Below are 72,089 nucleotides of genomic sequence, written 5' to 3'. Positions count from 1 at the left end.
TGAATCTTGAATAAGTATTAGAGTATCAAGATAAACTTTCAGTACTGACTCCTTACATCAATACACATACGACTAATTACATTGAATGAGATTTCCTTCCCTAGAATCCCGTACATTCTCATCATTTCATACCTCTTCATCATACATACTTTACACTTTACATCACACATTCTCAGATACACGTCACAAACCAATTATCATTTTAACATCATAAAACCTTACATTAAACATACCAAAAGAAAACATATAAAATAGAGTCAGACTTTGTAATTTCGCTCAACGAGAATATCTCCTTGCTCAACAAGTAGTGTCTAAAAACTAACTCACTTAGCAACTAAATAACTCGTATAACCAAAAAAATCACTAGAAGTGAAAGACTCAAAACCCTTCTATAAATGATTGTATATTTGACCTTATTTGATTTTGTGAAATTAAATTATGCTTAAATATCACTACTGTAATATTAATTTGAAAAATTAATCTTATATTTCTTTTAAAAGTTTTTTCTAAAATTATTGTTCAAATATATCTTAGATAAATTATTTATACTTATTAACTTGTAAAAAACTACTTTTAACTTATAAATAAAATACTTTTTTTTTCTTTTGTAAAAATATATATTGAGAAATTCGTCCAAAGCAATCCATAATTGTGAAATAAAAGCTTACCTTTTTATTATAAGTATATTGAATAAATTAATGTATGTTTTCATTCTCATCAGTCAACTTTGTGTGACATTTTTATTAATTTTCTATTTTTTAAAATTAATATCAAATATTTAAACTTAATAATATACAAAACAACATCGTCCCTCCAAATTTGTAATCTTTAAACAGTTTTGAAAATATTTGTTGTTAAAATTGCATACTTTCTCTTTCTCTTGCTCTTAATCCAGTAAAATTTGTTGTACTACAAAACTTGTATTAAACCCTAATGGTAAAATTAAAAGTAAAACTCAGCCAAAATAATGCATAATAAAAAAAATACAGGGAGATGGCCCCATTGTTGGAAAATATGGTAATTGTAGGACGAGAAGAAGGGACATGGAGAAGCAGAGGGTCCACTGAATCACATGCATTTTGCAGTTGAAGATTGAAAGAAAAGCACACTATTTAATGAATTGATTTGTGTGTGAAGTGTGAAAGTGTTCATATGTTCTTCGAGTGGTGTCTTCATAAGTCCTTATCATCCCCAACATCATATTTAATACTCTTATCAAATTCCTCCCATCATTTCAATTATCGATTGTGTGTTGTGTTTCTCACCAATAAAATAAAACTATACCCAGGAAACTCTCAGCCTCTCCTTTATTTTCATTTTTTTCTCCTTCCTATAAATCTTTTCCTTTTTTGAAGATGATTTTCATGAAATTAATGCTTTCATTAACTGCTATTATATTTATAGAAAACGATTCATATGTCACCAAATCCACATTTAGAAAGAATAAATAATGTAATAAGACAAAAGGAATAAAAAAAAGTAATTAACATGTATAAATTAAATTTATTATTTTTTGCTATAGATGACTGTGGGACAATTGATTCGCAGACTCGAAGAAAAAGTGTGAGACAAACTAAATATTTCAGTTCACTAATTCGTTAGACCCGTTCTAGATAACTTGCTGCCTGTAAATATTAACAATGAGTTGACCCATATAGTCTGCATTACTTAAATTTTTAAAGTCAAGCAACTCTAGTATAACCGATAGTATGTTTCTTTTAAGTAACTTCTTCATTGGCTTTCGATTTTTTTTATTTTAATAGGCTTGTAATTGAAAATTATAAATATGATTTAATAAATTTTACTCGTTGGCAATAATATCTAAACGCGTAAATTTTACTCTTTTAAACGGGTTCTTTGAATTCGGAAGTTTCCTCTATTGATTTCGCACCATCTTATCTTCTAAATTTTGATTATAAAAACAGTCAGTTTCTACCTTAAACTGTTATAACTACTACATGTACAGAAATTTCAAATAAAAAAAAAAGTTATAATGAAGTAGAAGTTTCAAATAACTACGATTACTATGAATAACTTTTCCAACTACCAAAACGTGCTGATTCAAGTGACTATGACGTGTAGAAACAAATACTGGCTTTCATTTCAAAGAATACTTAAAGAAAAGGAAAATTGGTGTTTCGCCTTGAATGTAACACAATCAAGGTGAACGTTTTCGGCTCCCCACCACTGCCCATAGAAAAAATTGTATTGTAAAACGAGTCGATTTTTTTTAAAAACAATGGCTGAGAATGAGACAATTTTTCATTTCAAATGCATACTTCAAAACGAAAGTTGCTCTTTCATGCATGCATGTAATACAAAGTGAAACTGTTTTGGCATCGCTGTAACAAGCCCACAGAATGTTGTGTTGCAAAACAATGGCTGGGAATGAAACAAGGACAGTTGTCCTAGGTTTAATCAAAGCTCATATAAATGTATTAACTTGTGATGCCAATTACGTTTTCCGTTCATCCAAATGTTAATGCTGCACTTTCTTTGCAATGAAGTGTTAATCACGCCAATCTTCTATATATGCCTCTAATGGAATGTGTGTCAAATGATGAAGACAGCAAGAACACCCCATGGTTGGGAAATTAGTGTGGACTAGAGCTAAAGGATTAATAATCTAATTTTGTATTTAAATTTTTACTTTGTTTTGGTCTTTATATTCTTTTTGTTTAATTTGAATTCCAATACTTGGTTAATAGAATTAATATAGTCACTTTCATTAACTTGAAGTTAACATGTTTGAAAAGTTACCAAATGTTAATTTAATAAAAAACTTAATTAGTAAATAATTTGATTCTTAATTTTTTTTTATATTTTTTTTATTCAATTAAATTCTTATATTACTTAAATATATATGATCTATTTTTTTTTGCTAACACAGTTCTATCGAGATCGTCTTATTTAGATCCAAGATTTTTATTTTTTTCTACTGCATCACCAAAACTGGACACATAAATGACTTTTGGGTTTGTATCCTAACTTTATGGAAGATGATGATGATGAAAAAATGATCATATTCTGCCCTGTAAAAAATATAGTGACTCATTGAGTTAGAAGAAAAATAAAAGATCAAATTATTAATTAATCTTTTATTGAATAAATACGTGACTACTTTTCAAATGTTCGTTAACTCCAATTTAACGAACCGGTCACATTGATTCTATTTAACGAATATTAAAACACATTTGAATAAAAAACAACTATAAAAATATTGAATAAAAAACCTCAATATAAATACCAATTTATTCATTAAACCTTAACTAAATATTTTGAATTTTTTGTTTTGCAATTCCAATTATTAAACTCAATCAATATCCATCCATGTTCTTTTTTTATTTTGTTTCTTTTTTTTTATTGTAGAATTCAATCTTTGTTTACAGTAGTTAAAGAGCTGAAAAAAAAAATAGTGTTTATGTATAAAGCATTCATTTATTTATTTTTAGACGTCTTTTTACAGAAAAAAAAATATTAATCACTGAAAAAGATAATATCTTAATCATGATGGTAAATTTGAAATTGAAATATAAGAAAATAGTAACTACTCGCATTATTGTTGTCGATGTTATTATTTAATTTGAACCATAATTTCATTTCTCTAATTCGATTTAATTACCACCTTCCTTATAATTATATATAGGAACTTGGCCCAAGACCAACAATCATCTATGACTTGTTATAGTATATATATATATATATATATATATATATATACACGTTATATGCATGCCTTCTCCATAATTTTTTTTTATATATTTGTGTTGTCTCCACAGCTGTAAATTTGTATGCATGTCTTGTTTTGGGAGTACTAACTATAGAAAATACAACGTTTTAGCTAGGATTCTTAAAAAAACTATGCGTGTGTTGATTCACTAATGCTTAATGCGAATTGCAATAATAATACGAATCATTGATTGAATATATTAAATCACATGTGTTTCCCTTCTCAATCTAAAGGAGGGAGTAAAGTTCAATTAATTAAGTAAAAAAAAAATAGTTGAAGAGTGACAAGATTAATTGTTCCAGTTTGTGATTAATTGATCGTTGTTGTTGTTTTTATCACACAATAATAAATATATTAAATAAAAGTAATTGGATGTCTTAATTTGTGTATAATATACGAAAAGAAAATTAATGGAAGTAATATAACTTCTTTCATTTTATGGTATTGAAAAAATATTTTTATTATAGTATCAAACATCAATTTCATCCAAGACTAAATTTTAAATCACGATCATATCCTACCCCTGAATCGGAATTATTATAATTTAAGTCTAATTAATCAATTTGAGTCCTGCATTATACACCTATATTATGCATTTCAAAATGTGAGCATTTGACTTGTTGTTATTTCTCTTTTACATAGTCCATAGGCATGGATTAAACATTCAAGTACATACTCTCATTAAAAAATGTTGAAGTGTTAATGTACGAATATATTTACTCCCACGAAATAATTATATGGAAGTCGTCACTGATCGTAAATGCATTAATTAGGAAAAAAATAGTATAAATGTAAAAAGAAAATTTTGTTTTTGATAACAAAATATGAAAAATATGTGTTCTGAAATTAACTTATGGCATCTGTTTAATATCTTTTTATTAATTGATTTAATATAGGTTAAACCTAATCAATCTATCGAATTTAACTATATCTGAATAATTTGACAAATTAAATGATTGGAATAGATATTAAAATGTTAAATATAGATTATGTTATATTAAGCAAGCTGAACTCAAACCCGATTTAATCCGACCGTCATTCAACCCTGTATTTAATCGTAACATTTTATGGAATAATATAAACTTGATATTAAAGTTGAAGGACCGTTCCTAAACATGAAAGGTGCCTAAACTTTAGCTATCATGTGGACGTGGTTGGTGGATCGGTGACCTTTTCTATATACCTACAAAATAAAATTATAGCAATCCAACAAATTTAGGATCAATTTAATTTCAATTAAATATCTTTTGTGGATTTTTTTTTAATTTAGCCTGTAAAACAGTCGGGTACAATTAATTATGTTGCTTTCAAATCCATTTTATAAATAAGTTGTTTGAGAAACATTATGTCAAATGTTGAATAATTGATTTTTATATTCCCTTTTACATCTAACAATAAAACTTTGACTTAATACCTGTAGATGGGAAATGTTTAGAATTCATCCTGAAATGCGGGCTTGTAATAAGTGTTCCTCTATTTAAGTCTGAGGATCATGTTAAAAATATATTATTTTTAAAAAAAAGTTCTAGAAAAACCTTATTGTTAGTTCAAAATTACCAAAATCATGAGTAGACTCAATAAATAAGAAGTGAGATCTAAAAATGTTTGTGATTTATAATTAATTTCAATTATTAATATAACCATACTAAAAAAAATATGCAATCGGGAGAGCTTAAAAAAATATCACCAATAAAATGATATGTTTGTTTATTTTTATAATAATCATATTAAAAATAAAATATCACCAGTAATATCATGTATATGATCACTAAACTTTGGAAACTACGAATATTATTTTAGAAAGATAATTTTATTTAAATTGAATAAAATATTAAACTTGAATTTATACAGCCACGCTGAAACAATATTTTGTTAGCATATTCAAGAACTCTCGTATAGAAATGTGAGCCAATAAAATGAAGATATTAGTCGATAAGCATTATTTATTTACATTTTATTTTTTTGGTAAGATAGAAAATGATATTATATAATTATAAAAGACCATGTTCAAGCAATAAGGAAACAAAAAGTCTAAACCGAGAAAATAAAGTTATAAAGAAAAGTGAATTGTAATGATGATAAAATGTTTTCTCTATAAGAGATAAGTTGGAAAGGAGAAAGATGAATGAATGCTGCGAAAATTAAAGTCAACCCTTGGAGGATCCTTTAATAAGGCAACGCTGCACTGCCACTAAATAAATGGTTGGACGGTGAAGGAATTGCTCCGAAAATTCAAACAAAGTCTTAAGAAACAAAAAATTGACTTAATATAATTATATGGGTTAGAAGTCTAAGTGAAAATAAGACAAATTTTGTAATATATAACATTAAAAAATAATTAAATTATTAACAGATATATTTATTAGTAACTTGTTTGATGAAATTAGATTTACATCTAAGATTTTCTTTTCTCAATTTTAATTTGTCCTCTCTTATTCAAAGTATAATGTTTATAATTCGATGTTTCTATCCTTGCTCTGCTTTCACGCTGTTGTGACGTGAACCTATCGTGATATAAGGCTGCCGTGAACCTAAAAGTGACAACCATTTCATAAGTGCAACAAGACTATCAACTATATGAACCTTTTGGTGTGTAATATTGTTCTTCAATATAAAAAATAGTATTCTTTCTTCTTTGTGTTTAAACTTAAAGCGAAATTGCAAAATGTGTCCTGGAAAGAGGGAGTTTTATTGAAAAGTAAGATCTTTAGTGAAAAAAAAAAGTACTAATATTATTGAATCATTACGTTTTCCACATGCAATAATTATTTAAAGATAAATGCCACGTTTAAACGTGTAAATTAGTTCCACATTAATAATAAAATAAATAAAAGGTTTTTCACAACTTCTTCATTATTTTCTCTCTTTTAAAGCATGGACTCATTATTATGTAATGTCCTTCTTTTGGTGTGTGTTACTATGGACTCATAGTCGACCGAACTGTAAAGATGCAGAAGAGTCATCCGATCGATTATACCTCTCAGGTCAATGAACCGATCGATAAAATCAGTCCGACTGATGATACGTCTCAGGTCAATGAACCGATCGGTTAAATCAGTCGTTAAGGTAATTAATAGTAATAACTGTCGAGGAGTTAATAAAAATAATTGTCATTCATTGGTGGTTAATGAATCAGACCTAACGGTAAGCTCATTATAATTTATACATATTTGTCTGGCAAGGAAGACAAGTAACTAAAACTGAACTTTAAACTCTGATAACTAATCTTAATTACAAGATTATTAGGCAAGGTCACTGACTTGAGGTCGGAGTGTCTTTTGCAGGCACCCTCCCCTGCGGCTTGGACAAGGAGAAGAGAGAAGACAATACAACTGAACATCGGAGCAGACAACTTTGAATGTTTCGGATTAGGGTTCTAAATTCTGCCGAAACAGTGTGTAATAGTGTTCTTCAATATAAAAATGGAATTCTTTCTTCTTTTTGTTTAAACGTAAAGCGAAATTGCAAAATGTGTCCTGGAAAGAGGGAGTTTTATTGAAAAGTAAGATCTTTAGTGAAAAAAAAAAAAGTACTAAACTTTGTGTTTGAGGCAATACAAGAAGTAAAAAATAGAATTTTGGAAATTTGTGTGAAGGTTATGGCTAAACTTACGTTGGAAGACAGTGGAAGGAAATGTAATGTTTATCAATTATTATTTACCTCATTACTTTCCGATACAATTAACAATAATTTTAAGAAAGAGATGGCGTTAAAGGAAAGGTGAAACTCTTTATTAAATTAAAGATATAAAAAAAATGTTTTTGAAAGATAAGAATTGAGCATTAGACAGAAATCACCAATATAAGATTATCTTATGCTTAAAATAAGAGACGAAAAAGTGATAATAATATTAAAAAAAGAAAAGGAGAATGAGTGTGAGATAATATTATTGAATCATTACGTTTTTTCCACATGCAATAATTATTTATAGATAAATGCCACATTTAAACGTGTAAATTAGTTCCACATTAATAATAAAATAAATAAAAGGTTTTTCACAACTTCTTCATTATTTTCTCTCTTTTAAAGCATGGACTCATTATTATCTAATGTCCTTCTCATCGTGGTACTCTTTAAGACAGAAATGAAGGCCTTTCGAAAAAAAAAAAATGTCTATTCCTCTGCATTTTCAAATTATAAATCCTGTTAGAAATAATAATTAGAAGAAAATTAATGGTCGGAAAAATAACATTACATAAAAATAACACCTTTATTATAAACATCATTATTGTTATATGATATCAGGCATTAAAAATAACATTACATAAAATTAAAAGGCGAAAATGAAAAATGTTAATGAGAGAAGAAAAAAAAACCCAATTTAAAGGAGTAAAAACATAATTAAGTTTTAATTAACTTTGAAAAATAAAACTGTCATTCAATTAAATATATGTAATAAATGAGAAGTACACCACTATTATTTATCACATAACTGCCATGTTTAATCATTAAAGCAAAGAGTAACATTCCGTAAGATTAAAAAATAAACTTTTTTTAACGGAAATACTATAAGAAATATTATCTTATCCTCCACACGTATTCAAACCCATTTTTAAAATATTTATTTACTTCATTTAGTTTTCTTGGAGAGTTTTCATTTTCAAGCAATTTTGTTAGAGAAACAATTAAATACTAAATATAACAAAAATTTTGTTCCATGATTATCATTTTAAAGCTGTAAAGGTTTATCATTTCCACTGTACCAAAAAAAAAATCGTGCATCAATTTTTTTATATTTATTTAATATTATTATTTTTATTTATTTTAATATATATATATATATATATATATATATATATATATATATATATATATATATATATATATATATATATATATATATGTATGTGTGTGTGTTATGTTTATTTTATCATTATATTATGTATCAAATGCCATTGTTGTTTTTTCTCCTGTGTGTTTTCAGAGTTATAGATTTGTCCTTATATATGTAAGTAAGCATTGGAAATGGTCGAAAAATTGAAGACTTTATAAAATCGGATAAAAGCATGCATGCATCCATGCATCTCCATGCGCCCACCTTCCCAGAAAATTATGCAAACCCCAACACAACTCTCCCACCAATAAGATTCCTCTTTGCCCACACCAAACTACTATTATTCTAATGTTTAATCCAACAAAATTAAAATATTATAATTTTTAACGCATGTATGCATGCTTTGATTCATGGTTAACTAATTTAAAAAAAAAAAAAAAACTAGTCATAATCATTGCTATTTTTCTATTTCTCTCGTCACTTCCGTTTTAAAGAGTGCAGATACGTATACATTTTCACTGTTACTTGTGTTCTCTTGCGTAAGAGGCTGTTGAATGTTTCTTCCTCAAACAATGGCGGTGATGAAACCAAAAGAGTCACGTCCGTTATATTTGAATTTTGTGACTTTTTTTTCTTCGGTTTACATTTAATGTTAAAAGTGGACTTTAAGCCTAATTCAACTCTACAAAACCGGCTTGTAGGGTAAAGTTTGCACCCACTTATAAACTATGGATTGATTTTATCTCTAGTCGATGTAAGACTTTTAACACACTCTCTCACAAATAGACTCTAACCATGACTCTGATACCATGTTAGAAGTGGACTTTAAGCTTAACTCAATCCTACAAAATCGGCTTGTAGAATGAGGTTTGCATCCATTTATAAACTATGAATTAGTCTTATCTCTAATCGATGTGAAACTTCCAACATGCCTAATGTTATCAAATTACAGAGTCGTTCAAGTTCACACATTGTGTTCATCTTTGACATTAATCTTACCGAGTCCTACCAAAGTTAACCACTAATTCGGCGCTTATTAATTTACAAACTTGACGGATGAAGGATACTATTATTTTAACCTATCTCCTAGATTTTTGCGTTCATTATTATATTAGTAATATTTTTTAGGTTCACTCATTATAATAATATTAGTAATAATAGTTTATGTTAGGATGAAGTTAAAAATAGTATTATGAATTATTGATAATATTAAGCTTTAATTGAACGGTCAATGCGAGATTAACGCTCTCTCTCGTGCATGTGTGAATAAGATTCCCTAATGCGATTATAATTGCATGGTTACAAATAAGATCAATGCAGAATCTTGCGCAAGTGCGCATGTTTAGCAACGAATGAGCAAGGTTTTGTTTTTTTTAGTGTTTTTTTATTTGCTGAGGTTCACGAACACGGACCACACATAAAGTTGGTCGGTGTGTGGTGGACATTGGCTTTGCTAACTATAACATAACAAAGGATCTTTCTATATGATTCCTCATGCACTCATACCTTATATATTCAACTACTAATTTTGTTTGCCTACTCACCTTTTGCTCTATCATATTAAAACTGAAAAACACGAACAACCTAATAAATGATAACAATGTTTAACAGAAATGTTTTTCCTACAATTTACCGAATTATTAATTTTTTCAGTTCCTATATGTAAGAGAAACATAATTGACTATATCCTTATTTATTATCGGTTAAAGTTTATTAAAAAGTACAGAAAGATGTTTTACAGCAAAGAAAATACCATAAAATTGGTAAAAGAAAGTACCTTCAAAGAGAGTACATAAGTCAGGATATTGAGCCATTGGTTCAGTCTTAGTCCTACACCAACAGAGACTACTTCATTTCAGAAAAAAAAAATACAAAATAAAGTAATGAAAATGGAGAATTTGTCATTTTTTCAAACACTAGTAAAAAAAGTCTTTTTTAACGCGATATATACACCTCGGTTTTACTGAAACCGAAACATATAAAAACGCGGTGGTATTTTCGTAAATATTGAGTGGTTATATGCCTCGGTTATATATTAATCGATGCCTATAAACGTTACTATCTCGAGTAGAAGGCGAACCGAGGCATATAATATAAAGTTTAAATAATTTAGGCACCGGTTCTGTGACTGAAAGGGTTTAGGCACTGGTTTAAATTTGACCGAGGTAATACCTTAGGTTAAAATCAAAAGACCGAATTTCTCTCTCGCACTCTCGCGATTCTTATTTGCCTCCCTTGCCTCCAATTTCTCTTCTCCACCAAACCCCAACATCAGGGCACGCTGCAAGCCGCCGTTCAACCCTTGCCGCAAGCCGTCGTTCATCCCTTACCGCAAGCCGCCGTTCAACCACGCCGTCGGCCGCCGCCTTTCCACGGTGCTCGAGAGAGGTATCTCCTCATCGCAAGCCTTTCATCGTCACAGTAAGCCTTCTGCACTCACAGAATCATCTCCATTTCTTCTATCCTTCATTTTCCACCGAAACATTCATAGATTTAAACCCTCCGTTTGGGTTTCTTCTCCTTTTCACCATTTCCTTTCAATTCCACCGATTAAAACCTTGTTTTCACCATTAGAAACTTTTTCCACCGATTAAACTTTGATTTACACCGATCAATCGGTCCAGAATAAGTTTCCTTTTTCTTCTAGGGTTTCTAGGGCGGAAGAAGGCTTTAAGGGCGGCGACGGCGGCAGTGGATGGAGGTTTGCGAGCAGTGGCGAGGCTGTTGTTGTTGTTGTTGTTGGGGTCGAGGAGGACGAGGCGTTTGCAGAGGCATGCGGGACAGAAGCCGATGAAGGCTTCGTTAGGGTGGCGGGGCAGGAGGTGGAGGGACGGCGGGCCTGCGGCGGTTGGGGTTTGGAGGAGCAAAAGCTCACACGGTAAATCTCAGGCTTTTGTATTTTACAAACCTTTAGACCTCTGACCACGCCGTTGGGGGAAGAATAGAGAAACTTGGCTTTCTGTTTCACCATGTGCGAAGAGGAAGAAATTTGGCTTCTCTGGCTTTCTGTTTCATCTCTGAGTTTCTTCTGTTGTTGTAATATTGCTTCTGAGTATGTAATTTTGCTGCTTCTGTAGAGAGAATTTTGACATTGGATGTTGTAATATTGTGTCTTGTTTGATTCCTATTATGAAATTCTTGTTTGTTTTAGATTTTTGAGCTGAAATTGGGAGAAATCTTGGGTTTGTTTGGCGTGACAGAATGAATGAGAATGAATGAGAATGAATGAGAATGAATGAACCGAGTTTTGTTATCTGAGTTATTGTTCATTTTTAACGTTTTTCAATTTGGGGTTTTGGGGGTTGAAATTAGAATAATTTAAGAACCGAAGCACGCTAAAGAAAAAAAAAAGGTCCTACTACCTCGGTTTAGGTTCTAACCGAGGCCGTAGAGACAGACAAAATAACTCGGTTTGAAACCGAGGCAAAAAGGCTACCACTTTTTGCGTCGTCTGAATATGCCTCGGTTCAAAAATTGATGCCTATGAGTGAAATTAATCGGTGTCGTATCCTCTTCATGCACCAGTGAAATGATATAAACCACTTTAATAAATAATTACATTTATTTGAGATGATTTTTTTAACAATTTTGGAGAATTTGATAAAAACACTTTTTAAAATGATTTCTTGATACGTGAATGATATTATTTGTTTTTTTTAAGAATTAATATAAATCTAAGATAAAAAAAATAAAAAAGAGAAAAGAGAAAATAAAGAGAAGTGAGAGGAATAACTTGAAAAAAATAGTGTTTTCCACAAGTTGGAGGAAGCACAACATCTATATATATATAACACAAGTTTTTACATAAGTGGGACCAAATACTATTTTCATTATTTAATATTATTTATTTCTTGTATAAAGATTGTTTAGTGGTGATATATATGCAGCGAAGTTAACCGACAAAGTTTAGCAGGAAATTACTCACACATGTTAGTTTATAGTGACTCATGTGTGGAGATTTTCGAAAACACATTTTTCCCTAACCTCATACATTGTAAGGGAAATATTGGTTCATCATAGTTTCGGAGTATTCCTCGGAGATAATTTCATTTGACTAAAATAAAACAAGTGTATTGTTTTACAATTATAAGGTCCATATCAGTGACGTATGTTAAAAGTTAATTGGTATTAATTATGAAAATGAAACTATAATTTGAATTGAGAAAGCCTATATGATACTGATGAAGCCAATTGGACAGTGACAGTTTCCAAGTTGCCTTTTAATTTGCTTTAAAACTTTTATCTAGCTTGCCTCCACTAAAGTAAGGGGAAAACGTGACCAGTTTAAAATACTGTTAATGCATTCACCAAATGAATTCATAGCATTTTTTTTATTGGTAAATGAATTCACGCTTTAAAAGGAAAAGCGAAGGAAATGAATATTACAACTCTGTTTTATGAACTTTTCTTTCAACTTGGAGGATTTGCAAGTAGTGTCATAATCCAAGTTTGGTCATCACTCCTTTAATTCATAAACATATTTTTAATTGAAGTTATCCAATATCATTAATCTTTTAAAAGAATTATATAAATATTCATAAACCTTTAATCAAAAACAGAACTTTACAATTAACTTTTTAAGCAATACGAAAGTTAGTGGTTACATTCTAGAGCAAGGCTTTATGAAAATGTAAATATCGTCGACCTTTTGTTTTGTAGCTATATGCAGCAAATGGCGTATTGTTCTCACTATTTGCTTCTGAATTTCTGTCAGCACATTAAATTTCCACTCAGACAGCACTATTATATAATTTTGATGTTGTTAATTAGTTCCTCGACAATGCACAAGCAACCGAGCAAAACATCAATGTTGTGTTACATACAAATAGTCAACAAGAACATGCCAAACTCGTACTATTTTAGCAACCCATGTGTGTGCTGAGATTTCATGCCTCACTTGAAGGATGCAGCATATGCTCATATATGCAAATGAAGTTACGTTAAACTATATACTAATTGGTATTTTAGTTAGATACCCAATGAAAATATTATCCTTATCTCTTTTTATTATAATTTTCTCACCTTCTCTCCAGCAAAAGTTTAGGCCTTTGGTCCACACATATACTCAGAAAACCCTTTCTCTTACAGAAATTCTCCATTCCCGCGTAATGTATGGGGTAGCATTAATTGACATGCACGTACGCAATTACCAAGGAGGAAATAGTTGCGAGTGTAATCAAAAGTGCATTAATGGTAATATGGAATTCTTACCTAGACGCAAAGGATACTCCTTTAGGTTATGGATAGTGATGTTATTGCATTGCAACCATCATCCCCAATCGTTATTCTCCTTTGTGGTTGCTTTTTGGAGTTTTCGTTCAAAAACTTTTTGAGGCTGAATATAATTTTCATACGATTAGTTCATGGTGAAATATTGATTCTTGATTCAGAATTGATTGAATCGACTTTAAATAATTTTAAGTTGATATAGTTTCCACTTTCTTTATTGCACTCAGTTTTGCATGATCTATTTATTTAAGTCATGGTCTAAGAAAATGAAGGGACAAGCCAAATTCAATCTCAGATTCAATTCAAAACAAAAATAAAAGAAATCTGGAGAAAAACGCTTCTGGATTCGCCTCCGCCACCTCAATCGCCGCATCCGCCTCCGCCTCCGCCATCACCGTTGCCTCTGTCGCTTCTCCTCCTCCTCTGCCACATCCTCTGCATTCGCCTCCGCGGCCTCCGCGGCCTCCGCACCCTCCGCGCCCTCCGCGCCCTCCGCACCCTCCGCGCCCTCCGCACCCTCCGCGCCCTCCGCATTCACCCTCGCAGCCTCCACATCTGCCTCCGCCACAAGGCCCCCATCCCCGCACCGTTCTTCTCCGATATTCTTCCTCCGCCGCCGCCGACTGCGCAATGCCTCTCCTTCCTCTTCATCGGGTGCTCTTTACGGAAACGGTGGCAGATCTGGGCGGCGTGGTGTGGTTTAGTTGTGGGAGGTTCGTGGGGGTAAGGAAGAAGCGCCTGGGGATGGAGGCGAGACCCAGGGGAGGCGAGAGCCAGGGGAGGGAGTGGCGGAGCGAGAGCGAGGGCGTGAGAGATTGACGGAGCGAGAGCGAGGGCGTGAGAGATTGACGGAGCGAGAGAGCAAGGGAGGAGGGAGAGCGAGGGAGAGGGAGGGAGAGTGAGGGAGAACGAGTGAGAGGGAGGGAGAGTGAGGGAGCGAGGAGGGAGCGAGGCAGGGAAAGTGAGGCATTGTTAACGAGATCTGGAAAATCAATAGGTCTCGGTCCTCTGCTCGCCCGAAGCCATAAACGCGTATAGGTCTCGGTTTTACACCTGACCGAGGCCTATAGTTCTTAAAAAAAAAAAAAAAAAAAAATTCAGAGACTGTCAGGGGGCAGGTGGGCTTTTAGGCTTCGGTCATTACTTTAACCGAGGTAATATGACTTATATGCTTCGGTTGATTTTGAACCGAGGCGTATAAGTTGGCTTAAATTACAAAAATGCCACCGCATTTTAATAGACTTCGGTTGCACCTAAACCGAAGCATATAACGCGAGTTAAAAAGCAGTTTTTTTACTAGTGCAGGGACCAGGTATTGTGCAGAGAGACAAATTGTCCATTTGAAAGACTTAGGTATAGATGTAAATACCCCACACTGATTGATTGATTGCAGATAATGTTCATTTTAAAAGGAGAGAGAGAAAGAAAGAGCACGTTATTTTGTTTTGATTTATTTAAGAAATTGCTTACAGCTTTTGGGTGCATTATGAAATGGGTGCGCATGGTGTCCACAAAGGAATGGTTGGGAGGACAAAGGTTCCCTATTTATGGGGTTTAGATATGATCACCATGAAAAGGTTTATCAAACGTCTTTAGAGGATCTTTTGCCCAACTTCTGCTACCTTACAAAGAAATTTTAAATATTGTGATTATTTTGGGTGCTTAGGATTTGTGGGAGGGAGGTGTTACCCAATTTTATCTATCGTCTCGTTACGTACAACATCGACATGACGACATTATTAAATGGGACCACGACATTATCCGGCATCATGGGTGCTTCAATTCGGTCCATTCACCCTATACCTTGCATTAAATTATAATCTTGGTGCTACTACACTATATCAAACTCTCTTAAATCAAACATTACTGGTCTTGGATCTATGCTTCCGTTCATATTTGGATTCGGTTATAGTACTGTGCAACTGTAATTAATTTATGCTACCATATTCAATAATTACATGGTCTCCACTGTAAGAAACCCAAATTGAGTATAAGAAGCCCAATAACAAGGTTTATGCTTTATCTACCAACGCAATACGTGTTTTATATAAAATGTTGGGACTCCATTCTTTTCTTTTTCATTTAATTTTTGTTTAGTGTCTTAACTTTCTGAAAAAATGTGCATTCTGTCTTGAAAATAATGCAAGCTGACAGTGATTGTATGGGTTCAGGATCATATTTTCCAAGAAATTTGAGTTTTTTCTTTGTTTCTTTAAAGATGGGTTTCAATTGTTAAGTAATGTAGGTGGATGTTGGTTGATGTCAACTAGTATGAGAAAAAAAGTCTCATTTTAACCCGCTCAACCGTAACCTAACATTTCAATAATTAAATTAACGAAATGAAATCATTGTCCATGTGCAAATAATAACGCAACATACATTCCTATATAAAAGTCACATTAGATTCTATTAATGTTTTCCATTAATTATGAACGAAAATAATAAAACAAGTTGTTTTAGAAAGTTAAAGAACAAAAATTATTTAAATAAATTAAACAGGTTATTAAATCACAAAAGTAGAATTTAACCTATATGTAATATAACTCGTAACTTCACTTCATCTTTACCCTATATACACACGTGTTATGCAGGCAATTCAGACATGGACTCAATCATCAAATATTAGATTATTGGATTATAGAATCAATGAGAAATCGCAAGTTATCATATCGTATAGTTTAAAATGTCACAAAGTTAGAAGACATAGTGACAGAAGGTTGTGGTTAAACTTTTCTAATAACAATTTGGAGATACGAGATTTATTTGGTAAGTTTGAAAGGAAGATAAGAAGTTGTGAATTCAATTATGTTTAATAATAAATATTAATAACTAATATTAATATTGTTGACAAAAAAATATACTATTTTATTTTTATCCTACTTGATAATATTTGAATGAGTATTAGATTAAAAAGTCATCTTATAATTTACATTTGAAAATTATTAGAACAATTCATAATTACCATAATAGAGTGTTCAAACATACAAGTCATTATATTTTAAACCTTCAATTTTAGAAAACATGACATGAATGATCGAATTGATATTTAATTTAAGCTAGAAATAAATTTGATGATTTTTTTTTTTCTGAAAAGCTATTGATAAAAGAATAATATGTGCCATATTGCTTTTAGAATAAAGGTGAGCAGTATTATTAACATGTTATTGAATAAAATCATTCAACCAAAAATTCCTTTCAAAAATTCCTTTCAAAGTATCTCGATTTATCTTCTAACAAAAATACCTTCGAAATGAAAAAAGAAATATCAAAACTGTTGAGATTAACACATATATAATGTAACTTTCACGCTCAATACATTCTATATATGATTTTTTAAAGGAAAGAGTTCAATTGACGATCATACTTTACAATTGAAATCTCACCTATAATAATTTTTCATCCAAAATAAATTCTATTAATCTAGCATTTCATTATGGTAGAAGTATTATAAATTAAAGTTTTTATAGCTTGTCAAAGTTTATCTTCTTAGACAAGGCACAGGTTGATAGCTCGTCCACTTAGTCTTGTTTTTTTTTTTCCCTGTAAAATATAGAAAGCATAGAAATCAAGCTTAAAATAATTTGTACACCAGTAAATAAGCAATGGCTTGAAACTACCAACAATGTTCATATCATACAACAATGACCAAAAAGAAAGGCAACGAAGTAATTCCTAAACACAAGAGCTTCATTCCCTCCAATTCGTTGAGATACTAGTACTGTTATGTACTGTGACTTACAATTAAATGCAAGCTAAACTAATGATGCACTCTTCTGTACAGAACCTGCAACCTAAGTATTCAAACAATACAACAACATGATGTTAACAACGTAAAGACTATTAGATGTATCACGTCAGGTACATATTGACAGTACTAATCGGATGCATCAGAATCGTCAGATGTCACATCAGAGTCTTCTTCCACTTGTTCATTCATTTCGTCAATCTTGAGCGATCTACGAGCAGAAGACATTTTGTTAATTGCTGCGGTTTTGCTTGCTCTCTCTGAGCGAATTTTTACAGTATGATGGGTGGTTGGAACCACAGAAGGTAATTCTTCATCAGAACTTTCTTCCTCAATCCTCACCCTTCTCCTGGAACGTGCTGGCCTAGTCAGGGGTGCAGCTGGTGTTTGTGGCATTGAAACAGGGCCATCCAAATCCAGGTCACAGTCAAGTTCTAATTTCCCTTCAATAAGGTGAGACAAGAAATAGATTAGCAGTAATAAAAGGTTTTGAAATGGAATCCAAACAACAGTAAAAATAACAATGCACAGGCACCAAAGCCATTGTTTGAAAAGATATACCATAGACAAATGAATGCTGAGTATATAACGAAATTAAGATTAAAAATCCCTTCCAAATACTGCATTCCTTTTAAACATATCAGAAGACAAAATTAAAGAAATACCCAAAATAAGATTAACGTCATCTTGCAATAATTCCTTATCTGGGAGGCTATCAACTGTCCTGAGACGCTCAGACATGCGTTTCAATTCTTTAAGTAGGTCCTTCTCTGAAGATACACATTCAACCACGTAATGTAAAAGTTTCCTCATACATTTTATTGGCCCTTGTTCTGATATCCGAAAATGAAGCAAAACAAGTATTCTACATAAAGCGGACACGTAAGCCTTCTCAGCAGCTGTCTTCTTCGATGAAAAGCTCGCCACCTTAAGAAAACACAGGGTAAGAAGTGAAAAGACAAAACAATCTTTCATTAAATTTGAATCATGCAATATTTTCATTCAATTGTTAACCATCTGATATAAAATCCATGCATATCATAACAATTTAGTGAATTTTTCCTTCAACACTACAAATGACTTCAGTAATAGATTTGAATAATGCTCATTAATTTAATTTTGTCCACTGACGTTTGCATACAATGAATGCTTATGAAATGTAGTTTATGCATCAAATTCAGAAAATAGCAAATTAATCGGAACAACCAGTACTGCCACCGTCGAATCATAATAAGGTGAAACCTTAGTATATTGTGCCAATTGCGAGGTGAACAAAAAATCAAGTATTAGCGTACAATTGAATAACTTCAAATTTGTGGATGATTACCTCTACGGCTATGCGTAGTGCAAGCCCCTCCTCACCACAATCAAATGGAACTTCTGCACATTTATCTGTGACTTGTGGCTGTTCCGTGGTAGTACTTTCACAGTCAGGTTGAGCCTCTTTAACGTACAAGGGAATCTGCACCATCTGAAGCATAAAACGAGAAGCTTGAACAGCACGCTTACGCATCTGAGACACCGTAAAATTAGAACCAGCATAATTGCCAAAAATTCCTGGCCACATTGAACGCATTACTGGCATGAAACTCTTCGCTATGCACCTCTGTATTTTTGGAAATAAAACAATTAAGGTGTTAACTGACATTTAAGTTCAATTAATGTAAAAAAACTAAGAATGTTAGAGAATGTAATACACAGAAAATATGATGTCAGAAGCACTTGCTTTATGATTGGCCGAGAGACATGGGTAAAGCTCAAAGAAAACAGACAGACATTGCTTCAACCTGGTCGACAAGAGATAAATTAAATCTCATGTGCTGCTAATGAAGAGAAAGAATAGTTCAAACATGGAGGAAGAGGAAATGATCTCACCTGTGCAAGTGTTCCGACACGTCACTGAAATACAAGTAAATGAGTTTTGATAAAATAACAGGATGCAAAGTGATGGGTAAACTTGGATAGTTGTCACTTAGGAGAAGAATCTTCGCAAATCCCTCTCCAAGTATAGCATGCACGCATTCTTCTTCGTTGCTAGGTAAAGGACTCGCCCAATCACCATTTTCAAAGCCTCCATATAAGATGTCAAGCGTCTCAATATCTAAACCCCCTTCTGAATCAGAAAAGTTCACAGGACAAAAGGTCGACTTCTCACTGTTTATTTGCCATGGAATATTGAGCTTTAACATCTTGTCAACTTCTTCAGGTCCATGCCACATTACAAGATCAATTAATGCTCTACAAGCCTCTATACTGATTGAATGCGGCCCCTTAATATATGAAATCCTCAACTGTTTCAAAAGTTCTGCACTTGGTTTCCTTTCAAGAAGGCCATAAAGACCAAGGCATCTGACTGCAATCCTTTTCACGTCCAAGTGAGCTTGTTTCGCCTGCGCATTTCATTTTCCACGCCGATAAACAATTAGCAGTCAGTGACCTCAAGCATATATCAGTAAGGGCTGGGTTGGCTCACGTCAAGCCGTTTTCTAAATAGCAAAAGGCATAGTGTGGTATATCTATGTATTAGCCTATATTGAGTCAAAACGAAAAAGTATTGGCCTATGTATCATCATTTTGTAAAGATTTAGTATTATTATTATCATAACGAACCGTAGCGAAGGAATTAAATCAACAAATGAGACAATCAATAACTATTCAAGAATGGATAGATTAATAAATTCATTACATAGCTATGAATCACATTTTTCTAAACTTTCGCCCCATTTTAAATATTGCTATAGATTGGTGAGGTTCTTAAAAAAAATAGATGGTGCAAGAATAAATTCCTGACAAAATAAATCTGCTAAGATTGATTACGATTAAAGTTAGCTAAACGCGAAAACAATAGGGAGAGACGCAGCAATTTTTACCCCAGGAAGTAGTAAGGTTTGGAGCAGCTCATCAGGTGTAATGGCCTTGCCCTGAAGTATTCGCAATGATTTTGCATTTTTTAGCAAAAGACCAGTTAGAGAGAGGCTGTGCATCCACTGCACATGATTTGCTGTTCTCTCCTTGCAAGGTTGGGCGAGCTCTTCAATGATTGCAAGAACAACTTCTTCAAATTCACCAGCAGCAGCATGGACTTTCCTTGCGAAACTGGCTACAGCTTCGGCCCAATCAATGTCTCCACCAAAACTTAACCCATCTCCAAGAACAACTATATTCCCTTCATCGTCCTCCTCATGCTCAGGACACTTGCATATAAGCTCATGCAGAAATGCACCAGCAGCCTTTCTATTTGTAGCATCGGAAAAATCAAACATCGCACCAAGCAAAAGCAGCTGCCGAGTCGCAAACCGATGGTTTGGTCCTGAAAATAGTCGATTAGTCCACTTAAGTATATATAAACGGTTTTGGCGTGTATCACCGTCATCCATATAAACATATGCTCACCGGCATTTGCATGAGCTCTGATCAATTCAATATATTCATTAACTGTTGCTGGAAGAATTTTTTCTAGAAGGTCATTTTTATCTGATGCTTCTGCCGCATATACTTCTGCTTCAGTGCCCATTGTTGCTGCAGCATCAGAACCTTTTGCCTGTTGGGGTAAAATTATAATCCTTAGTGGTATAAAAAGAAAGAACGAAGCCCTAATAATTGCAAATTAGTTTCCAAGAGGTAAAATATAAACGCATGATGAAATTAGTAGATCAGAATTTTGACAAGAAAAGCATTCTTGTTTGATAATTTCTTAATAGCATATTCTTTCTACCAGTAAGTATGCATAAATGTGCTGGCAGAGTTCTAAATGTAGAGACCTTTATTCATACTAGATATGGAAACTTGATCCTTTTCTCTTTTGAGAAATAAGAAACACTGCCTGAAATTCACGGAAAGCATACCCTGATACGGACAGATAAAGATCTTGAGGAGGTGGAAATATACACATTGAAAGGCAAACAAATAATCCAGATAAACTGTATTTTGCAGAAATTACTAACGCTAGCCTACGTTGCTTAATACTGGTAACATAATAGCGTTAATTTGAACATCTTATGTCCGTTTTGTTCTAATTCTTGCATTCATTCAGACACTATTCCATAGTGAACAAAGTGAGAAAAAACAGGATACACTCTTTTTCTGGGGTTGCACTTTTAGAGATAAATAAATATGAAAATAGGATTCTACTCACGTGCGCTTCTGACTGTAAATGCTTGCAAACAGTCCTCCAATAAAGAGCACCCTCTGCTTCCATCAGCTGAATGCATGGTGGGCAATCAATCGTATCTCCTACAATTAAAATGGAAAACAACAAATTATGACACAATCAGTTTATCATTAAAGAAACCAATTTTGTGGAGGGAATAAAATAGTTGAAGTTGTTAAACTAAGACTGAAGGAACACGGTGACTAAGTAAAATCCTAGAAATCTTTTAGTTTGCTTTTTAAGCTCGTTCTTGAGAAATATTAAGTAGTCGAATATACAAAATTAGTTAAATGTCTCACATCATACAAACATATATCATTAATAATGTTAATTTTCATCATTCTATTCGTCATTTTACATTTATAAAATCAACTTTTTTGTTTATTTTTTAACTTAATCCTCATTTGGATCTCTGTTTGGAAGTAATTGAATATTAGTTACTGTGATATAATTATATTACTAATTTCCGTTATTTCGTCTAATAATTAAACAAGAAACACTTGCGTAAAGCGAAACAAGATTGAAATCTAAAGAAGTGTAGACAGTGGATCAAATTTGGGACTTCCAAACGCTGCTTGCATCGGAGTATATGCGTCCATCATTGGATGATGTGCGCCAAGCACCGGTTCGACAAGGAGCTGGTTTCTTCCGTCTAAGTGCATGCACCCAGGGTGTAACATGTGGCATTGGGCTTTTCTTTTGCTAGCATGGCACGTTTGGCTTATTTATCCTTATTTCTTCATAAGAAAAGCGGTCTTTTTGTATTTTTCTGGAAGTGTGGAACAAGTTTTGAAGGTTTTTTGGGCCGTTAGGTTTCCTTGGAGAACTCCTCCTTGGATGTCCATCTTTTTCCACAATTCATCTTTTCTTTTTTTGGTGACAATGGAGACCTAAACCCATAACTAAACTCTCATATAAATGGTATGCATGTATTTCCATTCAATGTTAGAACGTTGTTTCTATGTTTAACATTTGTTGTGGCTTGATCATTGCTCGATATCTAATCATTGGAAATAGTAAAATGTTTTTTTTAATCTATAATCAAAGCAAAATATGTAATAAAGCTTGTCTAGGTTTCACTAATTGGTTGTCTTAAATCATTGTTGTTGTGAAGACAAGTTTGTTTATTAAGTGTTGAAGAAATTAATTTTGAATAAGGAAACCTAAGTCTATTCTCCTAACCAAAGGAAAAAGAATTTAAACAAACTTGTGAATTTACTTTAACACAAAATTGGCAGGAAGTTGAGTAACATGATAATAGGATTTTTTGAAATCTAAACCTAACTCTAATCTATCATATTATTTTCAATCGATTATATCTTCTAAGTGTTTGATAAAGTTCCAAAATAAGTTTTATTTATTTTTGGATACTTTTAATTCATTAAACATCAATCTAATTCATATAAGTATTCTTTTATCTAAATTAGTTATCGATTCTAATCATTGTCGTATATTAGTAAGTCCTTTAGGAGTTTAGGAAAAGGATAATTACTTACCATTTGCTATCATACGATTGATCCACTTACCATTGAACAAAACATGCTAACAATCATCAACATTTACCAACACTCAAACGTAAAACAAATAGGAAACCGTTCAAACTGCAAACGCATACTAACCTTCTGTCCTGTCACCATTTGACGATATGTACTGCTGGATACTTGCCCCATTTTGTAGTTTTACTAAACCAGCTTTAAGAAGTTCCTCCATCACAGACTCACTAACAGATTCATAGGTTTCAACATCAAGATACTTCAAAAGTTCTACAGGATCACCATTACAAGACTTCGTAAGCCATTCATCTTTCAATAGTTTAAAACATTCCTTTGAGACAGCAAGAGATCGATCAGCAAGTCCTCTCCGAAGAATTAATGTCCTGAGTTTAATGCTACAAAAACAGGCAACGAAAGGGGAAATATTAGCAAGGGTGTTTCAGAAAATTGCAAGTAGAAAAATGATAAAAGAAACATACGGACAACTTACCTTAAGCTTTGAAGAGGAAATTTATTAGCTAGAACACAGTATGCTGCTTTGCGTACAGATTCACTCACATCCAAGGTACAATCGATGATAACTTGAGAAGTTGCAGTAGAAGGTGGCAAAGATAACACAATCATCTTCCGAACATCCTGCACACCATTACAAAATTAATAATGGAAGTAATGCGTCTCTGCATACACACACCAGCCATCCTAAATGTTTAGTACAGATATTTTTCACTAAAACAACATGATTTTAGTCAAAATCATAAGATATATAATTCTGTAGTCAAATCAATGAAGTAATAGAAAAATAAAAAATTTAGTGTACCTAAATAACCGTAAGGTGCAGGCTCTGAGATAATGGTATGGCCGTAGAGCAGTTACAGTATAATGCAAAGCCATGCTAATTAATGACAACAGAATATGATGCTTTTGTCTAAAACCCTCAATAGAAATTGCACCTGATATACTATAAACCTACTAAAATCCTGAACACGAAACCACACAATTGATCCAGACCGAAGTATGAAACAAAAAGAAATGGACGTGATCTGATTGTAACACTCACTGCATTCTGTTCCAAAGGGAGCACCTCGAGGTACAAATCAAGGATGTCACTGTTCACAGAGTCGTTCACAAAACGTGAAAGCGCTCTAACCGCAAAAGTACGCACCACAGGGATCTTGTCTCGTACCCTCACCATCATCCACTCAATCACCTCATCCCATATCTCATTGCTCACTTCTGCGTCATCTGGAAGCCGCAATATTATCTAAAATTCAACAAATCCGAGATATTAGCTCTAATTTTAACAATCTTCCGTGCAATCATAAACCTTGAAATTGTAAGCATTTTTCACCTCAGTATCAGACTTCATAAAACTATCCCTTCAGTGACTGATATAAATAAAACTCAGTTAAATAGTGCTTGGAAATTGTGAGAATCAGTTACCTCGGAGACGATCTGGCACGCTCGGAATCTGGCTGTTTTGTTGGATGCCGTAGCGGCAGCTAGGAGGAACTTGAGGAAGCAATCGAGGAACTCGTCGGAGGCGGAGGCAGCGAGGGCAGAGACGAAGGAGACGACGCGTTCAACAGAGGCAAGGCGCCTCTGGAAATCAAAGAGAGGGGTTAGGGTTCTGGAGAAGGCGGAAAAGAAGACCGAAGAAGAGGATTTGGCTCGGAGGAGTGACAGTTCCTTGAGCTTTCGGTTGTGGGTGGCGTATGATGTTCGAGCCTCATCGAGAATGGCCGCAATTTTCAGCATCAATCGCTTCGCTTCCTCTGTGCCGTTCTCCTCCATGACTTTCTCCTCTCTAACGGCCATGGCGATTACGAATGTGAAATTCGTGTGTTGATGAATTCTGAACTGAATCTCAATCCTGGCTTTTGTTTTTGAATTTGAGCGGGAGTTAGAGTTTAGTTGTTTTTGGGCCTAAATCAACATGGGCCTGACAGCAGAAATGGTCCTTTTATTAAAGTTAGTTTTACAATTACTTCCTTCATAATCAGATAACTATTTTTCCTCCCTTTACACACACTTATCTTTGCTCAAAACTTCTAGAAGTATAAATATAAATAATATATATACAAAAAGCATAAAGACTTTTGTATTTTTGTAGACCTTCCTTCCATGGAAAATTTTCGTGTAAGTTAAAATCGTTTACTTTTATGATCAAGGATAATTCAATGATGACATATCTTAAATTTATACCATTTTTAGCTGACATTGACCCAAGTGTTAAAATTTATGAACATATCAATTCATTTCGCATATATATTCATACTCGAAGTCTCTGTATCATTTAGGTCTTGTTTTTTTTAGTGGATTTGAGGGAATGGATTTGAGAGGATTTAAAGATAAATTTTTTTATCGTTTATTTGAGTGAATATGGAGATAAATTTGAGTGAATTTGGAAATAAAATTTATGAGAATTAGTATAGAATTGTATTGACGTGACAAATTAAAAAAATTTATTTCCAAATTCACTCTCATTAACCTCCAAATTCACTCAAATAAACCACACAAAAAAATTATTTTCAAATCCTCTCAAATTCCCTCAAATCCACTCAAAAGAACAAGGCCTTATTGAGTGATCGCTAAGGATAACGTTTACAATATATTCTCAAACAAAACTTGTATGTATGCCTTTCATTATATTAAACTTATTTGTTTTTTAACAGGCTAAATTTATTAATAATCACAATAACGTTTTTTCACTCCATATCAATTTATTATACATTAATCCCAATTATCTAAGAATTAGAAAAGTTTCTAAATCGTGCCTTAGTATTGGTAGCTATAGACCTCTTAAGATTTGAACTAAGTGTAAAATATTTAAAATTAACGACGATATAGCCGTCAATTATTTAATTATTTAAAATGTACAAGATGATATTAACCATGTAGATATGATCCGACCAGGTTGTTCACAGTTGACAAACTCACATACCATTTTTTTTTATTATTCACATCAAAAAGTGACGCCGTTCAAGGAGAAAGTATGCTTTGAAGATGTGCTTTATCCAAATAAAGTGACGCCGTTCAAGGAGAAAGTATGATTTGTAGATGTGCTTTATCTAAATTAGTATTTTTTTTATGGTTCAATTATTATGGATATAAAAACACCTGTATATATATGTATTTACGGAAAAGAAAAATTGTAGTAAATAATTAATATAAGAATATTTATTATTCATTAATAATAAATATTTTAATATTTATTTATAAATATATCAAATGTAAATATCATTCTATTTAAGAATATTATTATTTACAAAAAATTAAAATAAATTTATATTTTTAGATTAAGTTTTTATAAAAATTAAAATATAATTTATATTTAATTTAACTTATACTTTATTTAAATTTTATTTTAAAAAATAAAAAATATATATTATTAAATATCCACAAATATATATAAATTCTAAAACATTTACTAATATTTTTTAAACCAATATCCAATCAATACCAAAACAAATAATAAATAAACAATACCCGTTATTATCCTATTCATGATCCACGTGTCACTCTTAAATTTTAGTTTCAATTGGCTATAGATATCGGATAAAATTTTCGGTAGGAGAATATGTTACGTGGAATCTTGGCTTATCAGAATCTGGTTAGCAATATCTAGATGCAGAGAAATTGTATTCTACTCAGATTATTCTTTTTAGTTATTTTTGTTATCAGTATTAAAAATACAATAATGTTAATATATTACAAAAATCTTTAATATATTTTAAAATATAAGTATTTATCGGCGTATTTTAAAAATACAACGAAAAATCAACACAAAATCCAAATTTGGTTTAGTCTTGGTAAAAATATTGATTTTTTCTTTTTTCAAGTTTAATCAATTTAGCATATAAGTCTAGTCAATACTTGAGTTTATTGCTTTCTTCGAACAATACTAAGACTAACTTGTTTTGAGTTTAATAATTTTTACAATAAATTTAAAAAATAATGAAAGTATGAACAAGAAATAAATTTAAAAAAATATGATGTAGAATAAAAAAAAGAACATTATCCAACATAGTAGATAATAGATGGACACAAGAACAAAAGCTGGCACATAATTTCGAACTCCAATAACAAGAGGTGAAGCCACTATGATCTGATGCATATAATTTTGCCCTCTCGTCGCCTCCAACTTCTCCAGTTTTTTCTTTTTTTTTTGTCATCAACAATGATAAGAACAAAGCCATTTGGTGCTTTCAATGCTTTCGGCATATTCATCGATCTAGTAATTCCAGAGATTCTATATCCCAAAATGAAAACCAACCTAAGTTCTTTAATTTTCTGCACAGTGACAAACATCAGTAAAGACAACAAACAATTAATGATGTCGCTCTACCATGTTCAAAGCGTCATTCTCAATGTTGACTTAGCCAATAATAACAACAATATAACCCTATAGAAAAATATGAGGCCAACAATTATACGCTAACTGATTTTTCTTTTGCGTACACAATACATTTTTTTTTTCACAACATTGGTATTCGATTAAAATCTCACCAATATACTTAAACAAAATTTGTCTCTAGAAACAACTGTCTCTGATGTACATGAGACTAATGGATGAACATGTAACCGATAGAGTAATTGAATTTGATTTTTATAAAATAAAAGTCTTCTTACAGATATCTACTGCTTAAAAAAATTAAAACAATTAAAAATATGTTTAAACAAAGTTTGCATGACATTTTTACAAAGAATATTTTTTTAAAAAACTAAAAATTATAATTAAAAAAACTCTTGCAGACTGTTTTGGTGGGTGTGGCGTCCCTTAAAACATTTCGAAATGTCTCAATACGGACGGAATGTCTCAAGACCGGACGGTTCTTAATGACTGGACGGACCTTAAAGATTGAACGGACTAATTGGAAGGTGGACAGTTACTTTGGTTTTCCTTCTTCCAAGTGGTTCGTTCTTTTCCCTCCTTCTCCAAGCCGGGCACCTGTCACAGGCACTCTAACGCTCAAGTTAGTAAAAATGACCGAACAGTTATCACTATAAGTAATGCATGTGGTGTGCAGCGTGTGCAATTTGTCCCGAAGTCCTGATACCTTTATTTATACTAGTTGTGATGGAATTATGGACTTTTACCTTTCACTGGCCTAATAACGGCCCAATGACACCTTAACCTGCATTAGGATGTTAATGAGTTATCACTATTTATAATCTAACCATGCGGTCGCCCGGGATGTTCGGTCGGTCGGTCGGTCGGGATAGTCGGTCGACCAGTATGGGTGGTCGTCCTGGTGGTTGGTTGGCAGAGATAGTCGGTCGGCCTATATAGAGTCGTTCGGTTCACGAGGTTAGGAGGACACACGGTACATAGAGTCGGCTTGGTGGTTGATCGGTTGAGATGGTCGATCGGCCTATATAAAGTCGTTTAGTTCACGGGGTCGAGAGGACCATACGGTACACAGAATAATTTGTTTATAAGCTAATTTTAGTTTATAAAAAAAATATTTTTCAGCATTTCTTTTTAAAAAGTTTGAAAAATGTTATTCAAACGTATGATTTTAGCAATGCCTTCGAGTTTGCTTTGTGGAAAAAAAGAAAACATAAACGATGAAAATATCAATGGAAGCATTGGACTATTAGTTAGCCAGCTGCTTTCCCTCATAGTTTTAACGTAATTAAGGAATTATATTATGTTTGTCTTTCTCATCCTTTCATCATCACTTTCATCATCAATCTATAGAAAAATATTAACTCATTTTTCTCTTAAAGAAAATCAATGTCTTTTTTATATGGTGTTCCTCAAAGAGAAGTTCACAATCATGTTCCTCAAAGAAAAGTTCACAATCAGCGGCACACATTTTCTTTTTTTCACACAAAAAATGAATAAACGTACGATTCCGTCGTTAGTTTATTGGTGGTGGATCATATAATTTACTTAGATTCCAATGGTGGTTTAAATTTTTTTAAGATAGTTTTGAAAAAGAAGCAACTAATGGGCAAGTTCATGCAACTCTACTAATTGGTACCATAGTATATTCTTTTATTGATAATGGATGATAATTAAGAAAACTATGTGATGTTAGGACTAGACGCAGCAAATGTATTTTTAAGTAATTTACGTTATTGTCAAATTAACAACAATAGCAACTCAATGGAAATTTATTCACATTAAGAGACAAACTATGATGAACAATTGTGTCCTTTGAAGATAACCAAATATCATTAAACGAGAGCCAATAATGTATGTTAGCATGAGGTTTTACATATTTTAAGATTTGAAGAATATGAATAACCCGAAGTTGACAAAGAAAAATATTCTAAACAATTGTATATATGCAGCATTTTATCATTAAATATAAGTCAGAAATATCTTGCCATATATTCAACACATAAATTGCTTTAGCTATTTAACTTCTAAAAATACTCAAGAGTTTTTCCTGAATAGTCTGAATTATTTTTTCGGATTACATTGGTGATTCTATAATTATATATATATATATATATATATATATATATATATATATATATATATATATATATATATATATATATGATTCCTCTCTGGATAAAATCAAAATTTGTTTGTAGTAACTGGTGATTATTGTAAGACCCATGAAAAAGAAAATAATTATAGTAGTAAATTTTAGTATTTTATTAGTAATAATAATTTTAATGGATAGAAAAATGTAAATTTTGGATATAAAATTATAGTAATTTTAGAAGGAGAGGTTCAAATTTTTGGTAACTTATTTAGTAAATTTTTTTAATTTGAATAGTAAAAAAAAAAAAGTAAATAGTAAATAGTAAAAAGTAAATAGTAAATAGTAAAAAGTGAATAGTAAAAATAAATTTTCAGCATTTGGATTCCTTAGCATGGAAGAAAGTAGTAGGTAGAAATTAGGATCAGATTTGGTGAGAAAATGATTGAAATATTATTTTTAAATAATATTAAAATAATAAATAATATTAAAATATTAATGAATAGTAAATTTTTTTTACCTATAAATAGCCATAGGAGGGAAGGTTATTTTGCACCAAGAAAAGAGGAATCAAGTGAGAGCTTGAGAAATAGAGAAGAAAGAATTAGGGAGAAATTTTTAGTTGCAAGAAGAGTAGAGGTTCTGAAGGGTTTCGGGGAAACAAATTCGGAGCAGGAGATTAAGTCTGGAATAGAGGTAGGGGAGCTAACTTTTATATGTTTTTATATTATGATTTAGTATTTCTATGCTTTTATATTATGATTTAGTATTGTTTTATTACTATTCATATCGTGAAATCCTGTGTAAATACTGTTAATGCTTACTGTATGTTTATCTATGTTGAAATTCGGTGTAAATATTGTATGCTGTTATTTTGAATCTGTAAATAAGAAATTTGTTAAAAACTAGTTGAGGAACACTTTGGCTAAGGAAAGACTTGGTACTTAAGTTGTCCATTGTGACGCACCTCTCTTTCCTGGAAGTCTACTCGACAAGTTTTTAACTTAAATCCTATTGAACATATTATGTATTGTTAAATTATTGTGTAATATATCTGGTTGGAATATATTCAGTTTGTATGATTTCGGAAATGATTGGATTTTATTACATTTGAATTTATGCATCTGAACATGATTGTGAACTATAATGATGTTATTTATGTGGAAAGTATGTGAATGTATGAGATATGTTAGATTCACTGTGATAATATGATGGTATATGGTTATTCATGTCTTGGGTTAAGTTTCAAGGTAATAGTATGATTCATGAACGTAATTCCATGATCCTCAAGGAGAGGATACATGGTGGTGATTTGGGGGTGTATAGAATGATTGCATGGTAGCTCAGTTTTGGGGGTCATCCTGAAACTCCAATGGCCTTTCTTCTCATGTAGAGAGGATTGAACCATGTGGTGAGGAGTAGCAGGAGGTCCTAGTCTTGGGTGCTTCCATATGATCCAAGGTGAGTGATAACGGATTAACCTCGTGACTGTGGCCGGGCGGTAGTGCCCAAGTTCCATAAGGCGGTAGTGCCCAAGTTCCATAAGGCGGTAGTGCCAAGTTCCATAAGGCGGTAGTGCCAAGTTCCATAAGGCGGTAGTGCCAAGTTTCACAAAGCGGTAGTGCCAAGTTTCATAAGGCGGTAGTGCCAAGTTTCATAAAGCCACCACGAGTGCAAGACCCGCCATAGCTCGGTAATCATTCTAGTCCGGACGAGTCGGGTTATAAAGTAACAAGTCTTGTGATGTCAATTTACCATGTGTATCAAAGTAATGGATGAGTATGTATGATGTGATTGTTGTATGATGGTATGAGTATGTATGACATAATTATTATATGAGGTTTGCATGCATGTTTCATAAATGATTGGTTGCATGTTAGCTCACCCTACTTGTTTGTGTTTGGGTATGTGCGATGATCGTATAATTCGTTATACGGGAGCAGATGGCAAGGAGGATACGTTGGAAACAGTACTTGATGGGGAAGACAATGTTGCAGCTTAGATTCGCTAGCTTTTATTAGTTAGCTTTGATGGACTTTTGTACGTTTAAAGCTTTAAATTCTATGTAATTTCTAGGGAGAAACCCTATTACTCTAAGTTTTCAATTCCACGTTATTCTAAGGATGATTGTAATCCTTAAATTACTCTTGACTGCTTTCCTATATTAATAAATGATGACGTCTTTATTATATATGTTTTATATATATAATTGGGATGTCACAATTATATTGCAAATTGATCCATATACAATTTTTTTATTTATTTAAAATATGTGACGTTTACATCATATGCCACGAGAATACTCACAACCGTCAACTTGAATAAAAAAAAGTAAAAGGTCAATTTTCATCCCAAAAAATATATATACGTTACGTTTATTCCTCATATTATCCTCGGTTGACCCGAATCAATAATCATTATAGCTTCTGTTACATAATAATCAGCCACTGATTAAGGACCTAATTGGTTTAACCGATTTCCAATTATATCTAGAAAAAAAAAACCGTATTTAATCTCGGAAAATATTGAAAAAAAAAATCTGTTTCTAAAACAATAGTCAAGGTTTTTTATAAAAAAAAATGATAGACTGAGGTAATTTTTAAAAATTCAGCTCTTGTTCACTCTCAATATTCAACCTTTGGTTCAAATAAGGAGTGATTGGTGTGAATAGATGTGCATTTGTGTAATTGAACAAAGAGAGGTGATGGAAGGATGATTGTTTGATTTTGTCACTCGGAGGGTGAGAAAAGAAGAGAAGGTCAGTTTCGTGTATGACCGATAGGTGAAGATATAATATCATTAATTATATCATGTACATATCAATAACTCACAAAATATTTGTGCATGGTCATTATGTATATATTTTTTGTTTTTTTATAATAATATTAAACTAATGATTTCCCTTTGCTTATTTTCATCATGTCTATTTTTTAAAATGAATTTTCCTTTTTTTTTCATGATTATTCACTTCCTCTCATTCTATCGCGTTATCCCAAGGAATAATTATAGAATCAAAATTGAATTTGCTTTCAGAGAATATAGCGTAACCAAGTTTTTTTAGGAAAAAAAACTTCAATGTTCTCATATTTTTTGAAGAACTAAAAATGATGAAGATTCAAGTATGCAAAGTCATTTGTAGATGGTTAATCACATAACTCTAAAAGATACTATTTCATTGTTTTTGTTAAATGAACTAAATATCTTTTTTTTTCTTATCTTTTTAAAATATATATTTTATCCTTAAATTAAATATATATTTATTTAATCAGTAAATATCTTTTAAAATGCACATAAAACTTTTATTTATCATGTATTAAACATTCCACATTTGTTAGAAATACACTACTTTCATAAAATATATAAATAAAACAAGTATAATCAAAATAGTTTAATCCACTTTAAATATATTGTTACATCTTTCTATATGTTTATTAAAACAATATAAAAATTAGCACTAGATATATTTTTTATCTAGAGAAAAATATGAATCATTTTTATCTCAGGAAAAAATAGAAATTCACATTTTTCGTACAAATGGGGAAATTAATTTTTTTATTCCGTTGAGTCTTTCATTTTATTTTTATTAATCTTTAGATAATTCCAAAAAGAAACCTAAAATTTACATTACCACACTTCCTATCTTCTATTTTTTTTACTCGTGCAATAAAATATAAGAATCTATAAAAGCCTAAACGAATTATTGTTTTACAATCTAATTTTAAAGTATAAATATATAATCTGATTTATAGAGTTGTTGAATTTAACATATTCCAGTTTTGTTAAAATATAAGAATGTTTTTTTTATCTATAACATAGAAGAGTGTAGAACCAATAGTCAAGTCAACCCCTACTTTGTCCAAAATCTACCCCGAGGTTGTAGTCGTTGTACCTAATTAGGAGGGTTAAATTTGACTTATTCTCACAAAAAAAAGAAAATTAGTTAATTACAAATAATTTATTTAATTATTTAGCTATATCATTTTCACAAACTGTTTTAATTTTACATCAAACAATTTTCATTTTTATGCTTTAACTATTATATGGTGTTCATTTTGGTTTGAACCGTCGATTAATACTGTTCATTTTGGTTTCAACTAAAAAGCAAACTCAATAATCTACATTCTATAACGTTTTCTATTACTAAAAGCTGATAAAGACGAGTATAAAATATATATATATATATATATATATATATATATATATATATATATATATACTAAAATACATAATTTTAAAAAATAAAACAAAAAAAAATAGTATGCACTAATGCATAACAAACCATTAATTAAATTATTAATTATCATATTTACCGCGTTAGCTGAATTTTCTTAAAGTTAGATCCTAACATACAAGAGCATTAACAATATACTCTTGATACTTTTAATAATATTTTATTATTATCTAAAATATATTTAAAATTGAAAGTCACGAGAAACATCATGTCAAAGTAGGAAATTTAATAAGAACCAATAAAAATATATTTTAGAAAATATGATGACGTAACTCAAAATACTTTGAAAAGTGAACAAGAAATTAACAACACTCCATGAAGTGCATGACACACTTTGGCATGCGCGTACTATTTTCACGAAAGTGGAGACATACTTTAGCAACTTGACTGACACATTAAATAATCTTCTCAATTACAGCAGCAGTTATAATTCATATTAGATAAGTTTTAAATTTTGTTTTTCTATCTCACCTTACATTTATATATTTAAGAAAATATTAATTTATTATGTGTAGTTTGCTTTCTATTTGTCGAAAGAAGCTTCAATTGCCCTCTATTCATGTACTGATCTAATCTAAAAAAGAAAAATAGTGCTTGGTGTTGGTGGTGGGTAATCTTTGTCCCACACTAAAATATTTGGTATGGATGTAATTTGGTCAAATGTGATAGACATCTTTTATATACATTAACGAGCACAACTTAGAATGAAAAAAATAAGCAAAATAAATATATTTGCATATTCTTTAATACATGTTGTGTTCAAAATTCTTTTACAGAATGAAGTTTATTTTGATACATTGATTTTTAAATTTAAAAAATGAGTAGGTAGCCTTTTTAAAGTTCAAATAAAAAACATATTTAATTCATAATTTTAACACCAAACAAATATTTCAACATTCTCAAATAACTCCATGTGACTTTTTGAAATAAAATGTAATAGTAAAATAATTTGTAGGGATGATCAAATCATTATCATAGACAACATGTTACTGACAATATACCATGTGCAAGAAAGTTATCTCTTAAATAAGTAAATCCAAATTCAATACAACTATGATATGTTCAACCTTTTTAATTATTTAAATTTAAGCTGTTTCTCAAAAGTTCTTAACTAGTTTTTTAACCTTGGACTTACTGTCACTAAGTAAATTCAAACCCTTTTATAGAGTAATCATCAACCATAATTAAGGAAAAATAACACGCCACATGAAGAGGAACACTATATGTTCCATACATCACGGTATCAACCAAAATATTCAACTGTTAAAATTAGGAAGAAATTATGCATATGAAGGCTTACCTTTAAAACAAACATCAATTATTACTATCAATACTAAAAATAGAAAATATTTTTTTATAGTATTATCTCTCAAAAGTATTATTCAAAATTATTCCAATTTTAATTAAAAATTATCGTATCGATTAGGTATAAATACACATAATATTTATTATATATGATATATCAGTGTCCCTCTATATGTCATCATTTTAAATTATCAAAAAAATTTTAATTTATTAAATAATTTAATAAATTTATATAAAATTTTATATTATATTTAATTATATAAATTATTTTTAAGATATGTATTTGTTCATTTTTACTATTTTCTATTCAATTCTTATTTGATACTTATCCTATTATAATTTATTTTTTAATATTTGAAAATGATAAAAGAAGATGTGCATTCTTTTTTACATTTAATACTTCATAACAATGTTTTTTTTTATGTAAAAGGTTATTTACTTGATTTTGAAACAATAAAAAGACCGACACTAGCAATGAGAAAAAGTATTTATATATATTATATGGACAATAATGAATTTTGAGAATGAAAATAAGATAATCAAACTTATATTTATTCATTCGGCACCAATTATTTCAGGACATATATATTAATATTATATTTGTTTATTTGCTTTTTTTTCCATATCGGAAGTAGATGATTAAAGAAAAAAACGTGGATGGGTAATTGTGAATAAAATTTGTAATGGTGATACTAGTATATATTTGTTATTAACTAGGATAAAGAGTATTTTAATACTTTGTAAATGAATTGGTATTATATTAACCGATATATTTGTTATTTATAAAAGGTAAAAATAATAATTTTAAATTTATTTTAATTTAATTTAAAATAAAATTAATTTATATTTTACTTGATTAAATTTAATTAAAATTAAATTTGATTTATATTAAATTTTATATATTTTTATACTTTAATTTAAATTTTATTCAATGTATAAAAAATATATTTTTTAATATTTGTAAATATAGGTGAATGTTCATATATTTTAAAATATATGTGGATATCTTAAAATTATCCGTGTAAATAACAAACAAATTTAAGTAAGTTTTCATTCTACGAATCCGACTGCGGTATATATCATTCGAACTCAATCCATTATTTTTAATAACATAAAGTAAAATGGATTGGCTAATATTTCTTTCCATTTGATGATTATATAAAAGAAGTTAATCAATTAATGTAATTATACAGTTTAAATATTTGATCAACATAACATATTTAATGGTAGTACAAAAAATTATTATACACTAATAAAACTATACCACTCCAATTTTTTATGATAATAAAAACAACAATGTAATAGAAAAGTTAGTTATATAATAAAATCAATTAAAACATATTAGTAACATTTATATTAAAACTATTATGACGTGGCTCCACTTAAAGGGTAAAAACTTATGAACTATATGACACAAATGAAGGTGTTGTTGCCAAATACTGTATTCTCTTATATGCTGAACATTTAATTAATTTCTGAAATAAAATATATATAAAAATATATACTATATCATTCTATGAATGAAATATTTCTTAAAGTCATGTAATATTATTGCCTTGTAAAGTTTACACCAAAGTTCACCAATGGAAAGACTTGTCATAAGTAACTATTACCATATTACTATAAAGCATTCAAATCACTTTTTAATTGCTTGAAATATATAAAGTGACTAATTTCATAATAATATTCTTGTCTGCCACAACAATGGTATTCATTGACTGTTGTATTTTGGACCTATTGCAATTTTTTTCCATTAAAAAACTTATAATAAAGCCTTTTAGTAGTTTAATTAAGATAAAAGAGACTTTCGAGTAGGGTTGCAGCGGCGAGGACAGAGCATTCTACGCTGTGATTTGGGAGTCGGTAAGAACATCGAGATGCTGATTCCACGTTTATTTATACATCCATGCGCATTGATTCTTATAAGAAAGCAGTTGCCGGTTGTAAAAGAGGACACGTGTCGGTAAAAACCCTCGTTGGAAGGTAGCGTCCTTAGTCGTACAGTCACGTGCATATCTAAAAAATAAAAACTAAATTCCCAATGCTTAGGAACACTACACGACACATTTCACAGTACTGATCCACCACCTACAATGCCCATGTGTTTGCTTTTATCTGAGGGGCCCACTTCTCTTTTTCACACTTTTTATTTAACCTTTTACTCATATTCAATACCCTCTTTGAAGCATATAATAGACATATAAATTAAATAACTTCCCTGCCAATATTAGAGATAACATTCTATATCTGCAGTTCTTTGTCTTTCTTATTTATTTAGATTCCTTAATTCTTCCTTTTACTTTCTTTCATTCCATTTTTGATATTTTTTTACAATCTTATTTTGTCTTCCATATACTAATTTGTAGAAGAAATTAAATTATATCACAGATAAAAAAACTCATAAAAAGAAAGTTAATAAAAATATATCATAAACATGTTTGCGTGCAGCGTGAGTAAAAGAACCGTAAAAGGTAAAACATTTGATGGAGCATTGATTATTTATTGTACATATATTTAATATTACTTTTCATTATTAATAAACATATCATACCTTCTTCTGATCAGATATTCTAAACCACAGTTTTAATCTGACATTAATCTAACATTTAAATTTGAAGAAAATAAAACTTATGTATAAAAAAATATTATTTGGAGCCAATTCTACTCTGTTAGTAATGTTAGCACCTGAAATTTGATAAAGTTAAACATAGTTTTAAACTTCTTACTACAATGCCAATAATATGTTTCCATCTTTATGCAAACTGACAACTTAAATTTATATTGATGTTATTTTATATACGGCATTAGTGGTTGAAAGGTCACAATTTATAAAATATAATATGAAGAGGTATTTGTTTTTTTATTAGAAAAGTTAAATAAAATGTGATTTTGATTTCTCTCACAGATTGGATTTTATATATTCAATGATTCATATAAGGGATAATTCCTATCACCGACAAAAAAAACTCCTTTATTCTTAGTTTAGATTAATTGTATATATTTTTCATACTACTTATAAAATATCACATTTTTAAAACTTGTAAAAACAAACAATTAAGATAACACCAGAAAATAATAATTACACTGTCATGCTAAAATATAAATAAACGACAATTACTTTATTAAAATATAAAACTCTTTAAAAATTTAATAAACCAGACAAATTTGATAAACCAATCAAATTTAGTAAAGACTTAATTAAAGTATATATTTAGGAAAAACTTAAATTTTAATTAAACTTATTAAATATTTAATAAATAAAACAAACTAAATTTAATTAAACTTATTAAATATTTAATATCTATTCATACAATTTAAAATTTTCATATTAAGCAGGTTTAATTGAATACTAAAGTCTTTACCACTTTGGCATATGTGGGTTGAGAGAATATTTTAAGAAATTTAACATATACAATTCTTAACTTTTATATTTGTTATAGATTCTTCCTTTAAATTCTTCACCCATGATTTTTTGTAATGTATACTATTTATACATTTAATGAAATCGGTATCTTTATATAAAAGTTTCACAACTTAAAAATTAAGCATACTAAACCCAAATATTCAAACCTAAACAAACTTTCAACTATAAAATCAAGAAAAGATTATTTTTCAATCCTATCTATTCATATTTTTTCCAAGCTAAAGCTATCGAATTTTAATATATTTTCTAGACAGATACCTAAGCAAACTAATTGTTTTTGGTTGACCACACAAATTTCAAAATGAAATTCAAAGCAAGTTCAGGACTACTAGAAAAATAACCTATCAAGCAAAATTTAATTGTTAGTATGACATTGAAGCATTTGTAAACTCAAAACACTAATTGTCTCAAAATATCATGTAATTCAGCATTCAATAACTAAGCATGCACTAATATTACATCTCTTTATTTTTTTCAACCCTCAATTTCAATCTAAGCCTAACATAACCATTTTTTTAAAAAAGTCTCTCATACTATAATTTTAATAAATACATCAAAGAGCTGATGAACTTTTAGGTCATGGAGATCTAAAGCTAAATAATCAAATACAACAAAATTCAAACAAAAAAGTAAATTAGTTGGATTTTTGACTAATAAAAAAATTATACCTAAACACAGGGGATTTTAGAATAAAAAGATAATTAATCTGATTTAACCTGTTGGGTTAAAATATCTTAAAAAGACTAGTTATTAAAGGAGAGAAAAAAGAAGAAGTCTGAGTATTAGATAGGAAGAAATAAAATAACTTAAATAATAAAAAAAAACTCCAAATAATTGTGTGGACAAAACAAAGACAGAATTTTACATTAAAAACATTAAACATTCTTTTAATTAAATTTTTTAATTGCTTCACCAGAGTGCTCTTGATTTCTATTACATTTGTTTTTTTTTTACTTGTTCATAGTTATTGAAGAAAATATAAATTGAATTAAACATTTTTATACTAAGAACAATTTCTGAAAGTCATAATTTCTGTTTGAATGTCCAGTTGTGTATGCACCACCTGAATAGCACTTTGTACATGTTTACATTACAATTATAAATTCATTCCTTTGCAATAACACTTCAAGGCAGCATTGTATATGTTTTTGGTTTTACTTTCCCTCTTTTAAAAGAGAAAAAAAAAATGAATAGCCAAAATCAAAATAAACATTTGAAAAATAAATAATTATTTTTGTGTATTGAAGAATATTTTTTATATACAATTAAACTTGGTGACAAAAAGTTATTTTAATGCATAAACATGGGATTATTAAAATTCATAATTAAGAGATAATTTTATAATTACTTTTAAATATTGATTTTAATGAAACACGTATAATATTTTGATATTCTAAAAGCTAGGAGAAACTTACTTTTTCGAATATTGCATTTAACCTTCCCTACCTGTGGACTAATTCCATTGGTTGTTTTTAACCTTCCCTATCCTTTCTACTATTGACTGTTGACTTTTCTTCTCAAGAATGTTGACAATGTCGTAGGGTGATGTTTTATATTGTTTTTCCACGAGGAAAAAAAAAACATCTAGAAAAAAAAAACATTTTAACTCTAGGAATAGAGTCTACTTTCAATCATACTTTTATAATTATTAGTTATCATAGTTTCGTATAGTACAGATAAGTGCAATCTAATAGTTATTCTATTTAAAAGTAAAAGTTATCAAAATGAAATAAAATATAAATATTTTATTATTTAAATTAACTATTCAAATTTTATTATATATATATATATATATATATATATATATATATATATAAATTTAGTATTCATTTCACTTTAGAATTAAGCTAGTACAGTAATTTAAAATAAAATTTATGTTTACAAGTATGTTTTATAGAATCTATCACATCTAATGCATATATTAAAATAGTAAAGTATACTATTATAAAAATGAAACCACACAATAAAAAATTTCAAATTAGATAGTATGAATTAAAAAAAATTCAATTTTTTTAAAGAGACCTTCAAGTACTAAGAAATTTTTTTAATACTTAATGGTATCACACATAATTAATTAATGGTATCACACATAATTAATTAAATAAATAACACGAAAACCAGAACAGCAGTTAACCGGTGAAATCGGTGGACCCCACCGATTAGATTCTTCTGCCAAACACACTTTTGAAACGGCCATGCCATCTGGACGATTTATTATTATTGAATTTAACAATAGTTTAATAATTCGACCTAATATGATCATGGTTATAATTGTCATTTAATATTATATTTTTAATGAAAAACGAAGCATTAAATATTCTCACATAGTTGATAGTAAAATATGTACTGTTACAGGTTCAAAATCTATAATTTTAATGAGTATCTTGATTATGTCATTTGAAAAATTGTTTTTTTACCAAATAAAAAATATATTTTTCATGAATCTAAAAGAAATAAGCATTAAAAAAGTGAAGGTTTAGGGTAGAAATGAATTAAAAAATCATATGTGAAGTGAAAATTACGTATTGAATCTGAGGAAGTACAATGTGTAGGGGAGCAAGAACAACCCACTATAAAATCTCACACACCCTATTCTTCTGCTCACGTACGTGTTGAATCTCAGGATTCAGAGAAAGGAGAAAGAGAGATCTTTTTGTGCTGTGAAGAAGGGTCTTTCCTTGTTTCTTCGTGTCTTCACTTTTACCATGTCGCTGCTATCAGATCTCATCAACCTCAACCTCTCCGACGACACCGAGAAGGTCATAGCAGAGTACATATGGTTAGTCTCTCTCTGTATCTCCCACGCACAGAGTTTTTCTTTTTTTGGGTTGGTTTTTCTGGACGTACGAACAAGAACACCATGAAAACATGTGAACGTTTGAGTTTGTTGTTACCTGCATGCTTTTACGTTGCCAGGGACGTTTTTTTGGGGGTGAAACGTTTCTCATGATGGGCGTGACTTATTATTACTGATCCTTTGTATGATCAACGTTGAGAATTGGGTCCAGCTTAATGGACTGGTCTCGTATGACATGATCAAGTCTGTTCCACTCTGCAATACATGATTTTGTTCCATCCCCTTTAAAAACGACCCTGGAAATATTTGGCCCGAATTCATGATATCTCATGAACTTAAATATTGAAAGAAGGAGATTACTTTCTCCCATGATTTCGCTTCCCACCCCCTCTTCTTTTCCTCTTGCTGGTGTTTCATATATTTTGTTTCTGTGATATATTGTATTTTCTCTCTATGTTTCGCCCCCCTGTCAATATTTTTTTTGGGGTAGTTTTGCTTATTTGGTTGGGAAGGGGGTCGTTTTCCGAATCTGAGATGTTTACTTTACTCTGTATTTTAGTGGCTATGCTGTTGTTTGACTTTATTCAGATTTTGATCGCTTCAAAGATGAGCTTGCTCTTTTCTCTGGAATTAATTTTAAAAAAGGAAGAGTCTTTTCCTTTGTTTTTTTAGTTTGAAACTTGCTTTTTTGCAAATTTTCTTCTTGATGAATTGTAACATTTTATTTTTATTTTGGTAGGATCGGTGGATCAGGACTGGATCTAAGGAGCAAAGCAAGGGTAATTCACTATATGTATAGCAAGCTGAAAAAAAATTGTATTTGTATTGTTTTCTATTTTCTAACGCAAGTGTAAAATGGATCTGGTACACAGACTCTACCAGGACCAGTTAGCGACCCTTCAAAGCTGCCTAAGTGGAACTATGATGGCTCCAGCACAGGTCAAGCCCCTGGAGAAGACAGTGAAGTGATTATATAGTATGGTTCTGTAATCATCTTAGCTAACCACTTTTTCCTTAACCAATACGCAGTTTGAAAGATTTTTTGTTTTCTATTTTGTTGATATTCTATTCTTTACTTATTCGGGTTGGATTCCATACAGCCCACAAGCTATTTTCAAGGATCCATTCAGAAGGGGTAACAATATCTTGGTGAGTTTCTTTTTACCCATACAACTTGGTTTTTGTAGTAAGTTTGATTTTGATACTGAGAAGGCGGAAGTTTTCACAACAAACACGTTGTAGAAATTACTTGCCACGATTTTTGTAGTTAATAACCAAATATCAACAATTTTACTGTGCATAACTTATAACCGGTAGCAGTCTAAAAAATCTTTATGTATTCACTATGGTTTAATCCTCTTTGTTTTACTCTGTATTTTCACTCTAGGTTATGTGTGATGCTTACACTCCAGCTGGAGAACCCATTCCCACTAACAAGAGGTACAATGCTGCCAAGATATTCAGCCACCCTGATGTTGTTGCAGAAGAGCCCTGGTATACGCTGTTTCTCCATTGTTGTTTCTAGTGACCATTTCTAGTTTTCTTTTTCTGACTATTTTATTCTTACATGGTTTTTTAACAGGTACGGTATTGAGCAGGAATACACCTTATTGCAGAAGGATGTCAACTGGCCACTTGGGTGGCCTGTTGGCGGTTTCCCTGGACCTCAAGTGAGCACTCAATTACACACACAACTCATTATATTATCCATTTCACACATTTACTCAAAATGATCAATCTTGAAAGATTTTGGGGCTACATATGAATAATGATTCTAATCACTTAACACTATCAAAATTTGTCCTTAACCCGAGTTTGTTTAATGTTGTTGGAACCGTAATTTTTTTGTGAAAGGTGAATGCAGACCAATTTTAGCTTGTCATTTGGGTGTTTTTTATTGGAAGTATACTGTTGCCTCTGTTATTGTTTATACACTTGTTATATTTAATTTGGGGAGTAACATTACTGTTTGATTTGTTTAACAGGGACCTTACTATTGTGGTGCTGGTGCTGATAAGGCTTTTGGGCGTGACATTGTTGACGCACATTACAAAGCCTGTCTTTATGCTGGCATCAACATCAGTGGAATTAATGGAGAGGTTATGCCGGGTCAGGTAAGTTGAAATTGGTATAAATTATGCACTATTTTACGTACACATCATTGATTACCCTTGACACTTTCGGCTTGTTTGCTTTCTATAATCTATTTTGATTTCTTGTATATTATGCATCAATCTTGTGTATGCAGTGGGAATTCCAAGTTGGACCTGCGGTTGGGATATCAGCTGGTGACGAGTTGTGGGTAGCTCGTTACATCTTGGAGGTAGGTAGCACGTGACTAATTCTGGTGTTACTTTACCTATCTCATCAATGATCTAACTTTCCTTGTTAATGTCACTAACAGAGGATCACTGAGATTGCTGGTGTGGTGCTTTCCTTTGACCCTAAGCCAATCAAGGTTAACATTTTCTCTCACTAAGGGTCAAGTCAATTTTCCCATTTTTACACCTAGAAACCATCACAGTTTGTAATGGTTGAAAGTGTAATATTTCCCTCTTTTTCATTTACATTATTTAAATGATATATATTGAGTTGTTGTCTAATGTCTTTTGCGTTATTAAAAAACCAGGGTGATTGGAATGGTGCCGGTGCTCACACCAACTACAGGTAACCTTTTGTTACCTGAACAGCAAATATCACATTGAGTCTATCAAATTAATAAAATAGTAATAATAATAATAATAATAATAGTAATAAGAACAGTAACAGAGCGACTGTGATAATATTTTTGCAGCACGAAGACAATGAGAAACGATGGTGGCTATGCAGTAATCAAATCAGCAATCGAAAAATTGGGGAAGAAGCACAAGGAGCATATCGCTGCTTATGGAGAAGGCAACGAACGCCGTCTGACAGGACGACACGAAACAGCAGACATCAACACCTTCTTATGGGTAAGCAACAAAAAAACACCATAATATACTCTTTTGGTTCTACTATCTTTCATTCGACACACTTCTCTATGTGGGAACACGCATTATGGACCCTCTGTACAAGAAAGCGACACCAGGGACCCCTTCTAGATGATATTTTTTTTCTTCTTCTCTTTTAATCACAAAATGCCACTTTCTTTTAACTTTCAAGATAATCTGTGAAATAAGTGAAGATAATATATATTTTTTCACGATAATAATTTTTAAAAGAAATTTCTATTATATTTGGTGGGATGATTGTTCAGGGAGTTGCAAATCGTGGAGCTTCTATTAGAGTTGGGAGGGACACGGAGAAAGCAGGGAAGGGATACTTTGAGGACAGAAGGCCAGCTTCTAACATGGACCCGTATGTTGTTACTTCTATGATTGCAGACACAACCATTCTGTGGAAGCCATGAGCAACAACACCTGCACTTTGTCTTTTCCTTTGGGATGGAGAAAGGAATATTAAGTAGGATTTGGTCCTTTATTTCACACCTCTTACCTTTTAGGATTTGGATTTCTGGTAATTGTTGTGGTTCGCTTGCTTGGGGCCTTGCTGGTTGGTACAACTAACCACCAAGGATTCTTCATTGCTTTCCATTTCTTTCCCATGTTTTCCGATTGTTATAATAATATCCTTAATAATCATAATAATATATGAAACTGTATTCTCATGGTATATAATTTTATTTCTGAACTCAAAATTGCAGTTATGAGATTACAAATTAAAATCACATTCCCCGTTGCTATTTTTTTTTTTAATTCTCTTCGAGCCGGATTCTTAGTGGATGTCTTAACGATATTTGTTTATCGAAATTTGGTAAAGGAAAATTCTTCTTATTTATAGCAGGTAATTTTTTGAAAAAAATAAAATAAGTTGTTTTTATAGAGGTAAAATGAATAATCTAAGCGGTTACAAGAGGTTTTTATCTTTTAATTAATAGTTACAGGGGTAAACAAATATTATACAAGATAATAGTAAAAATGCGTTCATCATTATGTATATATGTGACTTTGCTTAATATAAAGTTGTTGTTAAATGTAGGTTTAATAAAATGTAGCTAGTAGTTATAATGATAGTTTTAATGTTTATAAAAAAATATATATTTTTAAATGTATAAATTATTAAGAATAAATTGTATAACTTAAAATCTTTAAATAATAAACCGTATCTATTCTTAAGCTAATTTTTGAAAACCGGATTTTGTCATTCTCAATTTTAGACCTGTGAATTTACTCTAATTTAAAGGGTTAGGCTTGGAGATAAACAGGCCCACGAGAACAGAAATTTTCATAAAAAGAAAATATAGAGTCAAAATAACAATAAAAATTATATGGTCAGACCAACTAAAGAGTTGAGTAGGGTACCAAAACAATTTAGGCTATTTTTTCTTGCACCCCATAATTTTTTTCTGCACCTCCATTAGTTTTAAAATTTCAATTTTATCTTTTTTATTTTAAGTTTTGGAATACATCATCCGAAAATATTTCAGAATGTAGAATAATTAAGACTTCAAGACTGTACGATCCAGAAATAAAAAATGACTTCCATACTTTACAATCCGTAAGCTATGTGACCCTTTCTTCTTATCACCCCGTTTTCCAAAGATTCATTCTAGACATTTTTTCGCTCCACATTACTTTTGGATTCCGGATTAAAAATTCGAAAGTCTTCTTAGAAATTATTTTTGGCTTCCGAAGTGAATAATCTCGTAAAAATAAAGTTGACATTTTTATATTTATGGGGTGCATGAAGAAAAGTATGGAGGTGCATAAAGTAACCCAACAATTTATTCCTTGAGTCAGTGTACCTAAATACTAATTATCACCCCGTTTTCCAGAGATTCATTTTAGACATATTTATTCTTTCCACATTGTCTTGTACAATTTACGTACGTATCGCAGCATATGTAAATTAAATTACGTTAATTTAAACATTTTTAAAACTCATTTCAATTTATACACCAAAGATGGTGTATAATAATAATAATAAAAGATTTTAATTCTATTATTTTTATTAAAACTGTTAATTATTCAAGCTTTTTTATTAAAATTATTTTTTCATTATTAGATAATACTTTGTGCAGTGAAGAAACTTTACCCAGATACTTCCCATATTTCTTCTCGTGCATGAAAAATTCTTTTTAAATCCATCAATTTCACCGGGATCTTTCAATGAACACGACAAAAATAAAATAAAATAATACGATTCCCTCTTTCCCTCCATCTATTCCTTTATATTTTTGACTCTCCATCGCACTGTTTCGATCCAACCCTACTGCAAAACTTTCAAACCTCTTTAATTTAGACTTAAATAAATCAAATCCTACCACATAATTTTGAAAGTTCAATCAGATCGGAGAATTTTAATGAGAAATTTATCTTTCAAATATCAAATAATTACACAACTTTATTCTCATATTTGTATATATATAAACAAAATTTCCCAATATGGTATGAAATATCCATAACACAACACATAGTGTATTGTTTGAAGTATATATTGATGTGACTTTTAAAGGAGTGGTGACCCACCTTAATTATACTTTAAATTTATATGACATTGGATTTACGATAATCAAAAAGAAGAATTAAATCCCATCAATTTGTATCTTTATAAGAAATTATTCAGGATATTATCGTCTAATGTTGTATAAAAAAGAATATTTAATTGTAGATCAAGAGAGAAATTAAAATGAAACAACTATAGTGATTAAACGTGTCAAAGTTTTGCAAATTTTCAAAAACGATGTAAACTGCCTCATTATAAAGTGAAATTATAATTGAATATTTCAATTGATAAATTATGAACAGGGTAAAATTCCGAATAATTTAATTTTTGAGTGAAAAAAACCAACCATAAAATTAAACTCATTTGATTTTAAAAGTAAATATATATAATCAGCTAAAAAAAATGAAAACATTAAATGACATCCTCAGGAAAAGTTTGAAAGCATAAACCCAAACTCCAACTTTTCGAACTCTGCAGCATCAACCAATCTGTTGCAAATCTTCTCTAGAAAAGATGTTCCTGCGTGTGGCTGCAGCAAATTTGCTGAGAAAACTTCGCTTTCCTGCTTCTTATGCCTTCCCTGCCTCCACTGTAACCACAACAAATGAACTTTCCGGTACGCAAAAGGCCTACTCTTTCATCTCAACTCTCTTGACATCACTTTCACTGCAATTTGATGGCACCCCTTACATTTTCTTATCAACAGTCTCGTTTGGATTTGCTTGTTTTTCACACGTGTATTCAACTCTTATGGTGACTGTGATCATGCCTCTTTCTTTTTAGATTTTAGATGGAGGGTTTTGTGTAAACGAGTGGCATTTGCATACAATAAAATGGTTGTGAAGTATGTACTGTTACAGCACAATGATGTTAATTTCCAGGGCAACTTTGTGGCAAATCCAAATGGCAACTTTGGTGCCCTTCATCTTTTTTAGTTTTAGCTATTTTTTAGAAAGACGTTAATTTCCTTAGTGCCCTTTTTGAGTTTGGTGTTTGTTGGAATTGAAAATAGAACAGATAATATCACTTCAGATTTTCACAAAAGCCCTTGCACCCATTTCCTAATTTTGAGGAAAGGAACTACTTTTTTCCTCTTTGTCATTAAATTTTATATACTAATAGGTTTTTTGCAACTCTCATCGTTGACTGTGCTGCATAGGACTCAGGTAGGATCATGGTTATTAATTGTGCACGGAGAACGGTTTTATTATCCTGCAAAGAAGATGACATTTGCCTATTCTTTGTTTTTCTGTTACTCCAGTTAAGCTCAAATTTCCCCGTTGGTACCAAACTGGTGGACATGGTTGGAGGATAAATCTTAGGGATCCCTGTTTATGGATTGTTATATCTGGACATGTAGGTATGTTTTTTCTTAAGTAGAGGCTACTCTTGTTTTGTCATTTCATAATTTTAAAATTGTAAAGATGCCATCTCTGTAATTCTGTAATAATTATTCCATGTCGTATTCCAATCTTTTGCTGCTAATTTTTACGGAGAAAGTTCTTTCCAGTGACAGGCAGAGAGTAAAGTTGAATCCTTTGGATCAAGGGGAAAGTTCACTATCTTTTAAAATGTTAATCTCTTAATCAATTTATTCTTTGTCCATCAATTTTTTCACCTTTACTGGCTGCTATTTCATACATACTCTTATAGAACAATGCTGCGAAAGTCTTAATCAGCTTCCTTTTCTATATTGTTGGAGAAAACTGGTCACTCAAAATTATAGGTTTCATCTCTAAGATGCTCCTCGATAAAGACTTCATGCTTGAAGCAAGGATAAATCTTGCACCCACTTCTATGTTAGCATTAAATTTAATTAAGATAGTAAGGTCTGAAATCCTTTGTTTGATAATACTGTCTAAAAGAAACTAAGATGTTAAATATGGAGTGTGATTTTTTATCTTTGAGTACACTCTCACTTAATACATTCCCTATATATTAAACACACTCTTGGGGAACGTAAGAATGTAATTTTGATTGACCTGTCTATTGGATTGGATGATGAGATGATATTAAGTTGATTTAAGATTTAAGATGAATTGAATACTTGGATACAAAAAGAAAATATTAAAGGAAAAATTAAAATTTAAATAGTTTGTTTCCTTTTATTTTGGAAATCACATTGTACATAAGAGTACTTAGTAATTTAAGTTGACTTTTACATAGGAATGAAGTTAATGTAAAATGTTCTGTGCCAATTGTCCCTATAATTTAAGTTGACTAATATGATTTTTGTGCAGCAATGACTTTAGGAATTAGTGCCAACACAACATTTGCAGAAAATGCGACAACTGAAGCATCTTCTAACAATGACCTGGGAGATGACTTAGTTGGCTTGAGAAAGATTGAGGATGGTTCTGTCGTATCAAACATTCATACAGCAAAATGGAGAGTCTTTACTGATAAAGCGAGAGATTTTTTTCAGCAGGCAGGATGTTTCTTTGTTAACGAAGTTCTATTTTACAGCATGAGTAGTGGAAAAAGATCGTTGTTGACTATCTATTATTTGCCAGGGAAAACTAGATGAAGCTGAAAAACTCTTCCTTTCTGCTATACAAGAAGCTAAAGAAGGTTTTGGCGAGCAAGATCCGCATGTTGCTTCTGCATGCAACAATCTGGTCATTTTACTTGCAATTGATATCGTTACTTTCTTAAATGATTATATTTTTGATAATGGAGTTTTACAGGAGAGACAAAAGGGAAATATCATAGCAAATATTTCTCAGTATTAATTATTGACTTTGTTCCTTATTACTGTATCTCTTCATTATAAATAAGAGTACTTACGCGTGTACACAACCCAATTACAATTTACAAGTAATCCTTTCAATACCATCCTTCAGGACTTGTCACTAATCTACTCCATGACTTTTTCCATAGAGCACTGGCCCTGACCTTGTTACTTTGACTTTCTTGGGTAATCAATACCCATTGCAACATTTTTTCTCTCTTGCAGCCACTTCTCCCTTCGAACATTTTTTGCTCTTTAGAAGCAGTTGTGCCCTCTGAGCACTTTTTCTTAGCAGCTGTTGTTCCCTCGTACTTTTTTCCCTCAACATCTATTGTGCTCTCACAGCGTCCTTGCTCTTTGGCTATTGCTACACCCTATGAGTATTTTTTCTCTCTCGCAAGCACTGTATCCTTCTAACATTTTTTTTCTCTTCAGCAACCAAACTCCTTCAACATTTTTTACTTTTCGTTAGCCACTTCCCCCTTTGGGCTCTAATGCAACCCCGGAATTGGAGCTACCCTTGTTTGGTGACCATTACACCTCCTAACTCACTGTCAATTGTCACCGTGTCGATGGTTCCTTGGCACATTGTCTTCACACACTTGTACAAAATTGATGTGTGAAACTTTTTGACTTTATCAGCTCTTGCAACTGACTGAATGACATGCTCGTCGAGTCTCTCATGGGGTCTCATTGAAGACATGCATAAAGTTTGGGTCATCAAAACTATGCTTTAGTTGTGTTAGGAGTGGACTTTAAGCCTAACTCAACCCCACAAAACCGGCTTATAAAAGTATGAATTGACTTTATCTCTAATCGATGTGGGACTTCCAACACACCACCCTCACGCCAAGGTATATACATCTCGAGTGTGGGATTAAACATTTTTAATGGGTGGTCCGATAGCAGTCCGATAGCGGGTAGAATAATATGTCCAACAAACAACAAAATATCACTAGGATAGGCTCTAACCATGGCTCTGATACCATGTTAGAAGTGGATTTTAAGCCTAACTCAACCCCACAAAACCGGCTTGTAGGGTGCGGTTTGCACCTACTTATAAAGTATGAATTGGCCTTATCTCTAGTCGATGTGGGACTTCCAACAAGTTGGAAGGAGGGTGTAAAATATATGATTTGATTACATTAAATAGAGAAATATGGTGTGACCGATTACATCAGAAAGGGAAATGTCCTAGCAAATTGATGAATGAAGCTTATTGACTTTGTCACCAATAGTTGACTAACTAACATGCTTACCAAGTCTCTCAAAGGCAATATTGAAGACATTTCCAACCAACTTAACTCACGATACAAATGCTCTAGTTTGAAGGAGATTGTTAACTATATGCTATGATTACATTAAATAGGGAAATATTATATGATTGATTACATCAAATAGGGAAGTATCCTAACAAATATTTCTCATTATTAATTATTTTGTTCATTATTACTGTATCTCTTCATTATTATAAATAAGTATAGTCGTGTGTATACAGAATACACATTTACGAGCAATCCTTTCAATACATTTCATAAAGGCTGGAAACACAATATTCTAATTTTTTAAAGCACTTATTGAGTGTGAGCCTTTACTTTTTGAAAGTGCATCTCTAATCTTCTAGTAGTTCTTTGATGCCTATGCAGCATTTCTTATCCCCAGTTGAGAAATATCTTGTATTTTCATATTTTTTTGAATTTTTTCCTGATATTGCAGAACTATTTCTGTAGCTTTTAGATTTCTGGTAAGAACGTTGGTACATCTACAATTATGTTTTTCATGGAAAAATGGCTTATGGTATTTATATTTATACAAAACTTGCAATTGTCCAATCTCACATAATTTGGTGATAGTAATGGCATGCATGTGATCAACACTTTCAGCTTCTATAGTCATCTATTTTTATTATTTGTATAGCAGTTTGGTTGGTTAATTATTCATGAACATGATAGTTTGTTGTTTAGGCTAGTTGAGAAATAAAATGACTCTGATAATATGCACCTCATTTTGATTATTGTTCTTTCAGGCGGAATTTTACAGGGTCAAAAAGGCATTTGACAAAGCAGAGCCATTGTATTTGGAAGCCATCAATATATTAGAGGAATCTTTTGGTCCTGATGATGTACGGTAGGGTGCAATAACTGTTCCCATCATGAATAATGTTTCATGTACTTTCAATTGTATAAGTTGAGTATCATTACTAGGAACCAGAAGTTTTATACGATAAAGGAATAGGAATTATGATATTATATAGATCTTACGTCAATCAGGTTTATGCTCATTAAGGGACGTAATTGATGATCTAGAGCTTGCCTGGAAATGGGTTTTGGGAACATAATATTCTGAAAAGGAGGAATAGATGTAGATAAGAAAATACTAGGAAGTTTCAACTTAAGCCCATTGTATCAAGTAAATGAAAATTGCTGCTTCAAGATTTATGGAACAAGCCTTGAAATTTGTTGCATCTGATTTCCTAGTTCCTATAGGCAGTCAACTTTGAATATCTTGTAATCCAGTTTTTCGTGGAAGGACAAAACTTAAAGAGGTTAAGACTCTTTGATCTGCTCTACAAATCAACTCGTTGACATTTTCATAAAATCTTTGTGGGGACGAAGAATAATGTACATGTGTGACAAGTTGGATGTTTATGATATGTATGCTATTGCTTGAGAGTGTATGTTTAGATATATGGTATAATTAGGGAATATTAGGGAAATCGTACCTCTTTCCACTATTTCCCTTGATAGATAGTTTCTAATCCCTAAATCTGAGATCAATTCTCTTAAACTTGTGTATAAATATGGTATTGTATTCATGGAATAAACCCATAATTTTATATTCTTGTCTAAGTAGGAACCAAAACCAAAATTGAGGTAAATTATAGGGTAAAAAATGCCTTTAAGCTATATATGTGTGTGTGTATGGACATGGATATGGATATCCATATTGATTTCCACTTATCCATATTGATTTCCACATATCCATTCTTGTCTCTAATGTTGAATATTGATCGTGTAGGGTTGGAGTTGCTGCTCACAACCTTGGGCAGTTCTACCTTGGACAGAAGAAATTGGAAGAAGCTCGGGTTAACTACGAGGTAATTAGTTGAACTCAACAATCTTGGTCTTAGTGTCGTGTTTTTTCTCTCCCATTATTGGATAAAGTATAACTTTATTCAACTCTTCTAATTAATATCCATCAATTTTACCCTGCTCTCATAAATGTCCTGTACTCTGAACTACAGGAACTAAACCCTACAAATTACCCTATTTTCTAGGACACTCTACTCTGGTGTTGTGGGGCATTACTTAATTGGGAAAAACACCATTGCTATTATCAACCGTATAATGTTTTTCTACAAATTGACAAGAAGTAAGCCTTACTATTTCTTGGGCCTATAACAAAGTCCCCAACTGAACACTTGTGCCTCTTATCTCGCACTCACGGCTAAAGAGAGTCTCTTAATCAAGACAATAAGGAAGGCAAAAGTTAGATAAAAGCCCTTAATAAATACAAAGTTCTTCAAGAGAAGGTCCCCAATGAGGTTTTAATGAACCTAAAGAAACCAAAAGACTCAACTTTCTAAGCAGTTGGAAATCTTCTGATTGTTATGTAATGTTGGTATTTTTGTTTTGTACATTTTTGGTCATTCCCTTTTTCCACTCACTTATTCTGTTTGCGAACACAGTTTCATATTGTAGTTAGTCCTACTCCTTTATCTTCTTTCAGTTCTAGTGACCACCTTTTCTGCCTTTTTTTTTTAACAGCGCGCTTTGAAGGTATGGAATCTAGTATTCTCAGGGAGAGACAGTTACTTTCCTCTGTATATCACCTTGTATTTCATTCTTATATCTTGACATCCTTTGTGTTTGATGATTGAGGCTGTATCCTGTCTTGATTATAGCATGTGATAATGTCTATTGATTCAGATAAAAAGGCGTGTTCTGGGTTATGGCCATTCAGAATGTTCAGATACAATGTTTCATCTAGGAGTGGTAATTATGTGTCCTTTTGCATTACTATTTTTTGTTCTTGTTTGTTCTGTTAAAGTAGTCTAATACTGTCTTTAGAAACAACAAATTTAGATTTTGGAATATTCATCTTCAGATCCAAATAAAAAACAAAGATGGTGTTTGGTTAATTCAGTTGACATGCTTCTTCACTATTAATTTCCAAATTTCCACCTTCTTTTTCTATTTACTATTTTTAATAATTTGGAAAGGAAAATGAAAACAACAAAATTTGTTTCCACCATTTACTTTACTACAACATCTTAGAAACAGGAAATTTTATGAAACAGTGGCATTTTTATCTCCACTAGGTTGAAAAAATTGAGTTGAAGATAAAAACAGCTTTTTATAGATTTAGTCTTTCACTACTATTTTCACATAACTTAGACATGCTACCACAAAAGATTAACCCCAAAAATGAGTGAAAATGTGGATGGAAAGTGGTTTATTTGTTTTAGAATGAAGGGGAGAAACAAGTACGGATTTGTCCTAGATATTCTCATTACCTGCTCTTTTGAAAAGCTATGCGAGAACTTTTATGCCATAGGTTTTACATGTATTTCTAATTTTTTTTTCTTTATTTGGAATAAAAAAGGGTATCTACTTTCTGTTCTTAGTAAACTTCTTTTACCAGAAACAAAAGAGTTGTGAATTAAGGTGATGCTTGAAGGAGCAGTGAAATAAGTTTGTTTTAGATATACATGTTCAGTCTGTGCTGTGAAGCATTGCTCCATAACATTGTGGTATATATGAAAAAAATCTGAAATTTAAAAGGATAATCTATGTAATTTTGTTGGCATATAATAGTTTTCTTTCTTCTTTTAGGTGTAGTGCTTATTAGGGGGTTTGGAATGCAATTGCTTCGTTGTGAACTTATTTTTCTCTTTGACGCTTATTTTAAGTTGGAATTTTTGCTCAACTGAGGATCTTAGTCTACAATAATTGTGTTCAGGTGTTGTATCTTCAAGGAAAAGAAAGGGATGCTGAGGTCCTTATTAAGGACTCTATAAGAATGCTGGAGGTATGTAGAACATCTTTATCTAACTTAAATTTTCCCCCACATTGGTAGTTGGTAATTGTTATTATTATTGTCAGTTGTGCTTAATCTAATTTGTTTATGAATGTAGGAAGGTGGTGAAGGGGAGTCATCTGTATGCATTAGAAGACTACGTTACCTCTCACAGGTGGCCTTTAAAGCCTTTTTCCTCGCAAATAATCTTTGATAAAAAATAATATCCCTTCCAAAAAAGCATATATGTGAACAATTACATATTATTTTTTGGGTGTCAATCAATTAAAAATCACCTATATGACTTTTAAGGTAATTATTACAGAAGTCAACAATCCTATCATACATAACAATATGAAAAACCTTTACACTGTATATTTATATATGTTGGCAAAGATGAAATTTTATTTTTATCTTGAATATTTTCCAATTGCCTTGGAGGTTGAACCACACAATGCAGTGATGTAAATATAAACTTGAACTATCTCGTGGGAATCAATTTAAGGCCAGTTATAATAGTTATTGGCAAAAGGTTGGATGAATAATTTATTATCGGAATTTATAATAATAGTAATAGCTGTCATTAGCAGTTTTGTATTGTTAGAATATGTTCAGCTGCAAATCTTGTGCTGACAGTTAAGGGCAGAAAGTTAGGAGCTGTTTGCATTTTTTTTTGAAGCTGTTGCATATCTTAAAATGTGTAATTGTGTAAATAGAATGATACATCACGTTTTTGTCTTTAAAGACTGAGAACTAATCTATTTAGGAGTCTGCGACTTGGGGACTCCCGGGAGACAGCAGATACTGTTATGTTTTAAGCATTTTATCTGTTTTAGTGATTCTGTTCAGTTAGTGTTCTATTACTGTCTATAAGTAGAGAAAGGAGGCCTAAAACCTATTTCACACAATCCAAGTTCATTTGAAGGGTAAAATATTGACTACATATGTGTTCTCAGATACAACTAAATAATAGATAAAAACTATTCTTGTTTCTTCACCAAACGACCTTTAAATTTGAGAAGAGCTGGTTCTTGGCTCGCTATAGGGTATTTTTACCAATTTGTAAGGAGTTTGGTATTCTTCGCATTCTTCGAAATATAATTATAAATTCCAGCATATAAAGCCAAAATGAGTCTGTGCATTGTTCAGCCCTCAAAGTGGATCTGTTTCTGTTTATTAATTCCCATATTATCTTTCTTAATTATATCTACTTATTGCTATATTCTTTTAGATATATATGAAGTCACATCAAGTTGCTGAAGCTGAGATGGTTCAGAGAAAGATCCTGCATGTTATGGAATTGTCAAAGGTTATTTTGTGAACTTCTTTTGTTTGCTCTGTATCAACTTTCCTGTTAATGATAATGCATGTATGTTTAAAAAATATGTAAGTACTGAGTAAGGGGATAATTTTATTTTAGGAAATGGTTAAGTGAAAAACTTCTGGTTGATGAAATGAAATAATCCTCACTACCATACAAGTTGAGTTTTTTCATCTGAGTGAATTGGTGGTTGCGTCTTATTTGGTACTTTCTCTGCCACTTACAAGGATGGCCTTGACCAGTTGGTTTCTTGTCTTATTTTCACTGTATTGAGCAGGCCCATAGACAGGGTGGTTGCGCGCTATTATTTTCTGATCATAATTTCAGTTGTGATAGAATGCTATTTCTAATCTTGCTGAATAATAGTCAAAGATTCAAGTTATTCTATTTAGATTGACATCTTATTATTAGCATACTTAATTTATTTGATCAAATAACAGTGGTTGTTAATACATAAATAGACTCCACTGAATAAAACTATTATTATTACTTAACAATTGTGGAAATAAAGTAGCATAAGTGGCACTGATGTCAGATTGATATTTTATGATGTTCCTTGGTAGGCATTTGTAATCTTTTTTCCATTTGCTACTTTCTGTTTTCATTTATAATTATTTGTGGATCTTACTCAATGAAATTAAAGAATGTCGCATGAATTGTTGTCACAAAAATATGTCGTCATTGTCAAAATCATGATGCATTTGGTGTAATATAGGGATGGAATTCCTTGGCTACAGTTATTGCAGCTGAATCTCTGGCTTTGACCCTGCTAGCATCTGGCAATACAAAAGATTCAAAAGATCTTCTTGAAAGGTTGTAACCCTTAGATCTGGGAAAATATCTTCTTGAAAGGATGTAATACTTAAATCTGGGAAATTAATTTTGATTTTATACAAATGAAATCCTCAATTTTTATCCTTTCAGATGTCTTAATGCCAGGAAGAACATGCTTCCCAGTGATCATATTCAGGTATGTTTTTCTTTGACAAGAATTCTGGCAGTTCCAATTATGTTTACATTTCAATTCCCTAAAATTGATTGCAAAGCTGGTGTTTCCCTAAGATCATGACGTTTTCTTTCTTTATCCATGGTCAGATTGGTGCAAACCTACTTCATCTAGCACGAGTGGCAATGCTTGACTGCGGTCAACATAAAATGTTGGATGTTTCTAAAGCTGAAGCTGAGCTTGACATGGCAAAGAATCATTTGCATAATTCCATAATGTTGGTATTAGTTTGACACGCCTATGTCTTTCACAACTACTTTTGAATATCGAAACTCGAGAAATTAATCATATGTTTTGTTTCTTTTTCTAGTGATAATTGTTCTTTCTTTTTACAGTGCAGTTTTTGTTTTTTTTTTTGTGTCCTTGCCTTCTGGACAGAGGGATTTAATATTCATACAAATGTTCAATCTTATCATGTATAACATTTAGACTGGGTTGATTCACTTAAGGAATATTTAATTAGTTCTGAAATAGATTTATTTTATTTATTATTTTTTTACATAGTTTAATTTATCAAATGCAAAGGAGCTTTCATCTGATAGAACATTATATTGTGCTGTAACTTGATGCACCTTATTGAATTATATTTGCAGAAGAAAACTTATGCGTTTTAATTTCCTCCCAATATTATTGGATTACACCAGTAATTTCTTGATGAAGAATTAGACTGGTCTTATATAATTTTTAATTGTAAACATCAATATAATTTCAAGTATCATATTTTGAAGGATAATGTTCGGTTTAAGGTGAAGCCATTTGCTTGGTTTGCCCAGCAATTACTAGTCTTCTCCTGAAATTTCAATAATGAAGAACATTTATGATAGGCCATTTCTTGTTTCATCTCAGGATTGCACGTGAATGTTTACGGAAGGTATCAAAACAAAAGGACAAGTTAAAGAGATACAGTGAGCCCGGGGATTCTAGAAAGGAAGGCCAAGCAGCACTGGCCATATTGGTTAGTTTTATGAGATTATTTTTGTGATTTGCCCCCTTGGTGCTTAAGAATGATTTGTTTATTAAAATTTAAATGTAATTTTTTCAGTTGCAATCACTCAATACATTGTCATCAGTAGAGCTAGAAAAGCAAGAATTGCAGAAGATTCAGGTTAGGTTACAAGCTTTGATGGCATTACAACTAGGTTCTTCTTCCAAAGAAATGAGAAAATTGCAAATATAATATTTCTACTTGGTTAAGTGTTGATGATGTTTTGCTAAGCAGGAAGGGAATATTAACCTCGAGGCTCAGGAGGCACTTCTTCAATGCATTTCTGCTTACAAAGAGGTAAACGTTTTTGTGTGATATTTTTGGGGGATGTGTATGCACTAATTTTTCTAGTTAATTGATCGTCATATATAATTAATTTATTATTTTTGGAATATTACTGAGTAGTATAACGTTATTTCAGGTAAAAAAAATTACTTTTTTCCTTTCTGAGGAGAGCATTTATATAAGATTTTGTTGTTTGATGGTTTCATTTCTGCTAAAAAAATTAAAATTTGTCATTGGCTCGTCAGATTACTAAATTCAGTTCGTCAGAGTGCACACATAAATGGGTAGTTTGGAGAATTATTATTGGACATTGTGCTTGACAGTGGCTTCTACAATGATCCAAGATATTAGGAGTCATGGGTGGTCCATAGATCAAAGTCCCTAATATTTTGACTGTCCTGGGGCTGGGCTGTGGCTTGGGCTGGGCTGGGGTTGCGGTTGGGCTGGGCTGTGGTTGTGGCTGGGCCTGGGGCTGGGCTGGAGCTGTGGCTGGGCCTGGGGCTGAGAGTTTTTTTTTTACATCTTTACTTTAAGGAGACAAAATTTTCATCTCCTTACATGCATTTGCGAACATACAAAGTATGTTTCATTAGCAAATCATTACATGAAGGGTGTGAATATCTTCCATGGATTTCTTTCATATGGGTTTTTGATATCTGTTCCGACTTCATTCTTGCTTTGCAGTTTGTATCTGAGAGGTCAATTGCTGATACCCCTGAAATAAAGAACGAGTATCTTTCATGTTTAAAGCGCGCACAAAATTTGCTCGGACATAAAATTCATTAGAAGTCAAGCAATGAAACACCATGACAGGATTTTTTGTTCCCTGTTCCTTTATTTTTTCTTTTTTATGTGTATGTGTTTACTTCAATTCATAGGCATTTTTTTGTTTCATAAAGAAAATAATTAAAAAAGGGAACAATGTTACTGAGCATAGAAATATTGTTGTTAATTACACTACCTTTATATCTAACTGTTCTATGCTCAGTTGTATTTTCTTTGATATCACTTCAATTGTTAACAGACCCGCTTGTATATTCTTGTTCTCTACTTCATGACACTTAACGATAGAAAATCTAGCAAGTTTAGTAATCATACTATGAAAGAACGTATCAAACTAAGTATCCACTTGGTTTAAGTACAAATCATTTGAAAATTTTGAAGTTGCAACACATTCTTACAATGAGATTATATAAATAAAAAATTTAAACTAACAGACAGTAAGATTGAGAAGGATACAGTTTACAATTCCAAAAGAAAGATCATGATGGGAACATAAAGGAAGTGCTTATTGTGAACTTTTAGTAGGGCATATGCACACCACACATCTAGGAGTGGTTGGCTTCTGATTGAACCTAAAAGCCTCGAAAAAGGGTTGAAGAATAAAACTGTCTTGGTGTAGACAAGTCAGAAAAATACATTGCTATAGGCCAAACCAGTTTCTTACAGGACCCAAACGACCACATATCTTTAAACTTCTAGTAGGTCCGAATATCCATATTTCATTAAATGATGTTATTAAAATTCTGACATCATTGTGATTTGTGAACACTTCAAAAAAAGTTACACACACCATTCCTGACACGTGAATTTCTCAACCACAACACATTGCATTGCATGGCGGAACATAAATTTTCCAAACACATTCACATTTTTTCAAAAAGTGGTCTCATGTGATCATGTCCTTCAAGCTCTTCTCTCTGAACTCTCTGGTTGAGAGAAAGAAGCCTGAAGAAACCAAAGATGAATTGGCCATTGTGAAAGCTGCTGCATGGGCATGGTACCTACATGGTTCAGGGTCTAAAGCAAAGGCCAAAAATGAGTTTGATGTCAAAAGATCTCAAACTGTAGCAAGGCCTTCACGTTACAAGTTAGAAGCTATGGGAATGGCTAAGGAAACACCATCAATGCACACCATCAAGCCTCTTCTTGACTCATATGAAGTTCAACGCATTTCAAAGCAATTGGATGGGCTTATTAAAGAATCTGACCACAACAACATTGGCAATGGCCGCAGCAAAACCGGTAACGGTGATCGTAAGGATAATGGTAACAGAAGGATGAAGAATAAGCAGAGGGTCACTTCTTTGTCAGTCAAATGTGTACCTGCGGTTAATCTATCAATGTGTCTGCCAAAGCCCAATCATGCTTTATGATCATTATCTCTTTTCCATCACTAGGTTAGTTTCGTGATTTATATCTATCTAAATTGCATGTAATCCATCTTTCTACAGAATAAATTTCTTGACCAACATAAGAAATTTAAACTAAGCATACTTATGCTGTTTGTAGCCAAGTTTCTTAAAATAAAGTCTCGTGTTTGAGTATTATGATAAAAAAACATAAAAGATAGATTATGTTTAAAATTTAGTACAATAACACATGAGCATCACGTTTATATATTGAGGATTTGATTTATATTTGATCTGCATGTTCTTAATATTGTTATGAAAAAAAATTCTAAACAAACGCATCAGAAATTTAAGGTAAACATAAATATATATGTTCACTTTCTGGACTCATTCTCCTTAAACAAAGTTCGTTACGTGTTTCGAGTATTGTGTATGAAAAAAAAAACTTAGTTGAAAAGAAAGATTCTACTAAAAAATATCAGTTAGGTTTTCCTGACAACGATTATAAATTATTGAAGGTCAGTGATCAACCAGGATTTCTAATGAAAATTAGTCATTTTTAAAATTGGTGATACTTACTATAAAACATGAGTATTACTTTATATTTTAAGATTTGGTATATATTTCAAGTGCATGTACTCAATGTTGCTATAAAATAAATTTGTTAACGGATACAGTGAGAAATTTGAACTAAGCATACCTCTGTTGATATTGATATGTTATTTTTATTGAACTTAGTCTCCCTAAACAAAGTCTCGTGTTTAAGTATTGTGTACAAAAAGGATACAATAGCAAAGAAAGATCCTACTAAAAATAGTCAATTTGATTTTTCTTACACAAATTAGTTTTTATTATTAAATTTAGTGGTTTTCTAATAAAAATTAACCATTAAAGTTAGTGATACTAAGTACAATAACCATAATCCAAACAATATATATATATTTCAAGAATTAGCTTATGTTAATGGTTATGTATGTTTCTGTGGAACTTTTGGAAAATGAAAATGTCCATAGAAGAAAAAGTAAATTGAAGAGATTTAATTTATAGGATGATTGATGACAATCACATGAGTCGGTGTAATTAAAGAAGTGTAGGTGAATGGTAGCTTGTGAAGAGATCTTTTAGGACTCAGTCATGTGATTCCTGGGACTCCTAACGTTACTTACAATGTAGGAAATATATAACACATGTATTTCATAATCTGTACCTCAGTTTTAGAAATTGAAGGTCATGTGTTTCTTTCTCTTCAAAGTAATAATTTGTATTTCATCACTCGGCACATATGTGAAGGTTACTCATTTTGGTAACAGTATGGTAGTTTAAATTAATCAAGTTTGGTTTTATTGACCACTTATATTTTGACAAATGATTTCTATCAAAAAAATTTGAAAAAATTCTATATTAAATAAAGATGAAAAAAATACAAATGAAGATTCATAAACTCATTTTTGAAAGTTTTGAATGAGAGATAGTGATAATTCTTTATGTGTATATTGAACTTATATCTTATCTATCTCTTTCTAATTATCTTTTTGAAAGATCTATAATTGATATTAATACAAATAGAGATCCTCGTAGTTTAAAATGCTTTCGTCCAAAAGAAAAATAAAGAAAAAGTTGAATACCATAAGACTCGTTTTAAAGTTTTGAATTGTAAATAGTATTAATGCTTTATATATAAGTTGAACTTATATTTAATTGGTATTTTTCAAAAGACTCATCATTAATATTAATGACATAAGATTAAATTTACACTAATAAACAAAAGAGTTTAAAGTAGTAACTTTAAGGATTAACCAAATCTTGATAGAAAATATTGAATTTTAATTCGATTATGGTTCGTTATAAGCATGTGATATATAGGTAACACATGAAAACAGAGAGATGGAAAGAGATTCTATAATGTGTAGAGAAATTAGAGATGGGGGAGACAATTTGGTTGTTGCTTTGAGGAATTTGGTTGTTGCCTCTAAATTTAATTGAGATTCTACAATGTGATATACTGCATAATACCCAACTTTGAAATTGTGTAATTTTTTTCCATGTTAAAATGAAGGAAACGGAATAATATGATAACAAATTTAAAGTCATAATAGAAAGGTTTGAGACTCTAACCAAATTTTCCAGGTTAGGGTGGCTTTGGCTTATAAAACTGAAGTAATGGTAATTAAGTATCAATACTGTCCAAACTTTATTTTGTTTTTCTCTTTACAAACAAATGACTTATAGCAAAAGAACGATAGAGATATACCTATTTCGCAATTAAAACAAAATTGAATATAATTAGGATTAAATTATACTTAACAATTTAATTAGCTAGTGTATCGTTGCCTGATCCTACGCTTGTTGGTGAAATTTATATCCTAGTTTTGAATGTTTTACTCCTCTATACTGAAAACAGCCCCTTCTTTGTTGGTAGAATTTGTCTTAATTTTGACATATGAGACACGTTTATCAATTGGTTTAAATCCCTTGGATGGTCCTCGTATTTGTATGGAAATTTCAAGTGAGTCCTCATATTTCTAACTGTCTCAATTGGGTTTATATATTTGCAAAATATCTCAATTGAGTCCAAATATTCGTAAAATTGAGCCAATTTTACCTAAGTTATCACAAACGGCGTTAAAATGTGTTGAGGTGAATATGCTGAGGTGAATATTTTATTTAAAAAAATATATTACCAATGATGACGTGGAATTTAATAAATTAAAAAAAAATAGAAAAATTATGCAATAAGAAAAAAAAGGGGGGATTTGAGGGTGGTGTGTTCTTTGAAGCTGTCTTATAGAAAAACTGATTGTGTTTTGGAGAGTCTGAGTTTCTTCCTTGTTGACCCATTTTCATCTTCTTCGCTGTCACCCTAAAAAAACTTTCTACTATTTCTGCAAAAACTATAGCATTGTCATCCGTGTCATGAGGAAACTGAAGGAAGAACTGGTGTTGAAGGAAGAAGGTGGTGGAGTTGAAGGGGTGGATCTGAGGAAGCTCTTATGTCGTGAGGCAGTGCCGCAAAAAACCCTATTGAAGCTCCGTCAGCTCATGGCGACGGCAGCCGGGGCGGCGTTGATGTTGTTTTATGTGCTGAGTCGGCGGTTGTCACGGAAGGCGGAGGAGGACAACAAGGATCACGGAGGCAACGACGACGTGTCGAAATCGAGCAGATCGGTGCATCGGAGAAGGCTTTTGAGGCGGCTGACGCAGGCTCCGGCGACGCTGCTGGAGTTGATCGGAACGTTGTCAGAGACTTTGAGGTTCACGTATTCCGAGACCTTCGGGAAGTGGCCAATCGGCGATTTGGCCTTCGGAATCAACTACTTCATGCGCAAGCAGGTAAGTTTTATGAGATTCTGGATAAAATTGATAGTTTTAAGTGAAATTAAGTGATTTCTGTTTCTGGGCGTGTAGAAAGGTGCAGGCTTTTGGAGGGATTCTGACTTTGGGAACATGTGTAATGGTTTGCATTTTGCAGGGCAATTTGGCAGTTGCAAGTGTCTATGTTGGGAGTGATTCTGTGCAGCTTAAAGGGGATGGGATAATTGTGGAGTTATACCAAGATATGATCATGGAAATTTTGTCGTGGCTTCCGGTGAAAGATGTCTTGCGATTCAAGTGCGTTTCAAAAGGGTGGAACCAACTTGTCTCCGATTCGGCTTTGCGGCATAGCAGCTTTTCGGGACTAGGGTTTTGCAAAGGAGATGACAGCGAGGATGAAGAAACAATGGCGATTTGGGGTTGGAAGGGTTTTCCAAATTGGTTCACTGTGGTCTTTTTGAGTGCAGGCCATTTTCCTCCCCTTTTTTTTGTTTGCATAATTTTTCTATTTATTTTAATTTATTAAATTCCAGATCATCACTGGCAGCATATTTTTTTAATAAAATATCCACCTCAGCACATTTTAACGCCGTTTGTGACAACTTAACGGTTAGGACAAAATTGACTCAATTTTACAAATATTTAGACCCAATTGAGATATTTTGCAAATATATAGACCCAATTGAGACAGTTAAAAATATGAGAATCCACTTGAGATTCTCATACAAATACGAGAATCATCCGAGAGTTTAAACCTTTATCAATTTATTTCAATATTCTGAATTCCACCTTCTATTTTTGTAGAGATACATGAAGAATTGATTTTGGTAGCAATAGTCGATTATTTTATATTGTTTGATGTAGGTTACGTAACTCACAAATTCTCTGACTAAATTCTCCTATGGGTCGTGTGAGTCCTTTTCTAGTTATTATTTTGTTTGCATTCTTGCTAAGAAGTGAGTCCTGGAGATGATTTTCATCATCAAAGGATTCCTTTGAATGAAAGGACTTCTCATTCCAATGGAGGCAATTTCAGTGGTCACAGTTCTCTGTCGAGGCCTTCAACGACTAGAAAGGAGTAAGTTAATAGATTATAATTAGCTAAAACTATTGCTGGCAAAATGCATATCAACATGTTTTTCCCCGCTGTAACCCCAAACCTTCTATTTTTTTCATGCTTGAGAACCTTAGATGACCTTGCCGATAAGGTTTACTTGAATTCTACCTTGAAACCAACACCATTTGTTATCAGTTGCACTTAAGTGCAATTTCTTTTCCCAATTCATATTGGTGGGCAATCTATGATACCAAAGCAAGGGCATGACGCCAGTTAACAGCCTTAAATCGTCCATCAGGACCACGAATCATGGGGGTCTTTTAGCCCCTGCCTTTTCAAACCATCATAACAAAAGCGGGTTGAAAATCTCTTCATTTATGTCCTGCAATGGCCAAGCAGATCAAGCTTCAAAAATTGCAAACTAAGAACCGAAACCAACCTCTTCTCTCCCTGAGAAGGGTTTTTTTAAAAGATAAAAAGAGAGTGATATTCCCATTGGTAATAGAGCAAACTTTCCCAAAAGCATAAAAATATAAAACATTTTAAGAATCACAAATTCAACCAAGAAAAGGATAAATGAAACCCCTTGGTCCCAAAAAATCAATCCTTACAGGGGATCTTCACTAGTTCCTCGTCTAATTACAATGAGGATTCACTTAAAATTTAACATAGATTTGGATTCTCTCATGTGATATTTTCATATGAAAAATTAATTTGAAGAATGCAGTGCTGCTCTCTTTTGCTCTCCAGAAACCATATTATGCTCCCTTTTCCTCTAGAAGAGATTTTTTGGCTTTGCTTTTATCCTTTTTCTAATGAGCTTAGAGTCTTCTATCAACAGAAAAAGGTTAAAATAGTTTTAAGTTACAAAAAAGCTTCAATCATTTTCTATATTTCCTTTTCTTACGAAAACTAAGTGAAAAAGTTCATTGGACAGTGATATTGTCCTTCTGAAAAGATTGGAGATGGTGCATCATTCAGAGCTTGGTAAGATAAATGGAACATACATATGTCTTCGATCCTAAATTGGGTAGTGGAATTTACAAGGCAGATCTGGTGGATGAGCAAATCCTATGTGTATCTTCTGATGATTAATTTTCTTCACAAATATCTTTTCCTCAAAAAAGCATCCATGATCAAAGACATAAGGATTGCTAGCCTACCCTAAACAATTTAAATGGCAACCTATGATTACTAGGTCTAAAGATGAAGGTCATGTTTTACTAGAAATTGCATACATTCACTAATGACATTGTATGATCAATCATATATTTTATATAGTCCAACATGGGTTTAAGTTTAAGAATGTAGTGTTAACCTAATATGCAATTACAGTTTTATCAAGATTGACATAACAATGAGCAACAAATTGCACTTCACAAGTGAATAAAACAAAGCAACAGTATAACTATGATCTTTAGGATTTAGCCAAAGGATACACAATAACTTCCATTTCTCTTCCCCAAAAATGCTTTGGTTGCCAGCTTACTCTCTCCTATAGTAATATTTCATGCTCCAACCAATAAAAAAAACAAAAAGAGGCATGTACCTCAAGTAAAAGTCATGATGGTACATCATATCTCAGATCTTGGAACCTTTTCATCAAGCTCAACTTGAAACCCTCAACTTCTGCATCCTCAGGTGAATTTGGTAGAGACCTAATTATTGAAACAGCCCCGATCTGATGCATGGATGCTAGAGCTTCATCTATAACAATGAAGTACTTTATGTCAATAAAAAGAAACAAAAAAATTAGTACTAGCAGTACTATTTTGGTTTTTCTTTTGCACATCTTTCAACCTCGTAATGTTATTTGAACTGAGTTCTTAATAATAATAAATATTGACAAATATAATGTCCCAAAATAATGGACAAAATTTAAGTTATCTTTCATCTTAAAAGTCCATATCTATTGAATAAGGACGAGAAACTGAATATTGTACAAATAAATTAATAAAAAGTTAGTAAGTAGTGGTTGAGTACTTTTGGTGTACTGTTTAGAACAACAAAAGTACCATCGGTCTTAAATCTACCTCCAAGAGAGCATGATAATAAGTATATTTTGAAAAAGTCTACACAGAAGACGTAAATAAAAATACTTAAGAATTATGATTCCACCTGAGTGTAATAGTGCATCAAGAGCTTGCAATGCTGCTTTCCGTGTCCGGTCATCTTTCGCTGTGCTTAACATATTTAAGAGTTCTTGAGCTCCACCCAGCTCAATTATCTTCTTTCTTCTTTCATCTTGCGAGCAAAAAGTAAACAATGTTGAGTACAAAAAACTTATGCAGAGACAAAAAAAATTTTAAAGGAATAAATCATCATGTTTCATCCTTAATCAGTTTCATGAGATACCTAAACAATGAGAAACTGTAGCTAATAAGCCGTTTTAGAATGCACAAACTAGTTAAATCGCATCATGGCAATTTTCCCTAACTCAGTTGTGGATCACGGCAAAAATGGTATAACTGACAATAAGATAAGAGAACTGCTAATTGTAAGTTGTTAACTCTTAGATGCAGCTTAACTAAAACCTGAGTAAGTATTCCATTATCAGTTTAGGGGCAAAATTTCAATCTATATTAACTCTTTTATTCCAAATTCAAAATCTCCCATCAACTATAATTTTGTCATCTCAAGAATAAGCTGAGATTAATACTAAACGACTAAATGTAACTAGTGTAGAGCAGAAGGATAATGAAACTATGTTTGTCGCAAGAATAGGAATCTCATAACCTACCCTAATGTACAAATGACTAATAATTAATAAACCAACAAGTGCTTCAATATATGTCATGTGCCAAAGAAATATGGATCATAGAGTACCAATAACAAGCAATTAATGGTGACACAGATAGTGATAGGAAAACTTACCATCTATAGCAAAACGAGTCAATCTAGAAGCTCCCATCCTTTTGAACAAGGGATCCTTGACACGCAAAAGCGAAACAGACTGTTGTATCAAATTATCTCCTGAAAAATTGTATTTCAACAACACTGTAAGGCTAGAACTACAAAAAGCAAATGAAGACTTTACAAGTTGAAATTGTTGCTGGTAAATTGCGTATACCCATGTAAGGAAAGAAATGGTATCCTGCAACCCCGGCAGTCACAAAAAAGATCGTCTTCAATAGCCATCCAACTTTCCTTTCGGCTTCTTCCTCGATCGATAGCTCGTCTGAAAATCGAAAGAGCCATAAGTGAAGCTGTGCAACATAATTGTATTTGAAATAAAGAAACCAAAAATTGAATTATAAAAAGAAAACCTTTTCTTTGTATTTTACAAGATCCAATTATCCAAGTCATCATCATACAAGATAATCACAAAACAGACACCGAAATCATTACTCTAACATTAACGGTATAAGCTAACCAGGAGTCCGCGGCGGCCGCTCCCGCTGCGCGGCGGAGGCCTCGGGGCTGCACAGCTGAGGCTTGGAGACGATGGTTCGGAGGAAGACGGTAGGGTTTTGGGAAGAGAGGAGGAGCCTCGAGGTGGGTCTGAGGACCTTCGAAGCTAACAAACCAAACCCCATTCTCTCTTTTTTACTTTCTGATTCGCTTTCTCTTTCTTTCGATAGATAATGGCTTTGTTTGGAATGGGAGATGGGGATGCAACATGCGACGGTCGAAGGAATCTTCGGTTTTTGAAGCTGCGATGTGAGTAAGTTTGCTTTGTTGGTGAAGAAGGAAATGGTTTTCAGATTTGGGTGGGTGGAGTGATCCGATATTCGATTTGGGTTTTGCCCGACCCGGAACTAATAAAGGGTTGCGGAAATGAACGAAAACTGCTTTGAGGACTTCCCGTTTCAATGTTCAAAAAGTGAGTGTTTCATCCTACACCTCCGAGATCTCATCCTGCACCTCCAAAAATTCCACTTTTAACCTTCTGACATCTCATCATTATCCTACACCTTTAACTTTATAGAAAATTTTATTTTTAATTTTAATAAATATATTTTTATTTTCTTCTTTTTCTTGTTAAAAAGACTCTACATCACCTTAATAATAACTAAATTTAAAATTCAAATATTATTTAATATAATTTCATATTTTAATAATTATTAAAATATGATTTATGTTATAATAATAATTATATTAAAAATATAAAAATAAAATAATTAAAAATAAAAATAATAACAAAAAAATAAATTATATTAAATAAAATATTTAATATATTCAAATATATTAAATTATATTAAAATATTAAATTAAATTAAATAATTATTAAAATTTAAATAATAAACAAAATTTTAAAACAGTTATTTAACAAATAAAATTATATTAAATAAAATATTTAAATATACTAAATTATATTAAAATATTAAATTAAATTAAATAATTATTAAAATTTATATATAAAATAAAATTTTAAAAACTCTTTATCGGATATGGATATCCGATTTATAACTTATCGGATATCTATATCCGATTAACAAATTTTTCAAAATTTTGTTTTTCTAAAATTTTAATAATTATTAAATTTAATTTAATATTTTAATATAATTTAATATATTTAAATATATTAAATATGATTTTAAATATTGTTTTTATTTTTATTTTTATTCTTATTTTAGTTATTATATTATAATTTTTATTTAAGTTTAATATTTATTAAATTTTAAATAAAAGGTAAAGTATTAACATATTTTATAGATTTTAATATATAAATAAACTTTTTAAATTTTCATTTTTATTTAAAATTTAATAATTATTTAATTTATTTTAATATTTTATTATAATTTAATATATTTGAATATATTAAATCAAATTTATTTTTATTATTATTTATTATTGTTATTATTTTATTTTTATGTTTTTAATATAACTATTATTATAATATAAATTATATTTTAATAATTATTAAAATACAAAATTATTTTAAATAATATTTAAATTTTAAAATAAATTAAATTAAATTATTATTAAGGTAGTGAAGATTATTTTTAATAAAAAAGAAAAGAAAATGGAAAAATATTTATTAAAGTTAAAAATAAAGTTTTGAAAAAGTTGGAGGTGCAGGATGATGATGAGATGTCAGAAGGTTAAAAGTGGAATTTTTGGAGGTGCAGGATGAAATCTTGGAGGTGTAGGATGAAACACTCTCAAAAAGTAGAGTTTCTAGGTTTCTTTGGGAAGGCCCATTAACAGCCCACTCAATGCAAACATCAAGCAAATAAAGGCAAAGTATTTATATTTGAATAAATAATATATAGACACTCATTATACAATTATAATTAATCATAAATTTAAATTTACCAATTACCTTAAAATTCATATAAAAAAATTGATCGACATGAATTACGAAACGTTTATAATGAGAGACAATGTACTTATTTAATTCTATATTTTATGTCCATTCTTAAAAAGTAAAGACTTTACAAATTAAAAGTATTGCGAAAAAATTATTAATACACGTATAAGAAAAGAAATGGTATCGAGTTGTTGTAAACACTGTTGTCTCCTGTAGTCATCCAATTTTCCTCTCGGTTTATTCCTCGATTGATAATTCAACGGAAAATCAGAAGGAGTTATAAGTGAAATTGTGAAATATAATTGTAGTTTAAATAAAGAAATTAGAAATTGAATTGGAGAAAGAAAAGTATTTTATTTGTATTTTATAGTGTTCAGTAATTTTAATTCATTAAATCCCCAAAATCAACATAGCATCATGTTACCTATCATTTACTGCTAAAAACATACATGTATAAATTTTTTATCTATTATTTATTTCTAACGATAAATCACTTTTATAAATTTAAGGCTTTCATAGAATGATAAATTGGTCATTGCTAAATAAATGAAAATAAAAAGGATACCTTTTGCATATACGATGAAAAAATTGCGGGATGGCTGATTGTTCTTAGTTTTTAGTTTGAACAAAAACTGCAAAGTAAAATGAATTAACTAGTGGGTACTTACGATCCAGAAGACAAACATAAACACAAAATATGGATTGTATTTGAATAATGTTTTTCTTTTTTATAAAAAGTTGGATCCTAAAATAGATTATTAAAGTTTAAGAAGACAACGACAAGGATTAGAGATTAGATTACACTAAAGAACTGACTTTGAAGCTCACGACACTTCCTAATTGTTCTTCATCAAAATCAAAGGGCATTGCAACATTTGGACCCGAATGTGTTATCCGGGTCGGATTCCGAATTAAATGATGTTATTGCCAGGGCCTATAGGAGCTTTTGATGAAGGGTGTTACTCCCTCCACCACCACAACTTGCTTCCTCCACCACTTCATTCCTCTTTTACCCTTTTTTTTATTTTTTAATTCCTATTTTACCCTTATTAAAATTTTAGGGTTAATATTATTTAAAATCTCACTTACATTCATTCTCTTTATCATTCTTCCCTCTTTCTCTTTATTATTTTTCTCAGGTTGTCTCTTATGTTCCACTATTTTTGGGTTGTCTCTCATGTTCCACTTCTTCTTCTCTTTTATAGAATTGTGACGTGAGAGTGTGGTGGACTTTGTGTTTAGTAAGATTGAAAGTGGAGAAAGCAATTCATCTTCAGCCGTGACTGTGGTGGTGCTTCAAGGTACTGGTTCAAAGACGTGAGAGGGCGTGAAGGTGCTTAATAAAACCCTAAAATATAAACCGTATAATCTTTAAACGAATGTGAGCATCCTTCAACGGATGTCAACATCCGTTTAAGGGAAAACGAATGTCGACATCCGTTTTCCCTTAAACGGATGTCGACATCCGTTTTCCCTTAAACGGGTTTTGACATCTGTTACGGTTTATATTTTACAGTTTTTTTATATTAATTTTGAAGATATTTAAATAATATAATTTATATTTTTTGATATATTATTTTTGAATATATTTTGATGTATTTTAATAATGTATTTTTGAGGATCTTTATTCTTATTAGTATATATTTAGATTTTTTTTATTTTGCACATTATATATAGTTAGGGTTTTTGTATAATATATATTTTTATATATGACTTTTTGTATTCTTTAATAATTTTATAATTATATAAAAAGTTATTTATTAGTTTAATTATAAAAGTAAATAATTAGGATTAAAAAGGAAAAAGGTTATTTTTGTAATTATAAAAGGTTAATTTTGTAATTCAAAAAATATGTAATAGAATTGGGGAGGTGGAGAGAGAAAATGTGGTGGTGGAGGGAGTAACACCCTTTGATGAATTAGTGATTTTAGCCCTCGATCTATGTGGGTAAGAAACAATTGCTATTCATACCCCCAGCAACTTTTTCTTCCACCGGTCAGAACACTCTTAAGTCACCAATCCATAAGTTAAAAGGAGAAAAAAAAAAAAAATATATATATATATATATTTAAGTTGTGGAAAGCCCCGTAATTTATATCCCCATTTTTCTGCACTTCTATGTATAACTCATATTTTTTATGGAAAATATTATTCCCTAAATGTGTTATCTTATAAAAATCAA

The 72,089-nt window shown here is 31.4% G+C and overlaps 6 protein-coding genes across 6 annotated transcripts; 4 read left to right on the top strand and 2 right to left on the bottom strand.

Moving 5' to 3' along the window:
- Positions 1–17,304: 17,304 nt before the first annotated feature.
- Positions 17,305–24,988, bottom strand: EMB2656 (ARM repeat superfamily protein). The gene is made up of 12 exons (XM_088114992.1): positions 24,562–24,988; positions 24,179–24,382; positions 23,612–23,757; positions 23,248–23,516; positions 21,614–21,711; positions 20,872–21,019; positions 20,349–20,788; positions 19,354–19,868; positions 19,205–19,265; positions 18,806–19,084; positions 18,144–18,405; positions 17,305–17,921 (listed from the first exon to the last, which is right to left on the bottom strand). The coding sequence occupies exons 1-12, from the start codon at positions 24,934–24,936 to the stop codon at positions 17,608–17,610; spliced, it is 3,111 nt and encodes a 1,036-aa protein (XP_087971118.1). The 5' UTR covers positions 24,937–24,988; the 3' UTR covers positions 17,305–17,607.
- A 16,124-nt stretch (positions 24,989–41,112) lies between these two features.
- On the top strand, positions 41,113–45,027 carry LOC124834104 (glutamine synthetase nodule isozyme). The gene is made up of 12 exons (XM_047308713.2): positions 41,113–41,300; positions 42,058–42,097; positions 42,191–42,294; positions 42,419–42,467; positions 42,706–42,812; positions 42,901–42,988; positions 43,304–43,432; positions 43,567–43,641; positions 43,723–43,776; positions 43,948–43,985; positions 44,113–44,272; positions 44,557–45,027. The coding sequence occupies exons 1-12, from the start codon at positions 41,227–41,229 to the stop codon at positions 44,707–44,709; spliced, it is 1,071 nt and encodes a 356-aa protein (XP_047164669.1). The 5' UTR covers positions 41,113–41,226; the 3' UTR covers positions 44,710–45,027.
- A 2,206-nt stretch (positions 45,028–47,233) lies between these two features.
- On the top strand, positions 47,234–59,189 carry LOC124834109 (Tetratricopeptide repeat (TPR)-like superfamily protein). The gene is made up of 18 exons (XM_047308720.2): positions 47,234–47,421; positions 48,067–48,165; positions 49,046–49,233; positions 49,319–49,423; positions 51,563–51,663; positions 52,555–52,633; positions 53,304–53,315; positions 53,466–53,531; positions 54,499–54,567; positions 54,674–54,730; positions 55,787–55,864; positions 56,592–56,689; positions 56,801–56,846; positions 56,972–57,099; positions 57,729–57,837; positions 57,925–57,987; positions 58,102–58,164; positions 58,837–59,189. The coding sequence occupies exons 1-18, from the start codon at positions 47,319–47,321 to the stop codon at positions 58,936–58,938; spliced, it is 1,566 nt and encodes a 521-aa protein (XP_047164676.1). The 5' UTR covers positions 47,234–47,318; the 3' UTR covers positions 58,939–59,189.
- A 607-nt stretch (positions 59,190–59,796) lies between these two features.
- Positions 59,797–60,579, top strand: LOC124834110 (uncharacterized). The gene has a single exon (XM_047308724.2). The coding sequence runs from the start codon at positions 59,832–59,834 to the stop codon at positions 60,306–60,308; it is 477 nt and encodes a 158-aa protein (XP_047164680.1). The 5' UTR covers positions 59,797–59,831; the 3' UTR covers positions 60,309–60,579.
- A 1,877-nt stretch (positions 60,580–62,456) lies between these two features.
- On the top strand, positions 62,457–64,414 carry LOC148198160 (uncharacterized). The gene is made up of 2 exons (XM_088092210.1): positions 62,457–63,614; positions 63,754–64,414. The coding sequence occupies exons 1-2, from the start codon at positions 63,198–63,200 to the stop codon at positions 64,120–64,122; spliced, it is 786 nt and encodes a 261-aa protein (XP_087948336.1). The 5' UTR covers positions 62,457–63,197; the 3' UTR covers positions 64,123–64,414.
- Positions 64,415–64,665: 251 nt separating this feature from the next.
- LOC124834133 (ARM repeat superfamily protein) lies at positions 64,666–68,355 on the bottom strand. The gene is made up of 6 exons (XM_047308750.2): positions 68,027–68,355; positions 67,724–67,831; positions 67,528–67,626; positions 66,772–66,897; positions 66,203–66,360; positions 64,666–65,035 (listed from the first exon to the last, which is right to left on the bottom strand). Exons 1-5 carry the CDS (start codon positions 68,187–68,189, stop codon positions 66,215–66,217), a joined length of 642 nt encoding a protein of 213 aa, XP_047164706.1. The 5' UTR covers positions 68,190–68,355; the 3' UTR covers positions 64,666–65,035; positions 66,203–66,214.
- Between the last annotated feature and the right edge of the window lie 3,734 nt (positions 68,356–72,089).

Source organism: Vigna umbellata, chromosome 5 (assembly GCF_029865625.1).
Source record: "Vigna umbellata cultivar VRB3 chromosome 5, Vumbellata_1.0, whole genome shotgun sequence".
Lineage (NCBI taxonomy): Eukaryota > Viridiplantae > Streptophyta > Magnoliopsida > Fabales > Fabaceae > Vigna > Vigna umbellata.
This window is presented reverse-complemented; position numbering and strand designations above follow the sequence as displayed.

What these genes read in the sequence shown, in the direction of transcription:
- LOC124834110 (XM_047308724.2), top strand. Translation starts at nt 59,832, where the DNA reads ATGTCCTTCAAGCTCTTCTCTCTGAACTCTCTGGTTGAGAGAAAGAAG.
- LOC124834104 (XM_047308713.2), top strand. Translation starts at nt 41,227, where the DNA reads ATGTCGCTGCTATCAGATCTCATCAACCTCAACCTCTCCGACGACACC. An exon ending in GACAGTGAAGTGATTATATA is followed by an intron (nt 42,295 to 42,418) that starts GTATGGTTCTGT and finishes GATTCCATACAG; the next exon opens with CCCACAAGCTATTTTCAAGG. An exon ending in GAGAGGTTATGCCGGGTCAG is followed by an intron (nt 43,433 to 43,566) that starts GTAAGTTGAAAT and finishes TTGTGTATGCAG; the next exon opens with TGGGAATTCCAAGTTGGACC.
- LOC124834133 (XM_047308750.2), bottom strand. Translation starts at nt 68,189, where the DNA reads ATGGGGTTTGGTTTGTTAGCTTCGAAGGTCCTCAGACCCACCTCGAGG. An exon ending in GCGGCCGCCGCGGACTCCTG is followed by an intron (nt 67,832 to 68,026) that starts GTTAGCTTATAC and finishes TTCGATTTTCAG; the next exon opens with ACGAGCTATCGATCGAGGAA. An exon ending in GACTCGTTTTGCTATAGATG is followed by an intron (nt 66,898 to 67,527) that starts GTAAGTTTTCCT and finishes TTTGCTCGCAAG; the next exon opens with ATGAAAGAAGAAAGAAGATA.
- LOC148198160 (XM_088092210.1), top strand. Translation starts at nt 63,198, where the DNA reads ATGAGGAAACTGAAGGAAGAACTGGTGTTGAAGGAAGAAGGTGGTGGA. An exon ending in ACTACTTCATGCGCAAGCAG is followed by an intron (nt 63,615 to 63,753) that starts GTAAGTTTTATG and finishes TGCATTTTGCAG; the next exon opens with GGCAATTTGGCAGTTGCAAG.
- EMB2656 (XM_088114992.1), bottom strand. Translation starts at nt 24,936, where the DNA reads ATGGCCGTTAGAGAGGAGAAAGTCATGGAGGAGAACGGCACAGAGGAA. An exon ending in AAATGGTGACAGGACAGAAG is followed by an intron (nt 21,712 to 23,247) that starts GTTAGTATGCGT and finishes TTTTAATTGTAG; the next exon opens with GAGATACGATTGATTGCCCA. An exon ending in CAGAGCTCATGCAAATGCCG is followed by an intron (nt 20,789 to 20,871) that starts GTGAGCATATGT and finishes GACTATTTTCAG; the next exon opens with GACCAAACCATCGGTTTGCG.
- LOC124834109 (XM_047308720.2), top strand. Translation starts at nt 47,319, where the DNA reads ATGTTCCTGCGTGTGGCTGCAGCAAATTTGCTGAGAAAACTTCGCTTT. An exon ending in CAATGTTTCATCTAGGAGTG is followed by an intron (nt 53,532 to 54,498) that starts GTAATTATGTGT and finishes AATTGTGTTCAG; the next exon opens with GTGTTGTATCTTCAAGGAAA. An exon ending in GACTACGTTACCTCTCACAG is followed by an intron (nt 54,731 to 55,786) that starts GTGGCCTTTAAA and finishes ATATTCTTTTAG; the next exon opens with ATATATATGAAGTCACATCA.